Raw genomic sequence first — 70,659 nt, forward strand, 5'->3', positions numbered from 1 at the left:
TACATTATTGGTCATTGTGGAAGTGACTCCTTCTATTGTTGGTCAATGAATGACCCTTACAGTGGTGGTCGGGGCAGAAGTGACCCCTTAAATTGTTGGTCAATAAAAGGCAGAAGATCAATCTGTCACTGCTCTTACCTCAAGGAACCCCTAGCAGCCTCTGGAGGAGGTCATGATTAAGCGAATTTCTTCGTGAGACGCGTCAACTATGCTGCTGTCCTCTTGTATCATGATTTTCCCGTTTGGATTTTATCGAATAAAGCTTATTTTTGTCTGAACCTTGGAGTGCGGTTGCCATTCCTCCCTACTTTGCCTTTTAACCTCTGGAGAAACCTCAGAGTTGCATGGAATCCTGATTGAGAAAGGCTGCATTAGACCGTTTAGGGCTGTTTTTTCAGAGCTAAGTGCAATGCATCAAAATAAGACATGTTCCTATGTACCATATTTAGCGGCATATAACACGCACCGGCGTATAACACGCACCCCAATTTAGGAGGGAATTTTAAGGAAAAAAAACTTTTAGGAGGGAAGTAGAAGGGAAAAAAACTTACATTTAAATGCCCATCATTGCAGCCTTCTCAGTGCAGCCTTGCCCCAGTGCAGCCATGTCAGTGTAGCCTTCCCCAGTGCAGCCTTGTCAGTGCAGCCATGTCAGTGCAGCCTTGTCAGTGCAGCCATGTCAGTGCAGCCTTGTCAGTGCAGCCTTCCCCAGTGCAGCCTTGTCAGTGCAGCCATGTCAGTGCAGCCTTCTCAGTGCAGCCATGTCAGTGCAGCCTTCTCAGTGCAGCCATGTCAGTGCAGCCTTGTCAGTGCAGCCTTGTCAGTGCAGCCATGTCAGTGCAGCCTTGTCAGTGCAGCCTTCCCCAGTGCAGCCTTGCCCCAGTGCAGCCTTCGATCCCCTGTCCCTGCCATCCTGGGCTTCAAAATCGCCGACCGCGATTTGAAAATGGCGCCGCCGGCGCCGAAATACACAGAGCCGGTCCTCGGCTCTTTCCGGCGGCTCTCGTTCACTTTCGGCTCCACTCGTAGTCCCGAGCGGAGCTATCCGAACCTAGCCGAGTAGGTTCGGATAGCTCCGCTCGGGACTACGAGTGGAGCCAAAAGTGAACGAGAGCCGCCGGAAAGAGCCGAGGACCGGCTCTGTGTATTTCGGCGCCGGCGGCGCCATTTTCAAATCGCGGTCGGCGATTTTGAAGTTGTGACAGCTCGGGATCGCAGGGGATCGGCGTATAACACGCACCTGCGACTTTCCCCTGATTTTAAGGGGAAAAAAGTGTGTGTTATACGCCGATAAATACGGTACATCCTTTGCTCTAGAAAAAGTTGAAGTCCCTTATAGTAATTGACCAATAAAGAGTGGGGCATCTCAACCTTACCCTCCTTGTGAAAATGCTAGGTTTCATTTTAAGTGTAAAGAAAAAGTGAAAATGCTGTGCTAAACCAAAAATATTTAAACTAAAAGCAGCTGGCACACAAACAAACCAAGCCAAAGAAAATAAAGTGAAAACAAGTGCAGCACTAGGAGATGTCAAATATGCAGTAACTGACATATAAACGTGAAATAAACGCACATGCAAGTGCACAAAGTGTAAAAAAATGTATAAATAATATATGTACTGATGATCAAGGAATATCTCCTCAACTTCCAATCAGGAGGTGAGCATCAAAGGCGTGTAGATTATTCAGTAGGAAAAGGTACCCTTACCGGATCTGTAGGACGCACATACCGTATAGCAGTGCGTCAGAAAGGCATAAGGAGGATCTCCTGTGATGGCATGCCATTTTTAAAAATATTTTTGATTAACCTGTTTTAGCTGTTACCATGGTTTATGATAAACTACTGGGGCCAAATTTCCATGTCCTATTGTTCGAATCTGAAGGAAAAATAGTGGAAATTTACTTGTGAAATTAAAAAATACTATTTTCATGTTGTAGAGCTTTTGATTATGTAGTCGATTATTTTTAACAATATACAGTATGTGCAAACGTTTCTAGGCACCTGACTGTCAGGCCTATATGAATTTGTTGATCATCTCATTCCAAAACCATGGGTATTGATATGGAGTTGCACACAGCTCTCAGACTCCCCACTGGTTATAACATACTCCACTCTTCTGGGAAGGCTTTCCACAAGATTTTAAAGCGTGTCTATGGAAAATTGTGGCCATTCCTCAAAAGATGGACGAGGTGTTGTTGTTGGACAAGAAGACCTGACTAGCAAATGGTCTTCTAATGAATCCCAAAAGTGCTCAGTATGGTTGAGATCAGGGCTCTGTGTAGCACACTTGAGTTCTTCGACACTAAACTCATCAAACCATGTCTTGGATTAGACTTCCAGCAGAGAAAGTGAGCCAGTCAACAGTAAGTGGATTCAAACACACTTGGGACCAACATAGATTTATACTCAGACAAAAAAAACAAACAAAAAAAACAAAAACCTGTACACATTTTTTTTTTAAATGGGAGGGACTCAAAAGGACCACCTAATCTTTTTCTGCCCTGCTCTTCTATGTTTCTATGTCTCTATGGAGCTGATTTCATACACAGGGGCACAGTCATGTTGGAACAGAAGGTATTTTCCCCAAACTGTTACCACATGGTTATATACAGTCCCTGACAAAAGTCTTGTCGCTTCTCTATTTTGTAGAAACTCCTGCTATTAACTTGACTTTTAATTAATCAATTGGTGTTAGAAATAGCTCATATGAAAAGCTAAAGCCCTCCCAAATGATGTTTAATGCACTGAAATAAATTAGTTTCACTGAAAAAAGATTTATCATTTAATCAAGACAGACAGGTCAAATTTTGGCAAGAAAAAGTTTTGTCGCCTATACAGAAATTGACCAACTTTACTGAAAATCCAAAAATATGTCAGCAAATTAAGTAGTGGTGCTGTGAGATCCAAATTTAATATCTTGTATGACTTCCATGAGCTTGAAAGACAGCATCCATGGGGTTTGGCAAGGAGTCATGCAATTTATTGATGAAGTCATCAGGAATAGCAAATAAAACAGTCTTGCATGCCTCCCAGAGTTCATCAATATTCTTTGGTTTCGTCTTCCATGCTTTATCTTTCATCCTACACCACATATGCTCAATGATGTTCATGTCTGGTGACTGGGCTGGCCAATCCTGGAGCATCTTGATCTTCTTTGTCTTAAGGAACTTTGATGTGGAGATGGAAGTATGCGATGAAGCACCATCCTGCTGCAAAATTTGGCCTTTTTTATGATTGGGAATATAAGAGGTAGCTAAGATTTCTTGGTATTTTAGACTATTGATGTTGCCTTCCACCCTGCAGATCCCTCACACACCCCCATACTGGATGTAACCGCAGACCATGATTTTGCCTCCACCAAGCTTCACTGTTTTCTGGGTAAATCTCGGCTCCATGTGGGTTCCAGTAGGTCTCCTGCAATATTTGCGGCGACTGTGGTGTAATTCAACAGAAGATTCATCTGAAAAATCCACCTTCTGCCACTTTTCCAGAGTCCATTCTTTTAGCAGGCTGTGGCCCTTGGCACGGTTTTTCAATTGTCTTTTGTTTAGTGCTGGCTTATGGACACTTATTCGACCATGGAGGCCATTTCGAGACAGAATCCGACAAACTGTTCTGGTTGACACAGGGACTTCAGGTGACCAGGTCTCGTGGAGCTCTGCTGCAGTGGAAAATGGGCTGGCCTTGGATTTTCGAGCCAACAAACGGTCCACTCGAGCAGTTGTCTTGCGGGGTCGGCCTGACCTGGCCTTGTCCAAAACGTCTCCAGTCTCTTCAAATCTTTTTTTTATCCTCTGAACTTGACGCTGAGACACATTGAAGGTGTCTGCCACATCAGCAGTGGATCTGGTCTTCAGCCTCTTGATAATCATCACTTTAGTCTCCGGGTGAATCTTAGGCATGTTTGCAGAGGTCTAGTTGCAGTTGAGAAGGTCTAGTGTACTGGTGTTCTTTTTATACACACCTGAGACCTAATTGATCCATTATTAGTCACAGGTGAAGCTCATATAACAAGGAGACAACACTTATGTCTTGGCAAAAATTGACTCAATGGGCTTTACCAAGCTGTGAATATTAGAATACTTTTTGTCAGTTTCGTTTTGCACTGAAACATTATTACAAAAGCTGTTGGGATTAAAATGACCCATTTCTTGTAACAAAATCTTGATTAGAAATATATTTTAGCGGCACTTCAGGTCAATTTGTACGCAAGCGACAAGACTTTTGTCAGGGACTGTAAACAAAACTTTTTATAATGTCTTTGCATACCTACCAACTTTTTGACATGGGAATGAGGGACACCTATTAGCAAAAGTATGTAGGCATAGGACAAACGGCCTGCCACAAAAAAAATATATATATTTATGTAGCGCCCACCTACTTGGTGTGTGCTAACTAGTTAGTGAAGGTTAGTGTTAGGTCAAATTTCCAGTGCATTACCCTGTTGGTTTAAGCCTGGTTGGGTTTGATTTGGTTGGGAGAAGTGACAGAGTAGAACTGGGGGTGTGATCACCTGTATTCTGTTAAGAGTGATGCCCTGTTCTTCCAGTGAGAGGTGCTGGAGGGAAGGTGGTTTGGAAACAGGATGCAGATAGTTGTATGGGCTACCCTGAACCAATCATTAATTTGAGTGGGCAGGGGGTATCAAGCTTATATAAACTGTGGGTCACATGCTCAGAGGAGGAATGGGAAATGTAAGAGAAGAAGACAGCATGTAGAGGCTGGTACAGCTCAGGAGCTCTCCCCTCTGGGGAGGGGAACGTGCCATGCGGGGAGGGGAAATGGAGGAGACATCAGGAAGAAAACTGCTACATCTACCAGGAGGAAACTGCAACATTCTGTGGCAAACATGGACTGTTGACAAGGAGTACAAGTGAGTGGAAACCCAGGGAAACAGTAATTCCAAAGACTGAGGGCGTTAAAGTGCGGGTCTAGGAGGAGAAGGAGTTCGGCCTTAGAGAATCAATACCTTGCAAAGAGCATTGGTGTGCGGGTCAATAAGGAAGTCTGTGCAGGGAGTTGGGCCTTAAAGAATTAACACCCTGGAGAAATCCAATCAGTCAGCCTAAGAACTTTATTCAGAGTACCGTTCTTTGGATATAATTTGGAAGTGCTGTGTGGTTGGGAAGTAGTAGTAATCAGGAGGGAGAAGATATGCAGAGCATTACAGGAACCAAAGATGTAGAGGCAGCTCATACGTCGGGAAAATACAGACTGTACATATTGCACATTCTTTTATGCCATGCATCAAGAGAAAGGAATAAAGTTAATGTTTTAACTGGGCATATAGAAAAATGCAGCGCATGTACAAAGGAACATAGGTCTTTATAATGGTGAAACAGTAAAGAAATCACTAATTAACCACAGGTGCCTTGAAACACAAACGTCCATAGATGGATGTGAATGTCCAACCGCACAGGAGGTGTAAGTACTCCAAGGGGTGGTGATGGTCTGATGGTTGTCAGAAAACACCTGGCATCATACAGCGACTTCCCAACCGAGAAACTGGGTCCCAATGGGTCATTCAGAGAAAGTGCAAAAAAGCCTCTTACCAGATCCTGTGGATTCCCATGTCAGCGACAGGGAATCGCATGCGCAGTTTGTCACAAATGACATGGAATGGGAGCTCAGGAATCGCCAATCCCTTGGATTGTGGTCTGTATGGATCTCGGCCGGCAACCGGATGGGTCCTCACAACGAACCGTCCTCACACCGAACCGTCCCAGCGTGCATCAGAAGTTTCACAAACGGTCCCCCGAAAGGAGCAGTTGGAGGGACTGGATCTTATGTGGTAAATGTGGAAACAAAAAGAATGTGCCTCCACATGGTGCAGATAAAAAAGGGTGTTTTTATTGACAAAAACGACCATACACAAATAAAAGCGTGATCACGGTGGATAAAAGCAAATGGGCAACAAAGAGAGTGGTGTATGTACCCGACGCGTTTCGACCTAGGGGTCTTCAACAGGGGCATAGACCACTCACTCCAAGTTGCCAAATATATATAATAAAATTATTTAGAGAAGGACCAATCACAAGGGCTGAAAAACCGGGAGATTTGATTGGGTGAATACAATCACATGACTTGCTTGAATGTCTAAACATGAAAATCATACACAATTTCTATATAAATAAATGAATGACATTAAGGTGAAGCCCAGGAGACTGTATAAAGGTCTACCAGCAGAAAAATATATAGCTCTATGATCTCTCTAACAAAAATAAAGCATTTAAAGATTTAATGAAAACAGCACTCCTCTGCTGACAGTCCGGCAGAATGTACCGCCCTGTCGGCCAGAGGAGCCAATCCTCAATAAGAAGACAAAAGGTGTTAAGTGGTGCTGACCAATAGGTGGCTATGTATGAGCCGGCCTCTATCCCTGAACGCCCACATGACCAGTCTGTGTAGGAAATGATGTCACGTCCGTGGGCGTGTCCGACGTTTCCCTCTCACATGACTCACTGGGCCAATCAGAGAGCAAACGTCCCACTCATCTCTGCTGTACGTACAATCCGTACACCGCAGAGGGATGGGACTTAAATAAATAAACCTAGCGTCCCGGCAATGCAATCCAGCCAGCAACGGACGCTAAATGAGACAAAACAGCATCCCTATGGTGTATGTGTACAAAAATGTGCTATGCAGCAGACCGGGACCCGATGACCCGGAAGTGTGCATAGAACTCCTGTGAACCGGAAGTGTATTGGAAGTGGGGACACATATAGTGAAATATAATGTGTTTGGGAAATGACTGGCTGAAGTGAAATCACATAAGTGTGTAAAAAAAAAAAAAAAAAAATTACTGGAGTGACATTGTAAATGTCTCTTAAAATCCATATGTGTTTTGGTGGGACTGAAATGAAAAATTAAAAATATTAAAAAATTATGTGAACACAAATTCTCCGGAACGCACATTGTAAAATGTGTTAAAATGAATATATATGTGAAGGGAATGTGTGGATTTGTAAGGTGACCCAAATATCTGGCAGTTAACCTTATGATCCCTTGACTGCAAAAAGTCATCAGCATAGACCGAATGGGTCAATTTTGATTGGACCAATTTCAATTGGGTGAATAGATAACCCTCTAGGTACACCATATATAAGCTGTGTACCAACTTGTGAATATAGGTGAAAAAAAGGAGGAGGGGGGGGGAAGGGGGAGAAAAAATGTTGAAATAATGAAGTAAAAAATATAAAATATAAAGGGAGGGAGGGACATGCATAGAGAAGTGGAAGGAATTTAGGATTGGTTGATAAAGGAGTTGAGGTCCCACTCCACGTTTAAACCTAACGGGAAATAGGACCTCAACTCCCATATCCAATAAGTCTCGAGGCGTGACACTCCTCGGAGGCGGGACTCTCCTCTCCAATGTGGGACAAATTTGTCGATCAACTGGAATAAAGTCCCGGTAGGGTCTTTATTATGGTGTTCCAGATAATGACGGGGAACTGTATGTTTGTCCTTGCATTTCTTGATACCTGCCACATGTTCATTAACTCGTATAGAGAAAGTTCTGATGGTATGCCCAACATACTGTTTGTGGCAGGGGCAAGTAATGAGGTAGACAATGTATTGTGATGTACAAGTTGTGAAGTGTTTCATCTGGTAAGTGAGGGAGGTGACTGTGGATTGGAAAGTGGTACTTTTTTGTCTGCCTCGAATGTTGTGGAGGCAGACATTGCATCTACGGCAGGGGTAATAACCCTGACATTCCTGAAAAAATGAAACTCTTTTGGGGGGGTCTATTATATTCGGAGCAATCTGTCCTTGAATGGACACCATGTGGAGGCACATTCTTTTTGTTTCCACATTTACCACATAAGATCCAGTCCCTCCAACTGCTCCTTTCGGGGGACCGTTTGTGAAACTTCTGATGCACGCTGGGACGGTTCGGTGTGAGGACGGTTCGTTGTGAGGACCCATCCGGTTGCCGGCCGAGATCCATACAGACCACAATCCAAGGGATTGGCGATTCCTGAGCTCCCATTCCATGTCATTTGTGACAAACTGCGCATGCGATTCCCTGTCGCTGACATGGGAATCCACAGGATCTGGTAAGAGGCTTTTTTGCACTTTCTCTGAATGACCCATTGGGACCCAGTTTCTCGGTTGGGAAGTCGCTGTATGATGCCAGGTGTTTTCTGACAACCATCAGACCATCACCACCCCTTGGAGTACTTATACCTCCTGTGCGGTTGGACATTCACATCCATCTATGGACGTTTGTGTTTCAAGGCACCTGTGGTTAATTAGTGATTTCTTTACTGTTTCACCATTATAAAGACCTATGTTCCTTTGTACATGCGCTGCATTTTTCTATATGCCTATTTTGTTGTTTTTGTCAAACTGTATGCAGCAGCTTTTTATTTTTTTATTTATTTCACTGGTTAGCGCGGTGTTTTCTATTTACCTCTGACAATGTTTTAACTGTCCTGGACTATCTGCTGTGTCATTAGTTCAAGGAAGGGGGGGTAACAGAACCACACTAGTGAAAAGGAATGAACTACCCAGCAGCTCCTACGGGGGTAGTGTGATATATATATATATATATATATATATATATATATATATATATATATATATTTATTTATATTTATATTTAGTTAAACCCACGAGTGCTTTTTTTTTTTTTACCACTATCTTTCCTTTATACTGGCTTTTGAAATTTACAAATGCAGCAATTTAGAAATTGGATGAAAGGTTTAGCTCTGGGAAACACTTTTTGAAAGATAAAAAGTGCATTTTATATGCAAACTATATAGATTAGACCAAAATGAGGGACAAATGAGGAGGAAAGAGTAGCAGATGGGCTTTGTTCCAAATCAGGGACAATCCCTCGAAATTAGGGACAGTTGGGAGCTATGGTCTTTGTATGCTGTAGTATTAAGCAGTGTCCTTTCCTGGAAAACGTGAACTCAATAATTTGGAGAGGGGTTCACATAATATTGTTGTAGTATAATGTAGATGTGATAGTCAGGTGTCCATTTGGCCATATAGTATTTGTACCTGTTTAAGATGGGGGAAGATCTGTTTGTACCTGTTTAAGATGGGGGAAGGAATTACTCTACATAGTCCTGGACAGAATGATAGACCTACCACAACCCACCTAAAACAGAGAAGTCCATTTTGGGGTGGTCATCTATTATTTTCAGGAAATATGAATGATGCGACCTAAAACAAACTGATCATGGCAGTGGCAAGCCTCCATCCTAAATATGTGTTAAACAGCAAAAAAAAAAGAAAGAGATGGGACTTTGAGTGAGGCAGGTCACTGAATGGATACCTTATTCAAATCATTTATAAAATTATTTAATAACAAATCACGTTATAGAGAGTGCCAATCAGTAAATATAGGACACAATGTACTATGATACACTTGTAGGAATATATAATTGTTATACAGAGTAAGGTAAAACATAATCAGCATTACAGTTACATAAAAACACTCATCCATTCATAAAAAATCAATGAATATAATTGATTGCTCATAGTGAGCAATCAATTGAGCATGTAACTGTAATGCTGATTATGTTTTACCTTACTCTGTATAACAATTATATATTCCTACAAGTGTATCATAGTACATTGTGTCCTATATTTACTGATTGACACTCTCTATAACGTGATTTGTTATTAATAAATAATTTTATAAATGATTTGAATAAGGTATGCATTCAGTGACCTGCCTCACTCAAAGTCCCATCTCTTTCTTTTTTTTTGCTATTATTTTCAGGAGTTAGAACACAAATGCAGCCATGACATTTGAAGTCTGGTAAGCACTAATATATTCCGTTTTTGTTCTTGGGTTTTTAAACACAACCAGGCTATTAGCATTTTTAGAAGAAGGCCAGAAACACCACCAACTTCTACCATGATAGAATCACTTTAAAAACATCAGCTTAGAGATAGTGTTCCTGAAAATGAGTGTAGTAGGTTGGCAACAATGATGATTATTCTAGTTTTTAACCTTGAACCAGCCATCGTTCCATACCACAAAAGCAGGGTGCAGAGGTTCAGTGAAGGTGGCATGGAAGGTGTACAGGAGTTTGGCTGAATCACACAGCTGGTAGGACAGATAACCAGCTTGATATTCCAGGTATATTCCTAATCTTTAAATGGGAGATTTGAGCGGAATATTGGTCACAAGCGAGTCTTGAATCACAAAATAGCTTATCCCGGCCCTGTTCATGCACCAGGAATATTTATTGTCTCCAATCTTCGACCTTGGGCCCTCACGCGTTATGGAGGCATATGCCAAGCCCACCATCCAGAAGGCTGATTCACTGGTGTCCACTTCCCAGTAATGCTTTTCTTTAGGGAAACAATTCTTGGCAAACAACTGGCAGTAAGAAGTGAAACGCTTTCAACTGACCGGTCGTTTTAGCGCCCCACTCACCCAGGAAGCAACCTTTTGATCTCCTGAGACAAGGACATTGTTGCATGCCGTGTCAGAATCCAGCACTAGATCCGCTGACTTAGTTATATAAGATGCTTTCTTCATTTAAATCTGCAATCCTAATTTTAGGCTTTATTTTATTTAACGTTACTACTATAGGTGAATGATCCGATAAACCTCTCGTTAAATATTGAATATTAGAGACCCAGGGAAGAACTAAATCTGTACCCAAGGACAAATCTATTCTTGATAAGGTCTGGTAGGTGCTAGAACAACAGGAATATGCATTAGAAATCGGGTTCCTAAGATGCCATATATCCCGCAGTCCCAGCTCCTAAATATAACTATAGATTGTAGTATCTACATTAGGGCCTGCTGGATATCTATCCATACTAGGATTGCATACATTATTGAAATCCCCTATAATCAACAATGGGGTCCCTGGAATATCTGCCATAAACAACCCTATCTGTCGCATAATTTCACTATTATAAAGTCTGTCCTTAGCCCCCTTCACACAATGCCCCACAGTCCCCCATTTAGATCAATTGCCACAGTCCCCATTTACATTACAGTGCCCCTTTACAGTGCAGTCCCCTTTACATTATTTGTAACGGGAACTGCTCTGTAAAGGGGCAATGTAATGTAAAGGGGGCACTGTGATATAAAGGGGACTGCACAGTAAAAGGGGCACTGGAATGTAAAGGGGGCACTGGAATGTAAAGGGAACTGCACTGTAAAGGGGGCACTGTGATATAAAGGGGGCTGCACTGTAAAGGGGACACTGTGATATAAAGGGGACTGCACTGTAAAGGGGCACTGTAACAGTGCTCCTTTATATTACAGTGCCCCCTTTACATCACAGCCCCCCATTACATTACAGTGCCCCTGCAGTCTGTCCCCTTCCCTCCTTTCCTCTCTAACATCAATCTCTGCTTCCCCTGCTCAGGACTCCTACCTGCAGGGAAGAGGCTGTTAACAGTCCGTGTGTCCTCTCCCAACTCCTAACCCCGCCAGCCTATTACTATTTTTATGGTGTTGTGCTTTTGATTTTCTATGTAGTAGATTGTTGTTAGCAAGATACTAAATGTCCAAAGGTTTATGGGCACCTGACCATCACATTTATAGGAGATTTTTGGACATCTCATTCCAAAACCATGGCCATTAATATGGAATTGCACTCCATATTAAGTTCTCAAACTCACCACTGGCTATAACAGCTTTCATGCTTCAAGGAAGGCTTTCCACAAAATTTTGGTAGTGTGTCTGTGGAAAATTGTGCCCATTTATACAGTCAGATCATTTATGAGGTCAGGTGGCGATTTTGGACAAGAAGACTTGGCTAGCAAATGGTCTTCTAATAAATCCCAAAAGTGTTCATTAGGGTTAAGGTCAGGGCTCTGTGCAGGACACTCGAGTTCCTCTACATCAAACTCATCAAACCATGTCTTTATGAAGGGTGGTCAGTAGGGTTGAGGTCAGAGCTCTGTGCAGGGCACTCGAGTTCCTTTACACCAATCTCATCAAACCATGTCTTTATGGAGGGTGGTCTGTAGGGTTTAAATCAGTATTCTTTGCAGAACATGAGTTCCTCCACACATAACTCATCAAACTATGTCTTTATGGAGGGTAGTCAGTAGGGTTGAAGTCAGGGCTCTGTGTAGGACACTTGAGTTCCCCCACACCAAGCTGGTCATATCTTTGTGGAGGTGATTTTGTGCACATGGGCATAGTCATGCTGGAACAGAAACAAGTCTTCCCCTGTTACCACAAGGTTGGAAGCACATAGTTGTCTTTCTATGCTGTTGTATTAACAGTTCCTTTCACTGGAAACAGCCAAATCCAATCATGTGTATGGATCCCCCCATATTTTTGTATTATAGTGTTGGTGTGATGGTCAGATGTCCACAAACCTTTGGCCATAGAGCATATACACAGAATGCAAAGACTGGAGTCAACAAGTGAAAAAAAGGAAAGCTGTCTGTCCCAGCACAGCCTGTTCAAGATGGAGAAGGATTTACACTATAATGTCCTGCACCTACCACAACTTAGAAGTTAAATTTGTGTAGTCATCATTTATTTTCAGGAGCTAGAAAATGAATGCAGCCATCACATCTAAAGTTTGGAAAGCGGTGATATATTCAATTTTTTCTTGGGTTTACATATACTAGAAGTTATACACAACCAGGTAATTTGCATTTTTAGCAGAATGCATACTTTAGCAGCATGTCCCTTTACTTCTATCACAATAGAATCACTTAAAAATCATCAATTTAGCAACAAAGTGTTCCTGAAAATTTGTGTCATAGGTTGGCAACAATGATGATTATTCTAGCTTTTAATCCTGATCCAGCCACCCTTCCATACCACAAAAGCAGGGTGCAGAGGTTCAGTGAAGGTGGCATGGAAGGTGTACAGGAGTTTGGCTGAGTCACACAGCTGGTAGAAGGCCAGAAAACCAGCTTCATAATCCAGGTATATTCCTAATCTTTGAATGGGGGATTCAAGTGAAAGTTTGCTCTTAAGCGAGTTGTGAATCACAAGATAGCCATTCTCAGCTCTATTCAAGCACCAGGAATGTTCATTGTTTCCAATCTTTGACTCTGGGCCCTTACGCGGTATGGAGGCATATGTCAAGCCCACTATCCAGAAGTCTGATTCACTGGTGTCCACTTCCCAGTAATGCTGTCCTTTAAAAAAAGAATTCTTGGTGAACACCTGACAGTAAGATGTGAAACGCTTTGAACTGTCTGATCGACTCAGCACACCACTCACCCAGGAAGCAACTTTTTGATCTCCTGAGACAAGGACACTGTTGGCAGCTGTGTCAGAATCCAGCAATAGATCCACAGTCTTCATTGTATAAGATGCTTTCTTCATTTTTAGCGCTAAATCAGATAGAGCCACGTGCACGCTTGTTGTGATCAAACCTTCATCAAACCTCATTTCTGAGCTATTCTCTTCATCGACCGTCTCCTCTGCAATACTGAGGTCCCCAAGTCCAACAAAGTCTTTGCTATCTGTTTCCTTGTCTTGCAGGATGAGCAATGGGTCCGCCATCTTGCACAGCTCCTCGAGATGACGCATCTTCTCATAAATTGACTCTTTTTGCATTTTCAGCTTTTGGATAAGATGTGAGATTTTAGAATCAAATTTGTCTTCCTGTTTAGAGATAACATCCAGGATCCAGGCTACCTTTTCCTCCAGCTGTTTCCTGGCATCTACAAACAGGGATGTGACCTTCTTTTTAGCATGAGAGGCTTTTTTGTGCTCGGCGAGCTGGAGATCCAGTAGATTCTGGGCTTGTTTCTCAACAACTCCCACCTGGGAAGTTAATTTATCCAGGACCTCTCTGAGTTTCCCCTTCTTCCTTGTCATGGCCTCATCCAGGGTCTCCACTTTGTGCATGCTATGGGATCCTACAGCAAAGCAGGACACGCAAATGCAGGAAGCGTCTTCACAGCAGTGGTATTCCAGGAGCTTGTTGTGGGTCTGACATTTCCTGCTGACCAGGGAATCGATGGGCTCGATCAGAACGTGGTCCACAGTGCTGTTGTGGATAGTCAGGTGAACGTCACACAGGGAAGTCTCACACTGAAGACAGGTCTTGACGGCTAGGATGGGAGCATGCACACAGTAAGTACAAGTGACCCCAGACCCCTCCAAGTGTGTCTGAGTAACAAGGAAATGTTTTGCTATATTACACAGTTTCCTGTTCTTCTCTAGCATGGGACGTTCTGCATACTCCTCTCTGCATTCAGGACACGAGTAGCTGCCTGAATCCTTCTGAACATCCAGAACTTTTTCAATACACACCCGGCAGAAGTTGTGTCCACATCTCAGTGTCACCGGCTCCATATAAATGTTCAGGCAGATGGAGCAGCTCAGCTCCTCTCGCAGCTCTGTAGATGCCATTTTGCAGGAAAGCTGGGAGAAAACGAAACTTGCAGGCTTTAGGAAGTGGGTGGAGATGTGTTCCTGTTGTCTGGTTTTTAACCCTTTTAAAGCCAGGAAACTGAGCCTACAACCAAGTTTTTTTACTGGTTAGCAAGCATCTGGATAACGTTCACAGGCACAAAGAAAAGTCGATGCAAAGACTTTTAAAGTTTTAAGCCTGACTTTAAAATCTCCTTTAGATTTTCCAGAAATGTAATATTAAAATCAACTTAACCACTTCAATACAGACATTTTCACCAGTGGTGTCACTAGGGTTGGTGTCACCCATTGCAGAAAAACATGGTGTCACCTCCCTCCACCAACTATAGTCCCCCCTCAGTACAGACCCCCCCCTCTACTAAATACAGACCCCCCCTCCCTCAGTACAGACCCCCCTCTTTACTAAATACAGACCCCCCTCCACTAAGTACAGACCCCCCTTAGTACAAACCCCTCTCATCAGTACAGACCCCCCTACCTCAGTATAGACACCCCCTCCCTAAGAACAGACCCACCTTCAGTACAAAAACCCCCCTTCAGTACAGATCACCACTTTCAATGCAGACCCCCCTTCAGTGTAGACCACCCCCTTCAGTACAGACCTGCCTTCAGTGCAGACCACCTTTCAGTACAGACCCCCTTCAGTGCAGACCCCCCTTCAGTACAGACCTCGCTTCAGTACAGATCCCCCTTCAGTGCAGACCCCCCTTCAGTGCAGACCACCCTTCATAACAGACCACCCTTCAGTGCAGACCCCCCTTCAGTGGAGCTCCTCCCTTCAGTACAAACCCCCTTCAGTACACACCCTCCTTCAGTGCAGACCCCCTTTCAGTACAGACTCCCCTGAAGTGCAGACACCCCCTTCAGTGCAGACCCCCTTCAGTACAGACCCCCCTTCAGTACAGACCACCCCCTTCAGTACAGACCCTCCTTTAGTGCAGACAACCCTTCATAACAGACCACCCTTCAATGCAGACCCCCCTTCAGTACAGATCCTCCCTTCAGTACAAACCCCCTTCAGTACACACTCTCCTTTAGTGCAGACCCCCCTTTAATACAGACTCTCCTGCAGTGCAGACCCCCCTTCAGTGCAGACCACCCCCTTCAGTACAGACCCCCCTTCAGTGCAGACCACCTCCTTCAGTACAGACCCCCCTTCAGTGCAGACCCCCCCTTCAGTGCAGACCCCCCCTTCAGTGCAGACCTCGCTTCAGTACAGACCCCGCTTCAGTACAGACCCCCCTTCAGTACAGACCCGCCTTCAGTGCAGACCACCCCTTTCAGTGCAGACCCCCCTTCAGTACAGACCCCCCTTCAGTGCAGACCAGTGGCAGCTGGTGAAGTTTTAGGATGGGGGGGCGCCAGACCCCGCCCTTCCTTTTTGACCCCTCCCACTTCCCATAAGCCCCACCCCTTGTAGAATCCACCCACTCTGTCCCCTGTATTGCACTTGCTTCCACCCATAGTGTCAGGAGTATACAGCTCAATATCACAGGACAGAGTATACAGCCCCAGAATCACAGGGCAGAGTATACAGCCCCAGAATCACAGGACAGAGTATACAGCTCAGCCTCACAGATCGTACACAGATCAGCACAACAGATAGTATAAAAATCAGCACCACAGATAGTATACAGATCAGCACCACATGTAGTATACAGATCAGCACCACATGTAGTATACAGATCAGCACCACATATATTATACAGATCAGCCCCACATATATTATACAGATCAGCCCACAGATAGTGTACAGCAGTGGCGGCTGGTGCTCAAAATGTTTGCTGGCCCCAAACAAACTGAAAAATTCTGAAAAAAAACCCTATCAATAGCAGCCTCACTGTGCCCATCAAACGCAGCCACTGTACCAAACGCAGCAACTGTGCCATCAAACACTGCCACTGTGCCATCAAATGCAGCCACTGTGCCCATCAAATGCAGCCACTGTACCAAACGCAGCAACTGTGCCATCAAACACTGCCACTGTGCCATCAAATGCAGCCACTGTGCCCATCAAATGCAGCCACTGTACCAAACGCAGCCACTGTGCCATCAAACGCTGCCACTGTGCCATCAAACGCAGCCACTTTGCCCATCAAACGCAGCCACTTTGCCCATCAAACGCTGCCACTGTGCCCCGAATGCTGCCACTGTGCCCATTAAATGCTGCCACTGTGCCCCAAATGTTGCCACTGATAAATGTGGGCTGAGTATACAGATCAGCCCACAGATAGTATACAGATCAGCCCACAGATAGTATACAGATCAGCCCACAGATAGTATACAGATCAGTCCACATATAGTACACTTTCACCCCCCCTGCGGGTGGCTCGCAGAACACTTCACTGCACACCCAGACGGGTGTCTCGCAGCACTTTCACAGCACATAATTCCCCCACCCCCATGGGTGGCTCGTGGGACTTTCACAGCTCCCCCCTCCACGGGTGGCTTGTGGCACACTTACAGCACCACTTACCTGGTGTCCTCTACTCCTCTCCTGTGTCTTCTCCAGACAGCTTCCTCTGCTCTGTCTCCCACTTCTGCCAAAGCGCAGATAGGGACGCCTGGCACTTTGGCCAATCGGGAAACAGGTCTCACTGACCTGCCTCCTGATTGGCGGGGAGGCACTGTGGTGTAAAAATAGTGAATGTTCATTCACTATGGTCACACAATTAGGTGGGATCAGGGCGCACTCTCTGCGCCCCGAGCCCACCCTATTTTGAAGCCTATTAGAGCCTCTGGCTCCAATTAGGTACTTCAAAAAAATACACCCCCCTCCTGCCCCCCGACATAGGAGTCCATGAGTCCGGAGGAAGGTGGCAGCAGGGATAGGGGGGCCTGTGCGCCAACAATGCATGGGCGGCCACCGGTGCAGACCCCCCTTTAGTATAGACCTACCTTCAGTACAGACCCCCCTTCAGTGCAGACCCCCCTTCAGTACAGGCCCCTCTTCAATTCAGAACCTCCTTCAGTGCAGACCCCCCCCTTGAGTGCAGACCCGGCTTCAGTGGAGGCCCCCCTTCAGTGCAGACCTCCCTTCAGTGCAGACCCCCTTCAGTGCAGACTCCCCCTTCGGTACAGACCACCCTTCGGTGCAGACCCCCCTTCAGTGGAGACCTGCCTTCAGTACAGACCCCCCTTCAGTTCAGTACAGACCCCCCTTCAGTGCAGACCCACCTTCAGTACAGACCCCCCTTCAGTGCAGACCCCCCCTTCAGTACAGACCCCCCTTCAGTACAGACTCCCCCTTCAGTACAGACTCCCCCTTCAGTACAGACTCCCCCTTCAGTGCAGGCCCCCCTTCAGTACAGACCCCCCTTCAGTGCAGACCCCCCCTTCAGTACAGTCCCCCCCTTCAGTACAGACCCCCCCTTCAGTACAGACCCCCCCCCTTCAGTGCATACCTCACATCAAGGGACATCCTCAGAAGTGTTTCTCCTCCTGTGAGAATGTAAACAGAGAGGAGGGGGAGGCGGCTTCGCTCTGCTCAGCTGTGTGAGACAGAGGCCAGCAGTCAGCGGGGACAGCTTGGAAATCCTGCGAGAGATGCGGATCAGTGCAGTGGTGTTGCCCTGGGCCCTGCCGATGGGTGTCACCCCTCTGTCAGGTGTCACCCGGGTGCGGCCCTCACCCCCCCTGATTTTTACCCCCTTCCTGCCCAGGCCAATTGTCAGATTTCAGCACTGTCACACTTTCTGATCTTTATCATTTTTTGGGACACGTAGAACTTTCTTTTGTATTTAATCACCATTGGGTTTTTTATTTTTTGCTATATAAATGAAAAAATACTGATTTTTCTTTTTTAAAAACAGTTTTTTCTTAGTTTCTGTTATAAAAGTTTGCAAATAAGTAATCCTAATTCGTAAATTTAGGCCAAAGATTAATCTGCTACATTTCTTTGTTAAAAATAACCCAAATTGGTGTATTTGGCTGCATTGGCAAGGCTAATCAGGACACTTATGAGGCTGCACTCATAACCCCCCCAGGGGGTTACTTTCTGCTATAAAACATATCCAATAAAAAATAACTTTTTTTTTTTTTTTTATAAATATAGGCCAAAATGTATAATGCTGTCTTTGTTAAAAAAATAAGTGTATATTAATTGGTTTGTTTGAAAGCTATAGAGTCTACTAAATGATGGAATATATACTGGAATTTTGTTTTTTTAATGTAGTGCCCTGGGGTTTAGTCAGGCAGCTCCTCACCAAATTCCTTGTCAGGGGTAGCTACCATAATTAAATTGTTAGAGGTCCATTGATTTCTCCCTAAGTTTGGCCTTGTTGTACTTTTCTCTACTACCACTAGGTGGCCGGGCACTTGGTGGTACTAGATATGAGAAGGACAACTCAAGGTCAGTTTATGGGTATGTGGGTTATCTCAGCAAATGGACGGGGGTTTTCTTGAATCCCTTTGCCTGCTAGGAGAGCCTATATATTTGGGTGGAGTCAGGTTATCTATGTTCTGTGTCACCCAGACCGCCATCTGGGTGGACGTGTGTCGTCTGCCCCGGGCTTCTAGGCCGGCGATTGGGCCTATCCCAGGGGCATCTGGCTGCCAGGCTGTGTGAGGGCCTATCTAGAAGTAATGAGAGCAGCGCAGGGTTGGGATTGAAGCTTGCAGTCCAACTGAAAGTGGCAATTCTGCCAGGCCAGAGAACCTGTTGTGGTCGGAGGTAGAAGGGAAGCTGTTGCCACTAAGGGGCCAACCACCTTTACCAGGGACCACAAGTACCGGAGCAGTATTCTCACCGAATGGGCACGTTGGAGAATCGGGAAACTTCAGGCGGTGAGCAAGTCAGGACCCAACCAGGTGACGCTTGTAGAGCAGCCTTGTGTGTCAAGCCAGGGACCGAGCCAGTCAGCAGGGGTGAAGCTTGAAGGTATCCGAAGTGCCAAGCTAAGGACCCAGCAAGGAAGTGAGGGTGACACTTGCGGGAGATACCACCGCAAAAGCCTTGAGAAGCTCACGGGATTCAGAGTTAGTGAATCAGAGAGTCCAGCGAGAGACCAGGAGCTCAAGGGGCTGAAGAACTACAAGTAGACGTTGTAGTGAAGCTGAGAGAACTGTTATGTTTGAATTAGGAACTTGTTAAATACTGTAGCCATAGGGGACAGCAAACCTGCATGTGCAGAAGTGGTGCCTTGCTGGGGCCTTTCCCTGTATCGCTGTCCTCCTATTGAAGTCTCGGAGTCTACCTATTAAAATTGCAACTACTTAAGGGTTTCCTGGCCCCAACCCTCTTTCCCTTGCAAAATATAAAAGGACTGTTAAAAGAAATAAAACCTCTTTTGCATCCAAGAAGTGTCTGGCGCCCAGTGCCCTTTGCTCCCACTATGCCTCACAAACCACTACATATTGAAGGACGTCAGCAGTCTGTGGCCTCAAAGGTTCTCATTAGACTGAAAGAGGTTAGAGTTTCTGCTACATTAATATATACTAGTAATGGTGGCGATCAGCGACTTATAGTGGGACTGTGATAGCGACACTAACTACGTCGCGGGGCCTGTAGCTGCCCCCCCCCATCACATTATATGTACTGCGGCTGGTCGGAAAGTAGTTAATTACCAATGGTATTTGTAATCTGCAGCATGAAGGGGTTAATGTAATACATCAGTGACCAGTGTCAGTTAATTAACCCCTTTGTGCTGCATTAGTGCCACCAGAGTCAGTGTTTATAAACCCCTTAATGCAGCATAAAGGGGTTCATTAACATTGATACTGGTGCCACTAATGCAGCACAAAGGGTTAATTAACTGACACTGGTTACTAGGAAGGACTAGTCCTAGGCTTGTGCAGGAGCGCGCAGACCATGAGACCCAAGCAAGATTTTGCTAGTTCTCCCACCCACTGAACCGCTGGCTACTCTTACTCAAAGCGGAGTTCCACCCAAATTTTGAACAATATCTGTATGTATTCTCTTTCTTGCCTAGATGCTGACATGCCGTTTAAAAAAATTTAAATCGCCGTAATTACCTTTTATTTTTCTATTCTTCTTTGCACTTCCTGGTTCTCCTCCCGTGGGAGTAGGCGTGTTTCTAGCCTCTCCCGGACTCCTGGGAGCTAGTCTCAGGCTTCCCAGGATGCCACTGAGCATGTGCGGGAACGAGTGGTGAATGCTGGGAGCACAGCATTCACCACATCCAGGAAATAAATGCTTGTGGGCTTCAAATGCCCACAATGAAGATGGAAACCACCTGCAGTGAATAATATAAGTTATTCTTTCCGACGAAATCTGACACAGGCGGACATATTACACACAATATGTGAGTATGTAATGCTGAGAAGAAAAGTTTGTGAATGAACTCAAAAAAAAAATAACGATAGATAGGTGGACCCCCGCTTCAATCAGTGTCAATATCACTATGCCACCTGCATCCCAACAACCAAGGACGCTGTGGCCCAGCTGCTTGCAAACTGGATTCCATAGGTTGGGTTTGTGGATCCTCCTGCAAACCAAACCCAGGCCATCACTACATGCCAGGAGCCAATTCTTGAACAGAAACTGTACTCAGTGAAAGATACAGAATTAACAAGGGGATAACCTTTCCAAGTGCTAGCCCAGCTACATTACATGGCCTTAATTAGATGTTAACAGTAATGGCTTCATTAACATCAGACTGTGAATAGTCGCTTTTGCCAAGCATAGTTTAAAGTTCCTTACAATGCTTTACAGCAGGTATGCTCAACCCATGGCCTGTGGAGCCATCTGAAGTGGCCCGTGACCTTAAACCTAATATGATTATTTATTAATAAAAAAATGTAAAAAAAAACAACAGACCATAGAAGCGCATGCCCTAGTACAATAAAATTCTTTATTAAGCAAAAATAAAATTACACATAATGCACTCACATGCGTCTGTAATGACACCAAGCTCATCACACAACTGTGAGAATCCACCTTCAGAACCCCTGTATAAATGCCACTAGATTTAATCCATTGAGCTAAAGGCTACTCTCCTTCTGTCTGTGTGTTAGGAAGGAACGGATGCTTAAAAGAGGAGGCCATGCCCCTCAAATTCGTCATAACTATGGCAACCCGCACAAAAGCCCTTAATTGCAACCAGCTCCCAGCTCTTCTCTTTTCTTTCTAACACACAGACACGGGAGAGTAGCCTTTAGCCAAGTGAATTACATCTAGTGGCATCTACAGGGGTTCGGAAGGCGGATTCTCACAGTTGTGGGATGAGCTTGGTGTCATTCTGGGAGCATGTGAGCAGAGGCGGCTCTCTAATTAGGCAAATTAGGCGGTCGCCTAAGGCCTCGCACTCACAGGGGCCTCGCGGCCGCCTAATTTGCCTGTTCTCAATCACTGAAGTTGACGCCGGTGGCTCTGCCTACCCCCACTGGGACTCTGTGGCTTAGGAGCTGACGGACAAATCAGATACTGCCCGCAGCCTGAGGAATAGCGGCCTCATCACGGAGTGTCCCAGTCCGTGGGGCCTAATGTGTAAGTTTTGCCTAAGGCCTCACAAAGCCTAGAGCCACCTCTGCATGTGAGTGCATTATGTGTCATTTAACTTTGATCAATAAAGAAGTTTACTGCACTACTAGGGCATGCGCTTCCCTGGTCTGTTGTTCTTTTGTCCACAGCCCTTGTTTTGCCAATTCAAGGGATGGTTGTATAGACCCTGATATAGTGAAGGTTGCAACACTGGTTCAGAGCTTTTTTAGCTTGTCACATCTGAGCATGAGAGCGGGATTAATCTGATTTGGCTAAGAAAAAATTAGATTTTTGTGATTCAACAGTGGGTAAACATCCAACGGGGACTGGTCCCACGGAAAATGAATGATCCTGATTGTTATCTTCATTATGCTATTCAAAATAAAAACTCAAAATTCTGAACCATTTCATTTCAATGTGGCCTGCAACTGGTTACCAAATCACTTACATGGCCCTCGCTCTTCAAAAAGTTCAGCACCCCTGCTTTACACTGTGCTCTATAAAAATGGATGCCCCTCATAGTAAATGCCCAATGAAAAAAGCATGAGGTCCTGGGACATCTCATCGATATCTTGCTTTTGAAAATGCTAGGTACAGTGGGGCAAAAAAGTATTTAGTCAGCCACCAATTGTGCAAGTTCTCCCACTTAAAAAGATGAGAGAGGCCTGTAATTGTCATCATAGGCATACCTCAACTATGAGAGATAAAATGTGGAAATGTGGGGGGTTGTGGATGGCAGGATGGTGGAGGATGGTGGTTGTGGTGGATGGGTCGGGGGATGAGATATTCACAAAGTCTGTCCTTAGCCTCCTTCACACCACAATGCCCCTATACAGCACAGTCCCCCATTTAGATCAGTGTCCAAAGTCCCCCTTTACATCACAGTGCCCCTTTACAGTGCAGTCCCCTTTACATTTTTGTAACGGGAACTGCTCTGTAATGTAAAGGGGGCACTGTGATATAAAGGGGACTGCACTGTAAATGGGGCACTGTAAAGTAAAGGGAACTGCACTGTAAAGGGGGTACTATAATGTAAAGTTGGACTGTGATGTAAAGGGGCACTGTGATATAAAGGGGACTGCACTGTAAATGGGGCCCTGTAACACTGCCCCTTTATATTACAGTACCCCCTTTACATCACAGCTCCCCATTACATTACAGTGCCCCTGCAGTCTGTCCCCTCCCCTCCTTTCTTCTCTAACATCAATCTCTGCTTCCCCTGCTCAGGACTCCTACCTGCAGGGCAGAGGCTGTTAACAGTCCGTGTGTCCTCTCCCAGCACCTAAGCCTGCCAGCCTATTACTATTTTTATGGTGTTGGGCTTTCGATTTTCTATGTAGTAGATTGAGGTTAGCAAGATACTAAATGTCCAAAGGTTCATGGGCACCTGACCATCACACTTATATGAGTTTTTTGGACATCTCATTCCAAAACCATGGTCATTAATATGGAATTGCACTCCATATTAAGTTCTCAAACTCACCACTGGCTATAACAGCTTTCATGCTTCTAGGAGGGCTTCCCACAAAATTTTGGTAGTGTGTCTGTGGAAAATTGTGCCCATTCATACAGTCAGATCATTTATGAGGTCAGGTGGCGATTTTGGACAAGAACACTTGGCTAGCAAATGGTCTTCCAATAAATACCAAAAGTGTTCAGTAGGGTTGAAATCAGGACACTTAAGTTCCTCCACACCAAACCATGTCTTTATGGAGGGTGGTCAGTAGAGTTGAAGTCAAGGCTCTGTGCAGGACACGAGTTCCTCCACACCAAGCTGGTCATATCTCTTTGTGGAGGTGATTTTGTGCACATGGGCACAGTAATGCTCGAACAGAAAAGAGTCTTCCCCTGTTACCACAAGGTTGGAAGCACACAGTTGTCTATCTATGCTGTAGTATTAACAGTTCCTTTCACTGGAAACAGCCAAATTAAATAATCTGGAGTGGTTCCCCCATATTTTTGTGGTATAGTGTAGGTGTGATGGTCAGATGTCCACAAACCTTTGGCCATAGACATAGAGCATATACACAGAATACAAAGACTGGAGCTAATAAGTGAAAAAAAAGATAGCTGTCTATCCTATCACAACCTATTCAAGATGGGGAAAGATTTACCCTATGACATAGTGGACCTACCACAACTCGCCAAAAACAGAGAAGTTAATTTTGGGTAGTCATTATTTATTTTCAGTAGCTAGAAAATGAATGCAGCCATCACATCTAAGGTCTGGTAAATGGTAGTATATTCATTTTTTGTTCTTGGGTTTACATACACTAGAAGTCATACACAACCAGGCAATTTGCATTTTTAGTAGAAAGCCAGAAACAGCATGTCCCTGTACTTCTGTCATAATGGAATCACTTTAAAAACATCAACTCAACAACAAAGTGTTCCTGAAAATTAGCCTAGTAGGTTGGCAGCAATGATGATTGTTCTAGCTTTTAATCCTGATCAAGCCATCCTTCCATACCACAAAAGCAGGGTATAGCGGTTCGGTGAAGGTGGCATGGAAGGTGTACAGGAGTTTGACTAAGTCACACAGCTGGTAGAAGGACAGATAACCAGCTTCATAATCCAGGTATATTCCTAATCTTAGGGATTCAAGGAAAAGATTGCACACAAGCGAGTCATGAATCCCAAAATAGCCATTTTCAGCCCTCTTCAAGCACCAGGATTGTTTATTATCTCCAATCTTTGACTTTGGACCCTCACGTGGTATGGAGGAATATGCCAAGCCCACCATCCAGAAGTCTGATTCACTGGTGTCCACTTCCCAGTAGTGCTGTCCTTTAAAAAAAGAATTCTTGGTGAACACCTGACAGTAAGTTGTAAAAAGCCTTGAACTGACTGATCGATTCAGAACACCACTCACCCAGGAAGCAACCTTTTGATCACATGAGACAAGGACATTTTCACAAGCTGTGTCAGAATCCAACAATAAATCCATGGGCTTTGTTATATAAGATGCTTTCTTTATTTTGGATGCTAAATCAGAAAGGGCCACGTGCAAGCTTGACCTAATCAAACCTTCATCCAAACTCATTTCTGATCTGTCCTCTTCATCAACCGTCTTCTCTGAAATATTGAGGTCCATAAATCCAACCAAACCTTTGCCATCTGCTTCCTTGTCTTGCAGGATCAACAATGGGTCAGCCATCTTACAGAGCTGCTCGAGGTGACACATCTTCTCAAAAATAAACTCTTTTTGCATCTTCAGCTTTTGGATAAAATGCAAGATTTTAGAATCAATTTTGTGTTCTTCTTTAGAGATAACGTCCAGAATCCAGACTCTCTTTTTCTCCAGCTGTTCCCTGGCATCTTCAAACAGGGATGTGATCATCTTTTTAGCATCGGAGGCTTTTTTGTGCTCGGCGAGCTGGAGATCCAGTAGATTCTGGACTTGTTTCTCAACAACTCCCACCGGGGAAGTAAACTTATCCAGGATCTCTCTGAGTTTCTCCTTCTTCTTTGTCATGGCCTCATCCAGGGTCTCCACCTTGTGCATTCTGTGGGATCCTACAGCAAAGCAGGACACGCAGATGCAGGAAGCGTCTTCACAGCAGTGGTATTCCAGGAGCTTGTTGTGGGTCTGACATTTCTTGCTGACCAGAGAATCGATGGGCTCGATCAGTACGTGGTCCACAGCGCTGTTGTGGATAGTCAGGTGAATGTCACACAGGGAAGTCTCACACTGAAGACACGTCTTGACGGCTAGGATGGGAGCGTGCACACAGTAAGTACAAGTGACCCCAGACCCCTCCAGGTGTGTCTGAGTAACAAGGAAATGTTTTGCTATATTACACAGCTTCCTGTTCTTCTCCAGCAGGGGACGTTCCGCATACTCCTCTCTGCATTCAGGACACGAGTAGCTGCCTGAATCCTTCTGAACATCCAGAACTTTTTCAATACACACCCAGCAGAAGTTGTGTCCACATCTCAGTGTCACCGGCTCCATATAAATGTTCAGGCAGATGGAGCAGCTCAGCTCCTCTCGCAGCTCTGTAGATGCCATTTTGCAGGAAAGCTGGGAGAAAACGAAACTTGCAGGCTTTAGGAAGTGGGTGGGGATCAGGCCCGGACTGGGACAAAAAATAGGCCCGGGCATTTTAGACTGAGCAGCCCATTTTCCAGCAACCGCCCGTTCGCGAGGGTGGTTGGTGACGGGATAATCATGGAGTCGTGCCTACCAGTGCCCATCAGTGCCACCTATCAGTGCCGCTTATCAGTGCCGCTTATCAGTGCCACCTATCAGTGCCGCCTATCAGTGCCGCCTATCAGTGCCGCTTATCAGTGCCACCTATCAGTGCCACCCATCAGTACCCATTAGTGCCGCCTATCAGTGCAGCCTCATCAGAGCATATCGGTGAAGGAGAAAAATTACCTGTTTTCAAACTTTTATAACAAACTATGAAACAGTTTTGTTTGTTTTTTTTTCAAAATTTTGGTCCCCTTTTGTTTTTTTTTTAGCAAAAAATAAAAAAAACCAGCAGCAATTAAATACCACCAAAAGAAAGCTCTATCTGTGTGAAAAAAATGATAAAAATTTATTTTGGGTAAACTGCAGCATGACTGCGCAATTGTCATTCAAAGTGTGAGAGCGCTGAAAGCTGAAAATTGGTCTGGGCAGGAAGGTGGTTTAAGTGCCCAGTAAGCAAGTGGTTAATTTCCTCTCCTTTGTCTCTCTTTTTCTGTTTCTTTTTTCCTTTTTTCTCTCTTACTCTTCTTTTCTCTTTATATATCCCCCCCTTTCTTTCTATATGTTCTTTCCTCCATACCCCTTCCTTATCTCCTTTTTCCCGCCATTCATCTTTATCTATTTACACTTTCCTGTGTCCTCCATTACTTCTTGGTCTGCCTTTTTACCTGTATTCCTTCTGTGTCTTCTTTCCTTGGATGCACGCCTGATCTGATGGCTTCACTTCTCTCTGTGTACTTAAACTCCTCCTTCACTCCCCTTGAATGGTTGTAATCTGCCTAGGTGGGCGGGGTCTCCTGACGTCATACGTTTTCATGACATCGGCGGCCCCAGCCCTGGCAGCGTCCCCGTTGCCTAGCTATCGCCGGCCGCAGCGCGCGTGCGCGGGCAGCGATAGCTATTTTGATTGGATCCGACCTGCTGCCTAGCAATCACAGATACAGATCTCCGGCTCCTCCTGCCCCTGCTCTGCTGATAGATGACATCGTAGGCAGGGCAGGAGAGCCTGGAGAGGAGACACAGGCACGGCCGCATAGCGGGAGGTGAGCGGCGACCGCGGCCTTTGTTAACCCTCTCCAGGCTGCGGTTGCCGCTTACCTCTCGCTGTGTGGCCCGGTCATCAACAGACATCAGACCGCGGCCCCGAAATTGAGCCCGACGGCCCCGGCCCACCGGGCATTTGCCCGGTATGCCCTATGGCCAGTCCGGGCCTGGTGGGGATATGTTTCTGGTGTCTGGTTTTTAACCCTTTTATAGCCAAGAAACTGAGCCTACAACCAAGTCTTTTTACTGGTTAGCAAGCATCTGGATAACGTTCACAGGCACAAAAAAAAGTTGATGCAAATAATTTTAAAGTTTTAAGTGTGACTTTAAAATCTCTTTAAGATTTTCCAGAAATGTAATATTAAAATCAACTTAACCACTTTAATATGAACATTTTCACCAGTAGTTACTAGGGTTGGTGTCACCCGGTGCGGAAAAACATGGTGTCCCCCCCCCACCAACTATAGTCCCCCGTCAGTACAGACCCCCCCCTCTACTAAGTACAGACCCCCCCTCCCTCAGTGCAGACCCCCCCTTCAGCAGTATAGACCCTACCTCAGTACAGCCCCCTCTCATCAGTACAGACCCCCCTACCTCAGTATAGACACCCCCTCCCTCCGCACAGACTTCCCTCCTTTAATGCAAACTCCCCTTCAGTACAGACGCACCTTCAGTGCAGACTCCCCTTCAGTACAGAAACCCCCCTTCAGTACAGATCACCCCTTTCAATGCAGCAGACCCCCCTTCAGTGCAGACCACCCCCTTCAGTACAGACCTGCCTTCAGTGCAGACCACCCCCTTCAGTACAGACCCACCTTCAGTGCAGACCACCCACTTCAGTACAGACCCCCCTTCAATGCAGACCACCCACTTCATGACAGACCCCCCTTCAGTACAGACCCGCCCCTTCAGTACAGACCCGCCCCTTCAGTGCAGACCACCCACTTCAGTACAGACCCCCCACTTCAGTGCAGAACCCCCTTCAGTGCAGACCACCCCTTTCAGTGCAGAACCCCCCTTCAGTACAGACCCCCCTTCAGTACAGACCCCCCTTCAGAACAGAACACCCTTCAGTGAAGACCCCCTCTTCAGTATAGACCTGCCTTCAGTACAGACCGCCCTTCGGTGCAGAACCCCCTTCAGTGCAGACCCCCCCTTTATTACAGAACCCCCTTTAGTACAGACCCCTCCCCTTCAGTACAGACCCCCCTTCATTCAGTACAGACCCCCCTTCAGTACATACCTCACATCACGGGACATCCTCAGCAGTGTCCCTCCTCCTGTGAGACTGGAGAGGAGCGGGAGGTGGCTTCGCTCGGCTGTGTGAGACAGCGTCAGCGGGGACAGCTCAGACAGCCTGCGAGAGATGCAGATCAGTGCAGTGGTGTTGCCCTGGGCCCTGCCGATGGGAGTCACCCCTCTGTCGGGTGTCACCCGGTTGGGGCCCACACCCCCCCTGATTTTCACCCCCTTCCTGCCCAGCCCAATTGTCAGATATATCCAATAGAAGAAAAAAATGTTTTTGTAAAAAGGCCAAAATGTATTCTGCTACATGTCTTTGTTAAAAAAAATAAGTGAATATTATTTGGTTTGTTTGAAAGCTATAGAGTCTACTAAACTTTGGAATATATACTGGATTTTTTAAAATATATATATATATATATATATATATATATATACTACTAATGGCGGCGATCAGTGACTTATAGTGGGACTGCGATTACACTGACGTGGCTGATCAAGACAATAATGAGGCTGCAATGGCGTGGCTGATCAGGACACTGATGAGGCTGCACTGGTGTGGTTACACTGGCGTGGCTGATCAGGACACTGATGAGGCTGCACTGGCATGGCTGATCAGGACACTGATGAGGCTGCATTGGTGTGGTTATACTGGCGTGGCTGATCAGGACACTGATGAGGCTGCACTGGTGTGGTTACACTGGCGTGGCTGATCAAGACAATAATGAGGCTGCACTGGTGTGGCTGATCAGGACACTGATGTTGCACTGGTGTGGATGGCTGGTGGCTGATCAGGGTTATGATGTGTCTGCACTGTGTGTTTACATACCGTGTAAAAAATAGGATTTTTATAACAGCTCACCTGTAAAATCCTTTTCTTGGAGTACATCACAGGACACAGAGGCTTCATAGTAATTACTATTTGGGTTATAGGCCACCTTCAGGTGATGGACACTGGCACACCCAAAACAGGAAGTCCCGCTCCCTATATAACCCCTCCCACACAGGGAGTACCTCAGTTTTTGTAGCAAAGCAATATACATATATCCCAATAAGAGGGGAGGGACCTCTGTGTCCCGTTATGTACTCCAAGAAAAGGATTTCACAGGTAAGCTGTTATAAAAATCCTATTTTCTTTATCGTACATCATTGGACACAGAAGCTTCATAGTAATTACAATGTGGGATGTCCCAAAGCAATGCCATCTGAGGGGAGGGAGATACCAAATAAAATTAGGGCGCCATCAGACCTGAGGATCTATACTGCAGCCCGCAGCACACTGCGCCCAAAGACGTTATCCTCCTGTCTCTTGATATCCACCTGATACAATCTGGTGAATGTATGGACCGAAGACCAAGTCGCAACCTTGAAAATCTGAGTCATGGATGCTTGGTGATGCACTGCCCATGAAGCACTAACTGCACTGGTAGAGTGCGCTTTAATTTGAATAGGAAGAATTCTCCTCTTCAAACCATAAGTCTGAATAATAACTTGCCGAATCCACTTAGAAATAGTAGATTTTGACGCTGCCTGTCCCTTTCTGGGGCCATCTGGCAGCACAAATAAAACATCAGTTTTCTGAATCTGAGCAGCCGCCTTCAGGTAGGCCTTAACTGCTCTCGCAACATCCAGAGAATGTAATGACTTTTCTTCCCCAGAACGAAGTTCTGGATAAAAGGAAGGCAGGATAACATCTTGATTCAGATGAAACCCTGACACTACCATAGGCAAAAAGGTTGGATGAAGGCATAACACCACTTTATCCTTGTGAATAATCAAATATGGCTCTTTACAAGAAAAAAGCAGCCAGCTCTGACACCCTTCTCGCAGAAGATATAGCAACCAGAAAAAACAATTCCCTTGTCAAAGGACTAAGGGAATATGGCGTAATGATTCAAAAGGCTGTTTTTGTAGCACAGACAAGACTAAATTCAAGTCCCATGGGCACAGGGGTGACTGGCGGATTAATATGCGTTACCCCTTGTATAAAGGCCCGGATCAAGGAATGTGAAGCAAGTGGTCGTTGAAACAATACCGATAAGGCTGAGACCTGGCCTTTGATAGTACTCAAGGCCAGCTTAATTTCCAGCCCCAACTTTAGAAAAGCAAGAATTCTACCTATGACATATTTCCGAGGATGCCAACCCTTGGATTGGCACCAAAAAATATACCCTCCAGACTCTATAATAAATTACTCTAGAGGCTGGCTTCCTAGCATTGACCAGGGTAGACACCACTGAATCTGAAAGCCCCCGATTCTTTAGAATGGGGGTTTCAATAGCCAAATCGTTAAATTCAGAGTTTGTAAAGCAGGATGGAACACTGGTCCCTGTGAGAGCAGGTGTGGACGTGGTGGAAGGGTCTACAGGTCCCCTACTGCCATCTTTATGATTTCTGTATACCATGCCGTGGCTACCAGGACCACCGGCTTTTGTTCCTGCTTGATCCTGCAATGAAGCCGCGGTAGCAGCTAAATTGGGGGAACGCATAAATCAGTGAATACTGATCCCATGGGGCCACTAATGCATCTGTCCCTCATGCGAGTGGATCTCTTGTCCTTGACACAAAGTTGACCAGTTTCTAGTTGAACCTGGATGCCAACAGATCTACGTCCGGGGTACCCCATCTTTGGCATATAGCCAGAAAGATTTCGGGGTGAAGAGACCATTCCCCTGGGAACAACTCCTGGCGACTTAAGAAGTCCACATGCCAATTTTCTATTCCCGGGAAGAAGAATGCAGACAGGCAAGGTACATGCCTCTCTGCCCAGGCCAGAATATGGTACATGCCTCTCTGCCCAGGCCTCTGGGCCGCATGACTCTTGGTATCCCCTTGGTGATTGATATAGGCCACTGCTGTGGCATTGTCGGATTGAACCCAGAACAACCCTTCAATCTGAAAGTCCAGTTTCAGATCCAGGCGTGCTGCCCGAATTTCTAGGATGTTGATGGGTAAAATCCTCTCGGCCCTGGACCACCTTCCTTGGACAGTGGTTTCTTCCAGGACTGCTCCCCAGCCTGAAAGGCTGACATCTGCTGTCACCACCTTCCAGGAAACCGGAATGAAGGATTTTCCTTTTTTGGAGATTCTTGGACACCATCCACCACCTGAGGCTCTGGCGCATGTCTGGGGCCAGATATGTTGGAAAGTCCAGAGCTTGGATCTTATTGTTCCAAGCAGACAAGCTACTGTTTTGTAACAGCCTTGAATGAAATTGGGCATAGGGAACTGCTTTGAATGAAGCCACCATAATAATAACCTCATGCAAAAGCGAATGGAGGGATCTTTCTTTGTCCTGACGATCTGGATCAGCGCCCTCAAAGCGTTGATCTTTGTTTGGGGCAAAAAAAAACTCCTTTTCGGTCTGTGTCTATGAGTAGACCTAAGTATTCCAGCCTCTTTACTGGCCGTAAGGAAGACTTTTCTAGATTGAGAATCCAACCTAGGTGTTCCAGATACTTGACCGTGCTGACCAAATTTTAGTTCAAGCGGGCTACCGACTGATCTACGAGTAGCAGGTCGTCCAGGTGTGCCATTACTGTTATACCTTGGGCCCTTAGATTTGCTAGACAGCACCTTTGTAAAAACTCGGTGTGCGGTAGCTAGACCGAAGGGCAGGGCCATGAACTGAAAATGGCGAACCGCAGAAACTTCTGGTGAGCGGGAAAAATAGGCACATGCAGATATGCATCCTTGATGTCGATTGATGCTAGCAGTTCTCCTCCCCTTAGGGTGGAAACTACTGACCGGATTGACTCTATGCGGAAAGAGCGGATATTTAGGAATTGATTTGGATCTTTGAGACCTAGAATGGGTCTGACATCTCCATTTGGCTTTGGTACCGTGAAGAGATTTGAATAAAACCCCAAGTCCTATTCTTCTGTGGTAATCTCTATGATCACCCCTTGAGACAACAAATGGTCTAGCGCCAGAAACAAAGATCTTCTTTTCCCTGGATCTTTGGGAACGCTTGATCTCAGAAAACATCCTGGAGGAAACTCCCGGAACTCTAACTTGTAGCCTAGACATACTGTGGAAATGACCCATCTGTCCTGGATCTCCTCCTGCCAAGTTCCTGAGAACTGCAGAAGCCTACCCCCCACTCGGGCAAGCGGGGGCACCGCTTCAAAAGGAGGCCTTAGGACTCTGCTTTGTAGGCTTCCGTCCCCAGGATCTCTTTTGTCCCTGGGTTTGATCTTGAGGTTTTCCCTTTGATCCTGACGGCGGGGGCCATCGCGACTGCCTGGGGGCAGCCGCCCCCAATCCTGGAGAAGAAGCACGTCTATATGAAGGACACTTACTCCTTCTTTTAACTGGTAAAAGAGTACTTTTCCCACTAGAAATTTTTTGGATATACTTGTCCAAATATTCTCCAAATAGCCGTTCCCCATGAAAAGGAAAACTAGCTAACAGGTTTTTACATGGTGACTCAGCTGACCAGTTTTTTTAACCAGAGAGTTCTGCGCATGTATACCAGAAGGAGAACAAGGTGCGATGCCTGCTGAATAGAGTCCTTGATAGGATCCACCGCAAAACATAAAGCCCTTGGTAGGTCGGCTACGTCCTGGGCCTGCTGAGCAGGAACCACCTTGAGGAGCTGCTTCATCTGATCTCTTAGAGATTGACGAACGCCTATTGCTGCAACTGCCGCTTGAGTTACCGCATCTGTGACAGCAAAGGAGGTTTTTAGCAAAGATTCTAATCTTTTATCCATTGAATCTTTGAACATCTGAACATTGTCTACTGGACAAGTTAGATTTTTATTCACAATAGAGATAGCAGCATCTACTGCTGGCACACTCCATTTCTTGGTGAATTTTTCCTCCATGGGATAAAGTAAAGAAAACTTTTTAGGAGGAAGAAAATGCTTGTCTGGATGATCCCAGTCTGCATACATAAGCTGTTCCAGCAACTGATGAACGGGAAAGGCATGTACAGCCTGCAGAGGCTTCAAAGACCCTAAAGGAGAAACAGGGATGCCTGCTGCCTCAGTTAAAGGTAATTTAAACGATGAACGGACCAATTCTGTCAGGGATTGTACCATCAACTTTTCAGATTGTGAGGCTGAAAATGGTTCATCTGAAGTTGACTCCTTAGAAGAGGAGTCATCAGTCTGTCCCTCTTCCCGGTCATCGGGGAGTAACTCATCCCCCTCTGCCCACAGCTGATCCCTAGCTTGGGTGCCCGGGGTGGGAGAAGGGGATCTACCACGCTTTTTCCCACACTGGGATGCTATTAAAGTCGCCAATCTCTCTTCCAACCCCACTAGAGTTGAAGAAAAACTTCTTCGGTAACATACACAGGGGCTGATATGTTGGAAACAACTGTAGCCCCCAAAAGTCCCGATGGCTCATCTTGACTAGCCGCATCTGGTTTCTCCGGGGAGGAGGGTACCGTGGAGGCATGACCAGAGTCCTTGGAGCCTGATGGTGACGTTTTTGCACTCCTTTTAACAGCGCTTGAACTGTTTCTCCGGGAAGACATAGTCCTAAGCCCAAAAGCAGAGGTACTAATAAACTTGCATTCACTGCTGAGCTCTAGTCCAGCAATTAATATGCTGCTATTACCGTACAGCCTGATGCTGAGTAGATGTGTCTCCTTGGAAGTGCCTGTATCCACTCTGTGTCCCTCTGTAAGCGGATGCTGTTTTGAGGAGGCTCTTTTAAGACACCGTAACTCTGCACCTGCGCTGCACATGAGCCGTCAAGCCACGCCCCTCTTCCCCTCCACAGCTTACCGATTTAAATCCTCACTTCCCGCACACGTGCCGCTTGGGTATAGCGTGGGGGGAAGAAAAAAATGCTGGAGGGTCCGAACGTACTCCCGCAACCCCGGGGGAGAGGAGGAAGTAGTTGCATGCTGCACCGCAGTCCTTTCCCTGGGACAGGGGAACCCCTATCCATCACAGAAGGAAGGAACAGCCGCTGCAGCCACTTCCAGCGGGGAACGATGACCTGTACAAGCCTTCTGACACAATGAGCATGGTAAGTGTACTCTTACACCCTCTAGTGGTGAATTGCAGGCAAGACAACACCAAACTCAAACAGGGAAGAAATCCTATAAGTGAACCAAGTTCCTTAGGATATCTTCACTTACCTTTCCCGCCGCAGGATTCTGCTGCAAGCATACAGACCCAATCTTCACCTATCACGGCAGGCTGTGTTATAATAGAACCTTCAGGAACCGGGACCCCTAAAATGGGTCCACTCTCCTGGACCTGTATAGCACCCCGCCAGAAAAAACTTTTGGCATTTAGTCAAATGACCAAAGTACTGTGTCTCAGGGTCCAGCTCTCAATCAAGAGAAACATTACAGGAAAAACCTCATTCTTCATCCACGAGGCCCAGATACCATCCACTTTGGCCCTTAGGCACTTTAAATGGATCCGGTTGCATAGTCCCTTGGACCCCTAGGGATCCTCCAGCGGAGCTCTTTTTAAGACTTCTTTAACCGTGACCAACACCTTAGACACTGGCGAAACAACTGAGGTACTCCCTGTATGGGAGGGGTTATATAAAGGAGGGGGACTTCCTGTTTTGGGTGTGCCAGTGTCCATCACCTGAAGGTGGCCTATAACCCACATAGTAATTACTATGAAGCCTCTGTGTCATGTGATGTACGATAAAGAAATCACAGTAGGTAAGCACACATTGTGATCCTGCACAGATCAGCTCTCCTTTCCTTACAAGCTGTCTTGTCAGTGGTTTAGACATTAATGTCTAAACCACTGGCAACAAAAGTGAGTACACCCCTAATTGAAAATGTCTAAATTGGGCCAAATTTTCCATTTTCCCTCACCGGTGAATTGTGACTCATTAGTGTTACAAGGTCTCAGGTGTGAATGGGGAGCAAGTGTGTTAAATTTGGTGTTATCGCTCTCACTCTCTCATACTGGTCACTGGAAGTTAAACATGGCACCTCATGGCAAAGAACTCTGAGGATCTGAAAAAAAGAATTGTTGCTCTACAGAAAGATGGCCTAGACTAAGAAGATTACCAAGACCCTGAAACTGAGCTGCAGCACAGTGGCCAAGACCATACAGCGGTTTAACAGGACAGGTTCCACTCAGAACAGGCCTTGCCATGGTCGACCAAAGAAGGTGAGTGTATGTGCTCAGTGTCATATCCAGAGGTATGTCCGTATATATGGTCTGGGGACACACTGGGCTCCTTCACTGCCATTGTGCTCTTGCTGGGTGTCCAGTGTGCTCCTGTTCCTGTAAGGGGGCTTGGGCTGCCTCCAGGCTCACCTGCCCCACATCTATCCATTCCATGCATGTGCTTCCACTGTGGAGACACTTATAAATTTGTAGTTAGGACTGGAAGCAACACAGGGTGCCGTGACGAGGCCTTGCAGCTTTCACATGCGTTTGAAAATGTGTGCTGACTAAACCCCGGCTTTTAACAGACGGTTAGACAGGTAATTTGGTTGGTCAGCAGACTGGTTGGGGAGTTGAGCTATGGAATTGTTTTTGTCTTACATGTATATGTCCCTCCATGCGCTCCTTGCTGTGAAGGCCAGTTAAAGGTGGGGGCAGTGGCCAGTTTTTTGTTCATATCCAGAGGTTGTCTTTGGGAAATAGACGTATGAGTGCTGCCAGCATCGCTGCAGAGGTTGAAGGGGTGGGGGGTCAGCCTGTCAGTGCTCAGACCATACGCCGCACACTGCATCAAAGTTGGTCTGCATGGCTGTCATCCCAGAAGGGAGCCTCTTCTAAAGATGAGGCCCGCAAACAGTTTTAAGATAAGCAGACTAAGGACATGGATTACTGGAACCATGTTCTATGGTCTTATGAGACCAAGATAAACTTATTTGGTTCAGATGGTGTCAAGCATGTGTGGCAGCATACCAGGTGAGGAGTACAAAGACAAGTGTGTCTTGCCTACAGTCAAGCATGGTGGTGGGAGTGTCATGATCTGGGGCTGCCTGAGTGCTGCCGGCACTGGGGAGCTACAGTTCAGTGAGGGAAACATGAATGCCAACATGTACTGTGACATACTGAAGCAGAGCATGATTCCCTCCCTTCGGAGACTGGGCCACAGGGCAGTATTCCAACATAACGACCCCAAACACACCTCCAAGACGACCAATGCCTTGCTAAAGAAGCTGAGGGTAAAGGTGATGGAATGGCCAAGCATGTCTCCAGACCTAAACCCTATTGAGCATCTGTGGGACATTCTGAAATGGAAGGTGGAGGAGCGTAAGGTCTCTAACACCCACCAGCTCTGTGATGTCGTCATGGAAAAAGACTCCAGTGACAACCTGTGAAGCTCTGGTGAACTCCATGCCCAAGAGGGTTAAGGCAGTGCTGGAAAATAATGGTGGCCACACAAAATATTGACACGTTAGGCCCAATTTGGACATTTTCACTTAGGGGTGTACTCACTCTTGTTGCCAGCAGCTTAAACAATAATGGCCGTGTTGAGTTATTTTGAGGGGACAGCAAATTTACACTGTTATACAAGCTGTACACTCACTACTTTACATTGTAGCAAAGTCTCATTTCTTCAGTGTTGTCACATGAAAAGATATAATAAAATATTTACAAAAATGTGAGGGGTGTACTCACTTTTGGGAGATACTGTATATGTGGATTCTTCGCAGCAGTCCCGCACTGTAGCAGTAAAGCTACAGTGTGCGGTCAGGAACTGGTTAAACTTTGTTGTAAAACCCAATCAAGAGTGTATATGGCATCTTTGTGAAGAATATTGGTGTATCCGCAGTAACTAAAGAAAGTCTTCAACATTTATTGTTAACTTAAACATGAATAAATTGTAAAATTAAATGATTAACCGCACTCTAAATAAAGTGCATGTGAAGCCATAAACTTCAATTATGGTGACAAAGGAATAGAGTGATATAAAGTTCCAAAAGCATTCAATATAAATATATTAAATAAAGTCCCATGAACACTCCGTGGTATCCAAAAACGCTTCTGTGCCCAAAACAACCGTATGTGTCTTCTCTTCACCAAAATTCATATGTGCATCCTACTCACCAGAGCATGTTGACCCCCATTACAGGTAGTCAAAGACAGCAAAGTTGGATGTATCCTCTTGGAGAGGAAGACAGCCCAGGGCAAGTATCACTGACGCTACTCCTGGATTCCTAGGCACTCGTACCAGCTTAAATAGGAGTAGAAAAAGAAGCCTCTCGTGGTGCAGTATATCCCAAAAAGATTTATTAACCACTTGCCGACCACCGCACGAACATTTACACCGGCAGAATGGTACGGACAGGCAAATGGGTGTATATATATGTCCCTTTAAAGTTGCCTTTGTGTGGGCGTGCGCGCGTCCCTGCCACGAGCTCCGTGACCGTGCCTGCAGACTCGATGTCCCGCGATCGTGTCACAGAGCTGCAGAACGGGGGGATGCCTGTGTAAACAAGGCATCTCCCTGTTCTGTCTAGTGACAGGACACTGATTGTCTGCTCCCTGTAATCGGGAGCAACGATCAGTGTCGTGTCACAGTAAGCCCAGCCCCCACACAGTTAGAATCACTCCCTAGGACACACTTAACCCCTTCAGCCCCCCCCCTAGTAGTTAACCCCTTCACTGCCAGTGTCATTTACACAGTAATCAGTGCATTTTTATAGCACTGATCACTGTATAAATGACAATGGTCCCAAAATAGCGTCAAAAGTGTCCCATGTGTCCGCCATAATGTCACAGACACAATAAAAATCACTGATCGCCGCCATTACTAGTAAAGAAAAAAAAAATATTGATAAAAATGCCATAAAACTATCCCCTATTTTGTAGACGCTATAACTTTTGCGCAAACCAATCACTATACGCTTATTGCGATTTTTTTTACCAAAAACATGTAAAAGAATACGTATCGGCCTAAACTGAGGAAAAAATGTGTTTTTTTATATATTTTTTGGGGATATTTATTATAGCAAAAAGTAAAAAATATTACTTTTTTTTCAAAATTGTCGCTCTATTTTCTTCTAGATTGTGAAATGTTAAAATCATAGGTAAACAGGGGACATTGTACTGCGCTTCACCTGCTCTGGTGAGTAGGATGCCCATATGAATGTTGGTGATGAGAAGACACATACTGGTGTTTTGAGCACAGAAGCGTCTTTGGATACCACGGAGTGTTCATGGAATTTTAATATTTACCGTATTTATCGGCATATAACACGTACTTTTTTCCCCTGAAAATCAGGGGAAAATCGTGGGTGCGTGTTATAGGCCGATCCCCGCCGATTTCTGTGTCATCGGAGCGATCGCGGCAATTGCCGCGGTCGCCGCCGACATACACAGCCGTGGGTAGATTCAAATATGGCGCCGAGACTGCAGGGAGCCAAGATACACATACACGAGTGTTCTCGGCACCGCCGTCACACCCAGTCCCGCCCCTGGACCTGTGTTATGTCCATCATAGGGCGGGACTGGGCGTGACTGTGAGCGGTGCCGAAAAAAGCCGTGAACACTCGGGTATGTGTATCTCGGCTCCTTGCAGTCTCGGCGCCATATTTGAATCTACACCGAGTGCACAAAGCTGCACTGACATGGCTGGACTGGGGCAAACCTGCACTAACAAAGCTGCACTGGGGCAAGGCTGCACCTGCACTAGGGCAAAGCTGCACTGACAAGGCTGCACCTGCACTGGGGCAAAGCTGCACTGACAAGGCTGCACTGACAAAGCTGCACTGACAAGGCTGCACTGACAAGGCTGCACTGACAAGGCTGCACTGGGGCAAGGCTGCACTGACACTGAAAAGGCTGCAGATGGACAGATAAGGCTGCATTGATGGGCATTTTAATGTAAGTTTTTTTTCCTTAAATTTCCCTCCTAAAAGTTTTTTTTCCTTAAAATTCCCTCCTAAACTTGGGGTGCGTGTTATACGCCGGCGCGTGTTATAGGCCGATAAATACGGTATATTGAATTATTTTGAAACTTTATATCACTCTATTCACTTGTCACCGTAATTGAAGTTTATGGATGCACATGCACTTTATTTGGAGCGTGGTTAATCATTACATTTTATAGTTTATTCATGTTTAAGCCATTTGCTTTAGAACGTGCAGCTCTTTTATTTTGTTTGTTATAGACATTGCATATTTTAGTAGTAGCACATTTGCGCAGATGTTGGGTTAATTCACTCACACATAATCATATTTATTGTTAACTGCAGTGAACAATTCATAACATCCTTTGTATCTTTCAAATAATCCTCAGTTTCAATGTTTAAAAATATCTGCTCAGAGTAACAAACTCCCCCCAGTTTAACCACAATAAACCATCATCAGGTGATTAAATGTCCCTATTTACCATCTTAGGGAGTTGGGGGGTGCACATGGAGCAATTCAATGACAGACCTGTATAATGCTGAGATTTCTATAACTTTATTGAACCTTAAAGAAAACATCTGATATACACATAAACCTGTGCAAGAAGAAAACCATGTGACAAACGAATGTCCATCAAAATCTCTTTATAACCAAATCCAATATTTTAGTTCTTTGGTATGCTTGCATTAACTTAAGAGCTTCACCCAGCCATTTGTATCTAGATAGAAAGCAGCATGGAGGGGTTCGGTGAAGGTGGTGGCGAAGGTGTGGAGGTGTCTGATAGTGCCACTTAGCTGGTAGAAGGACAGATGGCCGGCTTCATAATCCAAATATACTCCTATTTTTTGCAACGGAGACTCATGGTTCAATGACTCAATGTCAGAGTTGTGCACAGCTACAAGTTCATCATCAAACATGCCTATACACCACGACTTATTATTTCTTCCAAGATCACCATCAGGTCCTCTATCTATGGTGGGATAGCAAACGCCAATATCCCAAACTTCAGAGTAATCAAACTCTACTTCCCAGTAATGTCTACCACTGGAAAAACGCTCAACGCTCATCACCTGACACTGTACGTAAAATCTCTCTAATAGATCTGGTTTATTCTGTTCTGTTTCAGATGGCGATGCCATTTTCAGGTCAGCAGATAAAGCCAATGATTCGTGTGCAGTTTTTTCATCCAGTAACACATTTGTCACATGAAATTCATTTTTGGATTTTATGTTAGTGATTAGATCAGTTAGGGATCTGTGCAATGTAAGTGAGATCAGGAAATCATCCAGGTCGCAGACCTCAGGTTCCTCCATATCTTGATCTTCTATTTCTGATTCTTGTAGGACAGTTATGGGGTTAGTTATGTTACACAGCTCCTCAATGTCACAGATCTTCCTGGATAGGGTGCCTTTCTGGGTCTCCAGTTGCTGGATCAGCTCAGAGACCGACAGTAAAACCTTCTCTTCCTGTCTGGAGATCTCATTCAGGGCTCTCTGTTCCTGGACCTCCAGCTGTCTCCTTATATCATCAAACAAGGCAGTGACTCTCTTCTTCTCATTGTCAGATGTTTCCTGCGCTTTTCTCTTGTGATCCTGTAGACTTTGTACTTTTTCTTCAATTGCTGCTCTCATTGTAGTCACCTTTTCACAAACATTTCTCAGTCTCTCCTTCTTCTTCTCAGAAGCCTCTTCTAAAAGATCTACTTCATGTCCTTTATGTTTCCCCACCAGACAGCAGGACACACATAGACAGACGGCGTCCTCGGAGCAGTAATACTCCAGAAGCTTCTTGTGGATGGAGCATTTTTTACTACTGAAGGACGAGGTGGGTTCTATCAACACATGGTCCACTGTCTTGTTGTGGGCTGCCAGGTGTTTCTCACACATAGAAGTCTCACAGTGTAGACAAGTCTTGATAGCTGCCACCCTAAAATGCACACAATATGTACAGAAGATCCCACTTTTCTCCTGTTCCATAGATCGGGAGTCTTCCACAGCGTTACTCAACTTAACCTTCTTCTCCGGCACAGGACACTCTGCATACTTCTCTCCGCACCCCGGACAGGGAAAAACACCAGATCCCTTCTGTGTATCCAGAGCAGTCACAAAACAGTCTCGGCAGAACCTGTGTCCACAACTCATTGTCGCCAGTTCCATATGAGGGTTCAGGCATATGGAGCAGCTCAGCTCACCTCCAAGTGCAGCAGACGCCATTCTGAGAAGAAACAATGAAACTAAAATTCAGTTTGTATAAGAAGAGGAGTCTTAAAATGAAATGTTATAAACTATGTGCAGTAGAGGAGAGAATAAAGACAAAGCTATCTACTCTGATTCAGGGCTTACTCACCCCAAAACAAATTCAATAAGTGTGATGATGAGGAATGATAAACCCTACACTGCATGGGGTGAATGGGAGAGAAGTACTGAGTACTGTGCAATACTTATTTTCCCTTAAAATGTGTGAATTGTTAAAAAAAGGTCAGATAAAAATAAAATCTCAAGTCTGTGGTAGAGAGACATTTACACCAAACACAGATCAGCAGTAGGGCTGCAACTAACGATTATTTTCATAATCGATTAGTTGGCCGATTATTGTTTCGATTAATCGGTTAATAACCTTAAAAAAAAAAAAGAAAAAAGTGTGGCGTATAATTTAGTTAATATGTAAAGTTTTAAAAAAGGCAATTTATTCTTAAATATCTCTATGCAGCGGTAAATATAAATAACCAACTATATGGTTAGGGAGCAAAATATCTAATCCACTCTGAGAATAACAGACAGAAGAGATATACTGTATATACTATTAGAGGAGATATACTGTATAAACTGTTAGAAAAGAGATATACTGTACATACTATTAAAGGGTGAATCTGATAAATATTATCAGACTCAAAGATCAAATGTCTTCCTTCAAAAAAAAAATTTCATTTTAAGAACGTTCGTTCGATTTTCTAATCATTAGTGGGGTCAAGTCGACGTTCATTTTCAACCACAGTGACGGGAAAATTTGGAAATAGAAAACTTCTTGGTCAAAGGAATTTTCAGACAGTGTATATGGTTTTTGTTCAGAAATTACATTCATTTTAAAAACAGAATGTTAAAAACAAGTGAAAATTTCAAACAGCATTCTTTCATTCAGCGAATGTACAAAGATTTTTCGTCTGAATATTCTGGTCTGAAAATTGATCCGTGTGGCCAGTATAAGGCTCGCTACACACCTAGGCAGTTTGCTTTTGATCTGTTTCTGCAGTGCTGTTTGCTGTGCATTTTGATTTTTTGCGCACGTGATTTTGCGGCGATTTGCGTTTTTGCATTTTTTTTTGGCCAATTTGTTGTTGGGCAGATTAAAAAACACAAATTGCTGCAAAAACGCATTACATGCTTTTCTGCAGATTCTCCACTGAAGTATATTGAACCAAAAAAGCACAATTTTTGTGTTAAAAAAAAGGTCCCTGACCCTTTCCAAATACGCAGCGGCTGAAAAAAGCATAGATGTGAACGTGTCCAATGGGAAACCATGTTAATGAACTGCAGTGCGCTTCTGCAAAAAAACACCAAAAAACACATAGATGTGAACCAGGTCTAAGACGTTTAGTAACATAATGGGGTTAAAAAAACTAAAATTAGCCGTTTATAGTTAAAAAAAAAAAAAAAAAAAAAAAAAAAGCAGATAATCACTACTGTAAGGGGTTCATTTTTTTTACTGTAGAACTGTGAAAGTAACATCTACAGTTGGGATTATTTGCTCTGTTCGTACTATAAAGGGCTTGTTTTAGTTTTTTTTAACCCCATTATGTTACTGGCCAATTAATCGATTATGAAAATAGTAATCGATTAATTTAATAATCGATTAGTTGTCGATTAATCGATTATTTGTTTCAGCCCTAATCAGCAGGAAAAGAAAGCTGAGACTTCATAAAACATACTTAGTGCAGAGTCTGCAAAAGACTCCTACTGAGGCCCTGTCCTAAACAACCCTGTTGTAAATCGTCTTGTATGCAACTACGCAATAGGGATGAGCTGAGGTGTGTTCAGACACAAGTCCGAACCTGTCTGAGCTATGCTGCCAAGAAGCCGTCACTGCAGACAGCCAATCATAAGTGGGCAGGGTACTATCCGCCGTTGAACATATATAAGATACCTGTATGTGTGTGACTGTAAGGGTGAGAATGTCCTCACTTCCTACTTTTGGCTGTAGACAGTAACATCTTTTTGGCGGCAAAGCTCAGGTGGGTTTGGACCGGTGTCTAAACATACCTGAGCTCTTTCCTGCTAAGCAATACACCTGTTTTGTTAGGTTATCTTTGTGTAACCATATTAACCAGTAGCTGCCCGCCCACTGTCATATGACGGCGGGACGAGGCAGCTCCCGTTCTGGGCGGATGTCATATGACGTGACCGCCTTTCCGAGCCACTAGGGGGCGTGCGCCCGCCGCGTCACTCGGGACCGGATGCGCGTGCCCGGCGGCCGCGATGTCCGCCGGGCACCCGCGATTGCCCAGCAACCGAGCAGGACCGTGGATCTGTGTATGTAAACACAGATCCACGTCCTGTCAGAGAGGAGAGGAGACCGATGTGTGTCCCTTGTACATAGGGACAGCGATCGATCACCTCCCCCAGTCAGTCCCCTCCCCCCACAGTTAGAATCACTTCCCTAGGACACACATTAACCCCTCGATAACCCCCTAGTGTTAACCCCTTCCCTGCCAGTCACATTTATACAGTAATCAATGCATTTTTATAGCACTGATCGCTGTATAAATGTGAAGGGTCCCAAAAATGTGTCAAAAGTGTCCAATATGTCCGCCGCAATATCGCAGTCATGATAAAAATCGCAGATCGCCGCCATGACTAGTAAAAAAAAATAATAATAAAAATGCTATAAATCAATCCCCTATTTTGTAGACGCTATAACTTTTGCGCAAACCAATCAATATACGCTTATTGCAATTTTTTTTTACCAAAAGTATGTAGAAGAGTACAGATCGGCCTAAACTGAGGAAAAAAATTGTTTTTAAAAAAATTGGATATTTATTATAGCAAAAAGTAAAAAATATTGTTTTTTCAAACTTGTCGCTCTTCTTTTGTTTATAGCGCAATAAATAAAAAACGCAGAGGTGATCAAGTACCACTAAAAGAAAGCTCTATTTGTGGGGAAAAAATGATCAAACTTTAATTTGAGTACAGTGTAACATGACCGCGCAATTGTCATTCAAAGTGCGACAGCGCTGAAAGCGGTTTGGGCAGGAAGGGGGTGAAAGTGCCCTGTATTGAGGTGGTTAAAAGGGGTTGTAAACCTTTGTGTTTTTTCACCTTACTGCATCATATGCAGTAAGGTGAAAAAACACCTTGCAGTGTCCGGCCCCCCAGCCTCCACCCCGTTTTACTTACCTGAGCCCTGAATTTCGGTGGGCGTGATCCCGCGTCGCTATCTCTCAGGTCTTCTCGGCTCTTCATTGGATAGATTGATAGCAGCGCAGCCATTGGCTTCTGCTGCTGTCAATCAAATCCAATGATGCGGCAGCCAGGGGGGAGGGGCAGAGTCATACACTCCCCATCAGGAGAGAGCTTCCCAGAGGGGGTTATCTATTGCGGGGAGGAGCCGCGAGAGCCGCCGTGGAACCCCAGAAGAGGATGTTCGGGGCCACTCTGTGCAAAACGAATTGCACAGTGGAGGTAAGTATGACATGTTTGTTATTTAAAAAAACAGAGTTAGGTACCTGGTAACTCTTTTTCTAAGAAGTCTTCCAGGGCAGCATCCGAGAGATAGGCTCCTCCTCCCTAAAACAGGAAACACATTAGTCCACCATTATAAATTTCACAGTCTTACCTGTGTGCCTCAGTTATGTTAAAGCACCAAAGGAATTCCCTGTAAGCTGCAAGCTCCCCCGCTGTACCTGGTTTTTGTCATTTCAAGGGTGGGAACTAGTGCTGCCCTGGAAGACTTCTTAGAAAGAGTTACCAGGTACCTAACTCTGTTTTCTCGAATCGTCTTCCAGGGCAGCATCTGAGAGGATGTATCAAGCAATACTTACTAGGGTGGGGTTAGAGACTGGAGCACTTTGCGACCAAATGTTTGGTCTTGGTCAGACAGCTTGTCTATCCGGTAGTGCTTTGCGAAAGTACTGAAGCTCGACCATGTCGCTGCCCTGCAGATCTGCTCCGGAGTTGCCCCTGCTTTCTCTGCGACCGAGGTTGCCCAGGCTCTAGTTGTGTGCGCTCTGATTCCACTAGGTGGAGTGAGATTCTGTGCCTCATAGGTAGTCTGTATGGCCATCCTTATCCATCTGCTGATGGTACTTTTGGAAGCTTGTTTCCCTCTGTTGACTCCTGCATAGAGAACGAAAAGGGAGGTCGTTCTACGCCATTCCTTCGTTCTTTCGAGATACGTAATGAGCGTGTTCCTTACATCTAGTTTACTGTAAATGTCCCTTTTCCTGCTATCCATGGTTGTTGGAAGTGAGGGTATGACGATGTTTTGGGTTCTGTGGAACGTAGAAGAGACCTTGGGTAGAAAGGCCGGGTCTGGAGAGAGAATTATCTTGTCCAGATGTATCAGGCAGTATGGTTCTATTGTAGACAGAGCTTGGATTTCGCTCACTCTTCTGGCGGATACTAGGGCCAGAAGGAGCACAGTTTTTAACGTGAGGTTTTTGTCTGAGCTTTCTTCCATAGGTTCGAATGGAGGGGAAAGAAAGCCCTTAAGTACCGTGCCCATGTCCCAGGTGGGAGTTCTGTACACTTTGGCTGGTCTAGCTCTTTTAAGTGCTATAAGGAATCGTCTTATCAGCGGATCCTCCGCTAGTCTAGTATCCATGACCGAGGAGAGTGCTGCAACTTGTACTTTCAGGGTACTTGGTGATATGTTTTTGTCTGCACCCTCTTGTAAGAAGTCCAAAATTGCTGGAATTATCCCGCCGTTGGAGATTGATCTGTTTCTGTGCCAAGAAACAAACTTTTTCCTTACTTTCTCATAGATTGCCCTCGTTACCGGCTTCCTGTTGTTTAAGATGGTGTTAATCACTCTGTCTGACAGTCCTTTGTTCTGGAGTTCTACCCTCTCAGTAACCAAGCCGAAAGCTTCAGGATCTTGTGGTTCGGGTGGTTGACCGGGCCCTGTGACAGCAGATCCGGCTGGTCCGTCAGTGTCAGCTGAGGTTGTATGCTGAGGTTTTTCAAGTGACTGAACCATGCTCTCTGGGGCCAGTGCGGTGCTATTAGTATCACCGTTGTTTTCTCTGCCCTGATCTTTTGAATTACCTTTGGGATTATGGCAGTTGGAGGGAATGCATAGCACAGATGCCATTTCCAGCTTTGGTTGAAAGCATCTACCCCGCTGTTGCCATCCGTAGGGTCCAGGGAGAAAAATATCGGTGATTTTGCATTTGCTTTGGAAGCGAACAGATCTACTTCGGGTACTCCCCATTTTTGAGTGATTTGAGCGAAGGTTGTTTGGTTCAGTGACCATTCCGTTTGCCTTATCGTTTTCCGGCTCAGGAAATCTGCCAATGTATTGTCTGTTCCTTTTAGATGGATACTGGATATTGATCTTGTGTTTGCTTGTGCCCATAGTAGAATTGACTCTGTCAGCCTCATCAAGTTTTGGGACTTTGTACCACCTTGTCTGTTTAAGTATGCGACGGTTGTGGCGTTGTCTGATTGTACTTTTACGTCTCTCCCCAGTAATGCTGGTTTGAAAGCTTTTAGTGCTTCCCCCACAGCTTTCAGCTCTCTCAAATTTGAGGAGGCTTGGGACCATTTGGATGTTCTTTTCCCTTGTGAGCACAGCTCTTCCATGTGGGCCCCCCATCCCAGGGCGCTTGCATCGGTGGTGATCCTGATTGGATCGACTTGAGCCCATCTGCGCCCCTCGATGTACCGAAGTGGGTTGAGCCACCAGTGGAGTGTTTGTTTGACTGTGGCTGGGACGGAAATGGACTTGTCTAGGGATGCTTGCCAGCCATCCCACTGAGACAGAATGTAGTTCTGCAGAGGTCTCATGTGCATCTGTGCCCAGGTGATGGCTGGAATGGAAGACGTCATCAGTCCTAGTATGGACATTCCATGCCTGATTGTTGTGGAGGGATTCTTTAAAAAGGGAGGTAATTGCCCGTGTCATTTTTTCATCCTTTTCCTTTGTTAGGAAAATTTTTGACAGCCTGGAATCCAACACATATCCCAGATATACCACTGTCTGGCTTGGGGTCACCCCTCGGATGAGTGGTTTGAGGTTTAGTATCAGTCTTAGCTTGCCTGATGGTTGTCTTTTTGCGAAGATATGGGAGTAGAAGCCTTTTTGTTCCTCCTCCTGAGGAACGTAACTAATCACCTTCTGATCCTGCAGGTTCTGCAAGGATGCTAAAAAGCCTCTTGCTTGGTCGCTGTCCTTTGGTAGCATGGTTGCTAGGTATTTGGTTGGGGGGCGGGTGGAGAATTCTATTGCGTAGCCGTCCGCTATGGTGCGCAATATAAACTTGTTTTTTGTTGTCTCCTCCCATTGGTGGGAAAAGGCCGCAAGTATGCCCCCCCCCCCCCGGAGACAGTCATTGTTTTTTGTTCTTTTGGTTGGGAGGCTTAAGGATAAATTCACCTTTGCCTTTTTTTGTTTTGTTGACCCCAGCGCTTTTTTGCCCCTGGCTTGTTAAATTTCTTAAAATGCCGAAAGGGCACCTTCCCTTGTTTCTTCTTGGTTTGAGGGAACCCCTTATTCTTTGCTGCAGTCCTATCCAGGACTGTTTCTAGTTCAGGTCCAAAAAGTAGGTCTCCAGTGAATGGGATCCCACATAGTCGGTTCTTGGAAGGGGCATCCCCTCCCCAAGATTTCAACCACAGGGCTCTGCGGGCTGAGTTCAGTAGTGCTGTGGTCCTAGAGGATATTCTGACAGTTTCCGCTGAGGCATCTGCTAAGAAGGCTGCCGCTCTAGTCAGTGTGGGGGTGGTTTTTATTAGTTCTTCCCTGGGCGTGTCATTTTCCAGCAGTTCTTGCAGCTGGGTTAGCCAGATTAGCAAGGTCCGGGCTGTGCAGGTGGAAGCAATAGCCGGATTTAGGTTTGCCGCCCCTGCTTCCCATGCCCTTTTCAGGAGGGCTTCTATTTTCTTGCCCATGGGGTCGCTTAGGGTACCTGCGTTGTCAAAGTCCAAGTCAGATTTGTTTGTAATTTTTGCCAGAGAGGCATCCACCTTGGGGCATTTAGCCCAGGTTTTGATGTCTGCTTCCGCAAGTAGATGGGATACTGGCCTGACCGACACTTGATGACGCTTCTAATTTTTCAATAGCTGAGCGTAGTGGCGCCAAGGTGCTCTGAATTTCTTTCTTAAAAGAATTAAGCAGGTCTTTCAAAAATCCCTGCGATTTTTTGGCCACCATTTTGTCTATGCATTTCTGACATAGTGTTTTTTTCCCCTCTGGGGAAAGCCTGTGGCTGCATGAGGCACATGTTTTGCCTTTCGCCTTCCTTTCCTCGGGGGTCTTTGCCTAGAAGCAAGCATAGTAAACAAAGTCCCCGTGAGGCCGGTGGTCAAAAGACTGCCTGAAGGTAGGCAGTTTTGTAGAGAGGTTAAGACAGAGATAACTCTAGAGTATTCTGGCTTACCTTGGAGCTGTCCTGGCTTGCAGGATCTGCAGGGCAGGGTGGAGAAGCGTCAGACATGATCAGCCACCAGGATCCTCTGCTTAGAGGGCCTTTTTAACTGCTTCCTGCATAAGCTCTGGGCCCCGCCCCCAGCTGACCCCGTGCAGGTTGGTGGACACACCTGCACATGCCGCTGCCTTTTGGTACACTCCTCCATTGTACTGATAGGAAGGGACATGTATCAAGGTTTAATTTGTAACCTAAGTGTATAGATTTGCTATTTCTTTAAAAAAAATTTTTTTTTTAAACTCCCGCCCCCGGGAGCCCTGAATGTCCCGCTCTATCTCCTCCCGGAGATAGGCTACAGGAAAATGGCCGCCACCCGGAGATGAAACCGTCTGCTCCGGCGCCATCTTGGCACACCCACAGAGCCTCCATGGAGAGGCCTGCATGGCGGCGTGCCGAGGACGCCACCGCGCCGCGTGGAGAGCGGGCGGCCGGCCGGACCAGCCGCATCGCTCGGTGGTATCGGCCGCGGCCACCTGGGGACCAGATAGAAGGTAAAAAACTTACCCGATCGGTGTGCTGTGGCGGCGGCGGCAGGGGGGGGGGTGTCCACCAGTACATGTGCTGATGTATCCCCCTGGCGCACAGTGACAGCTGCCAGAGAAGCTGCTTTCATGGAAAGCATATGAGAGAAATGGTCAGACCTGCTAAAACCAGGATAGCAGGCCCTAGAGCAGCGGCATGGGGGGGGATGACAGAGTCCTCCTGCAGTCTGGGGGGATGATTGCAGACCCCTCAGTAGGGGCGAAATCTCAGGCTTGAGCAGGGTTGCTCAGTGCTGCTCCTGCTCGCCCTCCCAAGGCCCGTTGGGCTGTATGGGATGCTGGCAGGGGGTCTCCTGCAACAAGCACAGAGACACAGTGAAAATAACAAACATTCTTTGCAGCTCCTGTGGGTCCGGAGGAAACACAAAACAACTGAGGCACACAGGTAAGACTGTGAAATTTATAATGGTGGACTAATGTGTTTCCTGTTTTAGGGAGGAGGAGCCTATCTCTCGGATGCTGCCCTGGAAGACGATTCGAAAAAAATAAAACTTGAACTTTTAGTGTCACTTTAAATGGACTTTCAGTTTCTGCAAAGCTGAAAAAAAATACACCAAAAAAAGTGCATAGGTGTGAACCAGGCCTTAATGTAAACAAACAAGTGGTTCCCTGGCCAGCAGCAACCCCCACGGATGCGGAGGGTTGCCACAAGTTTGATAAGCCATGCTGGTCCAGAGTTGGCATAGTTTCTGTTTTTTTTCTTGTTTTATTTGTTAACGTAATTGATTTCTTTGCATACGAGCAATGTCTGACACTTCATGCCATACAACACACAGCTAGTCTGCTTAAGTCTGTATCTATTGTATTATTCATGTGTGGGTCTTCCTGCAGATTGGCAAGACCTATTCTATGGTTCTGGTTTGCCGATATGCGGGACCTCCCAGCTAAGATCTGTGCGGTTGGAATTGTTTATTTTTTTATAATGATACCCGGTGCGGGACTGGCTATGGTGGCTGGGGTGGTGGGTCTTCTCCTGCTGGTCCGACTAGTCACCACATTCCACTTAATTACCTGATGGCCTCTTTAAAAATAGTCACATGGAATGTGAAAGGGCTGCGTGATAAGTCCAAACGCTTAGCTGTGCTGTCTCACCTTAAGCGCATGTGCACGGACATATCTGTACTAGTGGAGACCCACATAACAGGGCAACTTCAAATGGCCCTCAAAAAACCATGGGTGGGCTGGACTTACCAGGCTCCATTCACCAACAACTCCAGAGGTATAGCTATCCTCATAGCCAAAACGGTTAATTTCCAATTGCATAATTTAAAATCGGACCAGCAGGGGAGGTTAACGTTCTTACATGTAACTGTAGGGGGTCTCGAAACCCTTTTGCTGGCTTTCTATGTACCCCCCCCCACCCTTTCAATTTACTGCCCTCAGGGAGGGGCTAGCTTTTATGTCTGAGCACCCCATGACACCAGCGATCTGGATGGGGGATTTTAATATGGTGATTGACCCCCTCCTAGACAGGCTTCACCCATCAGATACGTCACAGAACAGGCCGACTCTCACTAGGTTTGGTAGATTCCTCTCGGAATTTGCCCTATCCGACACCTGGAGACTTAAATATCCCAACACATCCGCATATTCTTGCTTTACACCCGCACAAAATGCAATGTCCCGCATAGACATGATTCTGCTCACTCCCACTCTAATCACGAGCCTCCTTGCAGTGGGGTTCGGCGTGAGAGTCCTCTCAGACCATTCACCCTACTGGATCACTCTGAGGCTACCGTCCTCCCCGCCTGTGGAGGCTGAATCCATTCTGGCTCGCAACTCTCACTGATATTGAGATCATACAGCGCGAGTGGTCTCTCTATTTTCAGACCAACCAAGGGTCGGCCTCGCCCGGAGTGGTATGGGAGGCCTTCAAGGCCCATGCCCGCCTGATTCTATCTACTCACATCAACAGGCACAAAGCCTCCTCTAACAATATTTTGTTACAGGCCGAGGAGCACTTGGGCTCCCTCGAACAGGCTTTCCTGTCAAACCCAACACCCTCCAACTCTGCCCAACTACGCTTGCAATCTAGGCTCACTGATAACCTACACTTTGAGAAAGCAAAGAAGGGAATCTTTTTTTAGAAAACAAAGGATCTTTGAGCATGGTGAGTGGGCGGGGAAACTCTTAGCCTATATGGCCCATACGCCTCCGGTGGTGGTTCAGCTTCGCTCACATGATGGTACCATGCTCACGGACCCTGAACAAGTAGCCCACGAATTTAGAAGATTCTACGCAGACCTCTATACTTCTAGAGCCAGCCGACCCATGGACAAGCTACACCTTCTCCTAGATAATATAGACTTCCCCTCCCTCTCAACCACTCAGGTAGAAATTTTGGAGGCACCTATAACTGAGGAGTGCATCAAAGCGGCAATGGCGAACCTCCCAGCGTCGAAGGCCCCAGGCTCAGACGGCCTCCCTCTGGAGTTCTACTCTCAATTCCAGGAGGTCCTCATTCCCAGACTAGAGGCTTTATATTCACACATACACACGTCCGGCACACTACCGCGCACCATGAGCGAGGCACTGATTGTCCTCATTCCCAAACCTGACAAAGATCCCCTCCAACCCGAGTCCTACCGCCCGATCTCTCTCCTCCAATTGGATGTGAAAATTCTCGCTAAAATTCTTGCCATGAGACTCAACAAGGTCATCCTCAGCCTCATTCACCCTGACCAAACAGGCTTTATGCCCAATAAGAACACAGCGTTTAACCTAAGAAGGCTATTCACAAACCTTCAAGCTACACATGATGAGACTGGGTCCAGAGTAGTAGTCAGTTTGGACGCCGCCAAGGCATTTGATTCTGTGGAGTGGAGTTACCTTTGGGAGTGCCTCCATAGATTCGGCTTTGGCCCCAGGTTCATTAAATGGCTCCAACTCCTCTACCAGGCTCCCACTGCTCGGATCCAGGTCAACGGCAAAATGTCCACCCCATTCTTGCTGTCAAGGGGAACACGTCAGGGCTGCCCAATATCTCCCATGTTATATGCCCTAGCTGTCGAGCCATTGGCCATAGCCATCAGAGCGCACCCTGGCATCAAGGGCCTCCGCCGGGGGCAGCTGACCGAGGTGCTTAGTTTATATGCTGATGATATGCTACTTTATTTATCAGACGCTGGTCCCTCGTTGGCTACAGCTCTACAACTTATCCAGCAACACGGGACCTATTCTGGGTGACAAATTAATTGGTCTAAGTCTCAAATACTCCCCATAGATGTCTCTGTTCCAACGAATACTCAGGTGTCCCTCCCACTGGTAAGGACCAGCCAGCTTAAATATCTAGGCATACAGTGCTCACGATCCCTAGCAGACTACATACACCTAAATATTGAACCAATTTTCGCGTATCTTAAAAACAAGACGCAAATCTGGTCCAGACTTCCTCTGGGAGTGATGGGTCGTAATAGCTTGGTGAAGATGATTCTTCTTCCCAAGCTGTTATACCTATTCTGGCATGCCCCATTGTGTGTCCCAGTTCATATATTTAGGTCCCTCGAGTCCATACTCAATACATTTATATGGGACACTTCCAGACATAAGCTATCATGGCAGACCCTTAAATGTCCCACCCACCTGGGGGGCACGGCCACCCCTGATCTCGCACTCTATTATTTAGCCTCCCAGCTGTCCCATTTTTACTATTTCAATAAGCACGACAGACTTCGTTACACTGTCCTAGTATGCACGCATGCCTCTGACGTAGTGGCCCACCCCTTCCAGATACTTTTTTGCAAACATAGGGGTAACTCTAGTCTTGTGGGTGGGAACCGACTGTTACAACACCATAGTAGAATCTGGCACCGTACACTCACCACTATCGGAGCTCCTCCTGTTCACGCTCATACTCCACTATGGGACAATCCTCAGCTCCCTGAACTATTGACCATCCCAGACTTTAAACTATGGATCATCTATAAAATCATATACCTGTATCAGATCGTAGCGGGTGGGGAGGTCCGGCCCTTTCAGGCTCTAAAAGATGAATTCGCCCTTCCTAACCATATGTTTTTTAGGTATCTCCAGATTCGCCACGCCCTTCAGTCTCAATTTAACAACTCTATTCCTACTCTAGAAGTGGTGACAGCCACAGATTTACTCTTGGGTGACGACCCAAAAAAGCTGATCTCCACCCTATACAGTCTCCTTCTCCTACCCGCTGCCACCAACCACACACAAAACCTAAGGGTTAAATGGGATGCTGACACCGGGACCTTTGATGATGACCAGTGGGGGGACATACTTGGGACTTGCACAAAAGTATCCCCGAAATTATCAGATCGTCTCACCCACTTATACATCCTCCACAGATCTTATCTCACCCCCGCACGCATCCTTAAATACAGGCCGGACGCTACTCCAGCTTGTCCTCGCTGCGGAAACACCCCCAGTACCTTCTATCACTTAATATGGTCTTGTCCAACTATTCAGAATTACTGGCTGCAAATAGTCAAGTTTCTCCATGATCAAATGGGCTCCCTCTGACGCTGTGCCCTCGCCAATGTTTACTTGGTCTGCTCGCAGTCTCGGAGGAAGAGAAATACTTATCAATATTTATGCAGGAGACCCTCTTCATAGCCAGATTGCAGGTTGCCCAACTGTGGCTTCGGCCCAACCCCCCCACGGTGCAGCAGTGGAAGAGGGCAGTGAACCTCACTCTACCCTACAAAAAAGTTCTGTATACCCACCGTGGCTGTCCAGCCAAATATCACAAAATATGGGATAGATGGATAAATGAAGCCTCTACATGCACAGACTAGCACTACACAACATATATATGACTGTTGGTACAATGGCACTTACCTTTACTTATGACCAAATTTCTTATTAACCTAATCAAGAGGTACACCCTGATACTGGTTTGCAATGACTTGTCAAGACTTACAGTGTAAAAGTTAATACATCTGATTCCAGTGTATGCTGCACTTTGTACTTTAACGTTCTTAATATGTACTGACTATTATGCTCAATAAACTTTATCTTTGATTAAAAAAAAACAAACAAGTGGTAACTATACCAGGGGCACTTTTATCTGGAAAAAAAACCATCCGGAAATCCGCTTTAACCACTTGCCGAGCAGCCGCCATCATTATACTGCGGCAGGTTGGCTCTATTACGCAAATGGCCATAGCTGTACGTTGGTTCATGCAATAGATACAGTGGGCATGTGCGCCCGCGGTGCTGCGCCAATGCGCGTGGCCGGTGGCCGCAATGTTTACCAGTCACCTGCGAACGCTCCACAGAGAGCCAGAACGGGGATCTGTCAATGTAAAGAAACAGATCCCCATTCTGGCAGGGGAGTAGAGAGTGATCGTCTGTCCCTAGTGATTAGGAACAGCGATCTGTCTCCTCCAGTCAGTCCCCTCCCCGCCACAGTTAGAAACACCTCCCAGGGAACACATTTAACCCCTTGATCACCACTAGTGTTAACCTCTTCCCTGCCAGTGTCATTTATACAGTAATCAGTGCATTCTTATAGCACTGATCGCTGTATAAATGTCACTGGTCCCAAAAAAGTGTCAAAAGTGACCGATCTGTCCGCCGCAATGTTGCAGTCCCGCTAAAAATCGCAGATCGCCGCCATTGCTAGTTAAAAAAAAATAAATAAATAACAAAAATGCCATAAATCTATCCTCTAGTTTGTAGACGCTATAACTTTTGCACAAACCAATCAATATACGCTTATTGCGATTTTTTTTACCAAAAATATGTAGAATACATATTGGCCTAAACTTAGGAAGAAATGTATTTATTTATTTTTTTTTTTTTGGGGGGGGGGGGGATATTAATTATAGCACAAAGTAAAAAATATTGCTTTTTTTCAAAATGTTTGCTCCTTTTTTGTTCATAGCGCAAAAAATAAAAACCGCAGAGGTGATCAAATAACACCAAAAGAATGCTCTATTTGTGGGGAAAAAAAAAGGACATGCATTTTGTTTGGGTACAACGTCGCATGACTGTGCAATTGTCAGATAAAGCTACGCAGTGCCGTATCGCAAAAAATGGCCTGGTCATTAATGGGGTAAATCCTTCCGGTTCTTAAGTGGTTAAAGGTCAAAACTACAACAGCAGATGGTGTGAACCGTACATCTTCTCTGAAAACACGTGATTGTGGCTACTGTGCGTGTAAAACAGGGGTGTCCAAACTTTTTTCAAAAAGGGCCAGATTTGATGAAGTGAACATGCGTGAGGGCCGTCCATTTTGCCCGACATTCTTTGAACCATTAAAGTTCGGTCTAAGTGTGTTTGTCCGAGCACTAATACACTGCCCAACAAGAATTCTCGACTTTGTGGCTGTGTGTGGTGAAGAGATGAGCGGGCGTGTCATTTGGAGAGATATAGATATAGATAGATATATATATATATATATCTATCTATATCTATATCTTTTGTGGCCCCCAACTAATCCCCGAGCGCCGATCAGGACCAAGGATGAGCTCGGGTGTGTTATGTGGATATACCGTATTTATCGGCGTATAACATGCACCTTCACTTTAAGAGGGAAGTTTCAGGAAAAAAATAAAATTTTAAATAAAGAACTGTGAAGCAAAATAAGGGTCAGTGCCCATCAATGCAGCCTAATCAGTGCCCATCTGCAGCTTCACCATTGCCATGAATGTAGCCTCACCATTGCCATCATTGCAGCCTGATCGTTGCCCATCTGCAGCCTCAGAGGGGACAGGGAGGGGGGCGGGACAACCGCTGACAGATTACATAAAGGAGAATCTCCTGTTTACTTTTTATGATAGACAGAACAGTCGTCCAATGGCAGCCCAGGAGATGGGAATTCCTATTACAGATGCCACCGAGTAAACAGGAGATTCCCCTGTATGTAATCTAATGGCACTCGTCCCGCCCCCTCCCTGTCCCCTCCTAGGCAGCACCGATAAATACGGTATATATCTTTTGTGGCCCTGGGGGTCACAAAAGATATATACAGTGGAACCTCGGTTTGCGAGTAACGCGGTTAACGAGCGTTTCGCAAACCGAGCACTGTATTTCTAAAAATCCTAACTCGGTTTGCGAGTGTTGTCTCGCAAAACGAGCAGGATTCAGGCCAAAAGCGATGTGCAGTACCGCTTTTAGCCTGAGGTGGGGGACGCCGGAGCCGAGCAGAGTGGAAAGTCGCCGATTGTCGGCGTTCGGAAATGCACGGAAAGGCCCGAGGACAGTTCGGCTGACCTCGGCAAACCTCGGAAAGGCTCGTGAGTCTTTCCGAGGTTCGCCGAAGTGTGCTCGGGCCTTTTCCGAGGCTCTCCGGCGCCCCCCACCTCTGGCCGCATGCGGTATTGCATCCCATTGAAGTCAATGCGGAACAAATTATTTTCGTTTCCATTGACTTCAATGGGAAAACTCGCTTTGATATGCGAGTACTTTGGATTGCGAGCACACTCCTGGAACGGATTATGCTCGTAATCCGAGGTCCAAATTGCCAGGGGGGCCGTATTAAACCTGGACAGGGGCCGGACTTTGCCTGGTGTAAAAGGTCAACTGCTCTGTTAACCTGGACCAGTGATAGTCACTCTTCCTCTGCTGGTGCTAAGACTATTGTCCTGCAAACTGAAACATCTCTGCACAAGGGAGGATGACAATGCAATGGTAACATTCTGTGCTTCATGCTGGTCTGTGGTTTGGCATATGTGTCCCCTTCTCTGGCGGCCTACCACAGAAATCTGACCGTTCTTCTGGGGAAGATGAGGGTGGCATGGTGTTCAGTATCTTTTAGTTGACTTGAATGGCAAAACACAGGTAGTAGCAAGTACCAGATAATAATACAAGTGGCTTCTCAAAAAGCTGCCACAGAGCCCCCAGACATGGTATGCAAATACTGACATCCTAAAAGTTTGGCCACGCCCCCACCACACCCCACAGTGCATTGCTGGGGCTTATTGATACAGGACTCTGTCTGGTGATGTGACCGGACGGGTCTATACTCAGACTCGGTGTGGTGTGCGGATTGTAGCCAGTCCCAGCACTGGTTTGGGCAGATATCTTCCCGTTCATCGTCCTTGTAGGGAAATCTACAGATATCGGGTTCAGACTCCAAGATCATCCTAAAATATCTGTTATAAAATAGGGAGGAGGAGAGAGAAAGACAGAGGGGAAGAGAGACGAAAAAGGTGGGAGAAGAGAGAATATTAGCAAAGAGTACCCGTCCCCTAGAAGTCCCCCCCCCATCCTTTTATAGAAAATTGCTGATATTTCCCAGACCTTCAATGTAAACAATCAGTCACTCTGCATGAATTGTAAACATTTTGCATCCCTGGGCTCCTCTTGTGGCCCCTGTGTCCCTCTTGTGGTTTCTACTACAGCCCCTTGTCCTTTCTAAGGCCCCTTTTGTGGTCCTCTTAGGTCCCTTCTTGTAGCCCCTGTGCCCCTCTTAGGGACCTTCTTGTGGTCCCCGTGTCCCTCTCAGAGCCCCTCTTGTGGCCCGTTTGTGGTTACTGCTATGGTTACTGTGTCCCTCCTTAGAGGCTACTCTTGTGTTCCCCAAGTGCTTTCTTGGGATTCTCTTAAGGCCCCTCATGTGACCCCTGCGTCCCTCTTAGGACCCATCTTGTAGCCCCTGACTGCCTCTTAGGGCCCTTGTGGCCTATATGTTCCTTTTAGGGCCTCTCTTGTTGCCCCCGCATCCCTCTTATGGACCTCCTGCCCTTGGGTCTCTCTTAATACCCCTCTTGCAGCCCGTGTCCCTCTTAGGGTCCCTCCTGCAGCCCGTTTCAGTGTTTCTTTTGTGGCCCTTTTAGGGCTCATCTTGTGTCCTCTGTGTCTCTACTAGGACCCTTCTTGTGGCCCTGTGTCACTCATAGAGCACCTTCTTGTGGCCCCTAGTCCATCTTAGAGCCCCTAAGGCCCATGTGTCCCTCTATGGGTCCCCTTTGTGGCTCCTATTACGGCCAGTGTGTTACCCCTCAGGGCCCCTCTTATAGCCCCTATGTCTCTTTTAGAGCCCTTCTTGCAGCTTGTGTCTCTATCAGAGCCCTTCTTGAGGCCCCTGTGCCCCTCTTAGGGCCCTTCTTGTGACCTCCATGTGTCTCTTAGGGCCCCTTCTTTGGCCCAGTGTCTCTATTAGGCCTCTCTTGTGGCCTCTGTGTCCCTTTTGTAGCCCCCGGTGTCACTTTTGGACTGCACCCACATCTGCGTGTTCCAAGAATGCGCAAAAAAAGTTTGTAAGTGTGAGTCGCGCTTTCGGTGCAATTGGTTCGAAGGGGCACCACAAACACAGCCAGAGGAAATGCGTGTTTTTTGCATTTGGTAAAATGCGCAACAAACGTGCAAAGCTCTGAGCCCCAAAAAAAGGTGCAGGAGTTTCTTTGGTGCGCGTTAAGTAAATGAGCTGCCCTATGCGCATCGAGCGAAAATGTGGGTAAAACTGCGCTGTCCCGGAATGCAAATCATAGAACATAAAAATATGTGACTGTGCAGCAGCAACTTTTCTGTGAGACACGCACAGCACAAATCGTATAGTCTAAATAAAGTTGCGCTATAATATTGAAAGAAAGCGAAACAAACAAAGCAAAATAAAAAAAGTCCAAAAGTGCGATAAAAAGAAGTCCAATATATCACAAAAGTGCACCATCCATCACCAGAATGGTGTGTGATCACCAGTAATAAAACCTCCACCTCATTGATTGGCCGCTTACCAGCTCCTATTGACCTCCTGTTATGGTCCATTCAGGGGGATTAAGCTGAAGGGAATGATACCCACCACTCATGGGGAAACTCGATTACATACAGACCCCAAAAAAGATAAAGCTTCCATAGTATAAAATCTTGGATGGATGGTGCAATTTTGTGATATATTGGACTTCTTTTCATCACCCTTTGGACTCTTTTTTGCTTCTTACTTTCAATATTATAGCGCAACTTTGGAAATGTGAAAAAAAATAAAACAAACAACAAAAAGTACACAAAAATGTGCAAACCCACTACACTAGGTGTGAATAGGGCCCCCCTTGTAGCCACTGTGTCCCTTTCACGGCCTTCTTGTGGCCCCTGCGTGCCTCTTTGGGCCCTTTTGTGGCTCCTATTATTGCCTCCTGTCAACCCTTAGGCCCCTCTTGTTGCCCCTGTGTCTATTTTAGGGGCCCTTTTGTTGACCCTGTGTTCCTAATGCTCTTTTGTATACCTCTCAGGGTGCTGCTTGTGGCACCCTAAAGGCCCCTCTTGTGACTCCTGTGTTCCCTCTGTATCTCTCTTGTGGCCCCATGTATTCCTCCTGTGGCCCCGACGTTCCCTCTATATCCCTCTTGTGGCCCCATGTATTCTTCCTGTGGCCCCTGCGTTCCCTCTGTATTCCTCTTATGGCCACATGTATTCCTCCTGTGGCCCCTCTGTATTCTTCTGGTGGTCTCTGTGCTCCCTCTTGTGGCTCCATTTGTTCTTCCTGTGGCCCCTCTGTATCCTGTGTTCCCTCTGTATCATTCTTGTGGTCCCTGTGTTCCCTCCTGTGGTCCCTGTGTTCCCTCCTGTGGCCCCTTGTGTTCCCTCCTGTGGCCCCTTGTGTTCCCTCCTGTGGCCCCTTGTGTTCCCTCCTGTGGCCCCTTGTGTTCCCTCCTGTGGCCCCTTGTGTTCCCTCCTGTGGCCCCTTGTGTTCCCGCCTGTGGCCCCTTGTGTTCCCGCCTGTGGCCCCTTGTGTTCCCTCCTGTGGCCCCTTGTGTCCCCACCTGTGGCCCCTTGTGTTCCCTCCTGTGGCCCCTTGTGTTCCTTCTGTGGCCCTTTGTGTTCCCTCCTGTGGCCCCTTGTGTTCCCTCCTGTGGCCCCTTGTGTTCCTTCTGTGGCCCCTTGTGTTCCCTCCTGTGGCCCCTTGTGTTCCCTCCTGTGGCCCCTTGTGTCCCCACCTGTGGCCCCTTGTGTTCCCTCCTGTGGCCCCTTGTGTTCCTTCTGTGGCCCTTTGTGTTCCCTCCTGTGGCCCTTTGTGTTCCCTCCTGTGGCCCCTTGTGTTCCTTCTGTGGCCCTTTGTGTTCCCTCCTGTGGCCCCTTGTGTTCCTTCTGTGGCCCTTTGTGTTCCCTCCTGTGGCCCCTTGTGTTCCCTCCTGTGGCCCCTTGTGTTCCCTCCTGTGGCCCCTTGTGTTCCCTCCTGTGGCCCCTTGTGTTCCCTCCTGTGGCCCCTTGTGTTCCCTCCTGTGGCCCCTTGTGTTCCTCCTGTGGCCCCTTGTGTTCCTCCTGTGGCCCTTGTGTTCCCTCTGTATCTCCTTTGTGGCCCCTGTGTTCCTCCTTGTGTTCTTCCTGTGGCCCTGCTGTATCCCCTGTAGCTCTCCTGTGTTCCTCCTGTACTCAGTGATATCAGAGGGGTCTGGTGAGGTGTCTCTGTCTCTGCATACAATGAGCCCCATCCGCCTCACACTGACCTATCACCGGGGATCTCACACCGACCACACACCCACACTGTGTGCACAACCTGATCAATGATCCGGGGAACACAAAACACGAACAAAACGTTCCACCGAACAAACATTCCCTATACAACACTGTGTACACAGCGACATCTAGTGTTCAATATGGGAAGTGCAGGACATCATACAGACCAATGATCAGCAGGTTATTTTTGGTCAGTGATTTCATCTCTTCATCAGACAACAAAGAAAAATCTGACATCCCCCATACCAGATCCCCGGGGGGGCTCCATACTAACAAATCATTGCATCTACTTGAGCTTATATAAGATTCCATAAATAATAAACTACAAAAAATTCTAATAAAGCCGAATAAAAGATTTTAAATTACAGAGTTATCTTTTTTTTTACTATAAATCTTGTGCATAGCAACAACATATACATATCTCCAAACTGTCCCTGATTTGGAGCAATGTCCCTCTGTCCCTCTTCCCCCCTCATTTGTTCCTTATTCTGGTCTGATCTATAGAGTTGTATATAAAATGCACTTTTTATCTTTCAAAAAGTCTTTCCCAGAGCTAAACCTTTCATCCGATTTCTAAATTGCTGCTTGCTTGTACATTTTAAAAGCCAATATAAAGGAATAGTAATGGTAAAAAAGCACTTGTGGGTTTAACTTTCAGCACTGATGCACTTTGAATGACAATTGCGCGGTCATGCTACACTGTACTCAAACAAATTCTTTATCATTTTGTTCCCACAAATAGAGCTTTCTTTTGGTGGTATTTGATCACCTCTGCGATTTTTATTTTTTGCACAACAAATAAAAAAAAAGACCGAAAATTTTGAAAAAAAAACAAGTTTTTCTTTGTTTCTGTTAAATTTTTTGTAAATAAGTAAGTTTTCTTCTTCAATGACGGGCACTGATGGGCACCAATGGGGTGGTACTGATGAGGTGGCACTGACGGGCACTGATGATGGGCACTCATAGGCAGCACTGATGGGTACTTTTGGGTGGCACTGATAGGTGGCGTGGATGGGCACTTATAGGTGGGCATTGATGGGCACTGATAGGTGGCACTGCTGGACACTGATGGGCAGCACTGATGACATTGATGGGTGGCATTGCTGGGCATCACTGATTTTATTTTGGTACATGATGGTGCCAGTCAGTGCCCATTTGTGGGCACTGACTGGCACAGATTGGGCATCATTTGCACATGTGGATGGCCATGGGGTACATACCTGGCCATCCACATGTTGCCCACTTCCCTGGTGGTCCTGGGGGCTTACCTGGTGGTCTAGTGTGGGTATCCGAGGGGGGGTCTGCGCTGATCAACAATCAGCGCAGACCCCCGTCAGGAGAGCGGCCGATCGGCTCTCCTCTACTCGCGTCTGTCAGACGCGAGTGAGGAAAAGCAGATCACCAGCTCTTCCTGTTTACATCGTGATCAGCCGTGACTGGACACGGCTGATCACGTGGTAAAGAGCCTCCGCCGGAGGCTCTTTACCGAGACCAGTGGAGTGGTGTGTCAGACTGACACACCGCTCCACCGATCGCAGCGATGCGCGCCCCCACGGGCGCACGGTGGCATGTTATCCTGAAGGACGTCATATGAGGCCCAGTCAGGATAACAGTACCACTTCCCAGACGTCAATCTGCTATTGACCGGGCGGGAAGTGGTTAATTCTCTTTTAAGGGGGCGTGGCAGGGGGTGTGTCCAATGCCTACATACTTTTTCTAATATGTGTCCCTAGTTCCCATCTCAAAAATTTGAAAGGTGTGCATATATAAAATAAAATAATTAAACCTAATAAAGCTTACATAAGATTTTATACATTACTCTAAAAATAAACCCAATAAAGCCTAATTTAAGATGATATAAACAATAACCTAGAGGTAAACCTACTACATCTTATAACATATTTTATAAATAATAACCTAGAAATAACCCTAATCATAAAAATTATATAAGATTAGATAAATAATAATAAATATAATATATTCATATAACAAAATAAGAATAATATATAAATTATAGCCTATAAATAAGCCTAATAACGTTAATATAAGGTTTTAGTGATGGGGTTATCACATTTTTTTTTTTTACTATCAATTTTGTAAATTATAGCTGGGCACAATAACATATAATAAAACACAGACAGATAAACGCTTTGTTGTTGGATTGGTAGTTTTCATGGTGAATATCTTAGCTGTGTCCAATCCGAACACGGGGCTTGGGACACGAGTGCATCTAGCACCTGATGGGGTGAATACGCTACGGTAGGGGGATCGTCTCCCCCTCCGTTCAGCAGCGCCGGCATTGCAACTGTGGGCGCCGGGCTGTGGCTTCACAGCCTGGCACCCACTGCGCATGCGCGAGCCGCGCGCCGTGATTGGCCGCTCAGTCACCTGGGACCTGTAATGGGTCCCAGATGATTGACAGGAGGGAGGGAGCAGAGCTGAGCCCTTCCTGTGCCAAGGGGGAAGTGATGTCACCAGCCCAGGCACTGGAAGAGGCAGACTACGAGGGACCACCTAGCAACAGGCATTTAGAGATAAGTTAAAAAAAAAAAATACAAATTTTTTTTCATGTAGTTTTTTTTTTTTTGGGGTGGAACCCCACTTTAAAGACTTTTCAGATCTCCTATTCTGATGCAACTTAGCGAATGTTTGATTCATTTTTCAAGGATCTATTTTTGAATACATCTTTTTAGTTGTACCTTACATCAGTGTATTCCACCCATCTTCACCGCATACTGGCAGGACATTTACTAACTATTTTTTAATAGAGACTGCTACCTAAGCTGAGGATTAATCCAATTCTTCTGGCACTTTATGCTTTACCCAGCAGCTATATAATGGCCTATTTAAATTTGTGATCTCAACTGGTAGCCGGCTATATTAGGGAGTTTGACTGTATGAGGTGGGTATGAGTGGTGTGTGTCTGTCATTTGTATACTTTGTAACGATTTTATACATTGGTGGTGGTTATTGTTGCATTGTTTATATTGTGGGTGGAATAGTTTATCAATAAAGAATTCTATTTTGAACTTTCCTACTACCTGTGTGTTCCTCGCTGAAGAATCCTTCTCCAGACCCTCCGGTCTCTTTCCGCTGTCCCCCTCCTCCTGGTAATTTTATATGCTTATCCTGATTCAGAGGAACCTGCCTTATTTGTTTTATTTTTTCCTAACCAATAGGTTAAGTGTCTATTATTGGGCGTAGTACAATTCATGAGTTAAGTGTCAGATTAATACATACTAACAGCCTAATGGACACTCTCACTAGTTAGGAGTTTGGTTTTTGACTCCATTCAATATGTAGTCATGTTCCCTCATGGTGTGTGGTGCTCAGTAGTCAATAATCCTTCTCCTTTATGAACCAGAAGAAGGAGCAGTTCATGGTCCAGATTTTCATGTAGAACAATCAGCTATGAAGTTAGCGGAGGATGGGAGCATGTCCCCCTCTGGGGGGAGGGAGTAACATGAGGCCTAGTGCCTGAAGATGACCTATATGGGACCAGAGCAGCCCCTCCTGGATAATTTTAGTGGGACTTCTAGTACCTATTACAGCCATGATGTCGTAGTTTGTACAATGCAACTTGGAGTTTGAGCCATCTCTAATTAGGACTCTTACTACCATGTGCTGGGCTGTAAAGCCAACCAAATGGTTATTGGAAGACGCAACAATAATGTATGTCTGTAAGCCATCTAATACTTTTGGTAAAATTTCAAAAAGCCACTGCAATGCCTCCTAGTTGACTATATACTTCAGTGAAGTCAAGTAATGTGTGCAGGAAGTTCCACAATGCTGGGAGCTGGTGGTATTTAGAAGTGTTCACCCTCTTGGGGGGCGCAAGAAAACCCCTCATTATTATGTCACACACCAGGTGGCTTAGAACCCCCATGTTTTATGGGACCCAGGCGCTTTGATAGATCTATAGAACCCTAACCCACAACCACAATAATTCAGCAGGCCTTACATAAGTTTAAGCTCCAGGCATGTTGGGAGATGTATAGATCAGGTGAGGGAGAGAAGATGGTCTAGGATCCATCATTGTGCACAGGTACATATTCTTAATTTCATTTTGGGTGTCTCGCTTTACCATAGGGCCCCCTGTTACATGGCTCAGCCATAAGTGGCTAGCCTGCCAGTAGGAATGAGCATTGGGTAGACCATGAAATTGACCAAAACCCAATCGGTTTACATTTCACTAAATGAACTAAATGGCAAGATTTGGCCACCTCACCTGACCACCGAACCTCTGGCTGCTGCAGCCTAGTAGTTAATTTAGTGTCAGTATCACTAAGTCACCTGCCTCCTAACAACCAAGGACATTGTGCAAATTGGCCTTCAAAAGCCCATAAAAAAATATATATTTTGGATTCCATAGACTTCATTGAGTTTTGTAAGCTAAGTTGAGGGTTCATGAATTTTAAGTTGGGTTTGCGGATCTTCCTGCAAACTGAACCCAGATCTGTTTGCTTATTGCTTTTCAGTAAAAGGTAAAGAGCTAACAAGAGGGCAAGATTTTCAAAGTGCTAGTCCAGCTGCATTACATGGCATTTATTAGATGTTTACAATCCTGGATTCATTTACATTAGATCAGCCTTTCACAACCTTTTTACCCCCCTTGAAACAGTTTTCAAGTCTCAGGGAACCCCTACTAAAATGATTAGACCTACAGCTTATGGTACATTCCCATGATCAGTAGGTTATAGAGTCTTTTAAATAAAATAATGGCTAAAAAACACAGATGGTCAAAATTGTAGTGACATTGTTGGTCAGTGTAAGGGTGAACCCTTACATTATTGGTCATTGTGGAAGTGACTCCTTATATTGTTAGCCAATGAATGACCCTTACAGTTGTGGACGGGGCAGAAGTGACCCCTTAAATTGTCCGTCAATAAAGGCAGAAGATCGATCTGTCACTGCTCTTACCTCAAGGAACCCCTACCAACCTCTGCAGGAGATCATGATTAAGCAAATTTCTTCGTGAAACACGTCAACTATGCTGCTGTCCTCATGTATCGTAATTGTCCTGTTTGAATTTCATCGAATAAAGCTCATTTTTCTCTGAAACTTGGAGTGCGGTCGCCATTACTTCCTACTTTGCCATTTAACCTCTGGAGAAACCCCAGAATTGCACGGAATCCTGATTGAGAAAGGCTGCATTAGACCGTGTAGGGCTGTTTTTCCGGGGCGAAGTGCAATGCATCAAAATAAGACATGTTCCTATGTACATTCTTTGGACTGTGCTCTAGAAAAAGTTGAAGTCCCTTATAGTAATTGAGCAATAAAGAGTGGGGCATCTCAACCTTACCCTCCTTGTGAAAATGCTAGGTTTCATTTTAGTTTATAAATATATTCAGGGCGATATTTTTTTATTTTTGTTTGCAAAATTTTTTATTGGTCAGTATCAATAAAAAATAAAAGGATAAAACTAGTAGGGCAATAATTAAAATGTTATATATCTGAATATTGTGACAAAGATTGAAGAAGCAATATACTGTACAATATCCTGAAGGATGAATAAAAGTATTGGTGCAAATTGTACAATATGTGACGATATGTCAAGTCATACAATATTTATACACAAAAAGATTATACAGCAAAGAAAGTATAGGACCCATTTAGCAATCATAATACAGTTTAACGTTCAACTCAAGAGGCAAATAGAGGACCAAGCAGTGGCGTCACTAGGGTTGGTGTCACCCGGTGCGGTAAAACATGGTGTCACCCCCCCAACTATAGTCACCCCTCAATACAGACTCCCCTCCTTCAGTATAGACCACTCACTAAATATAAACCCCCTTCATCAGTACAGACCCCCCTCATTACAAACCACCCCCCTCCATCAGTACAGCCCCCCCGGGACAAACCACCCCCTCCATCAGTACAGCCCCCCCCCAGGACAAACCACCCCCTCCATCAGTACAGCCCCCCCAGGACAAACTACCCCTTTTATCAGTACAGCCCCCCCAGGACAAACTACCCCTTTTATCAATACAGCCCTCCCCGGACTAACTACCCCCATCAGTACAGCCCCCCCAGGACAAACTACCCCCATTAGTACAGCCCCCCCAGGACAAACTACCCCCTTTATCAGTAGTACAGCCCCCCACCTGTCAACACCACAGAGGACATCCCTCCCCCCCTCATCGCAACCCGACACCCCCTTCCTCCGACCCTTACCGCACTAGCACGGGCGGCTCAGATACATGCAACACCCGGGCGGCAGCTGGAGAGGAAAGGACAGCGTGCAGCCACGCCGCCCGGGTGGAGAATGGATCGTCACGTGACAGGCAGCAGCGCCATAGTGAGAGACACAGAGGAGGAGGGGAACACTCGCTGCCGCTGCGCTGCTGCGGATGGTGTCACCCCTGTAGCGAGTGGCACCCGGGTGCGGACCGCACCCCCCCTAGCAACGCCACTGGGACCAAGCTTCCCATTGATCTGAATATGAGTCGTGGAGTAAGTAATATGGAAAATTCTTTCCATGAGAATCAAAAAGTCCAGTCTGGTTAGGAATTGAGAAACAGGAATGGAGGGTGACCTCCAATTAAAGGCTATCAGCCCTTGTGTGGCTACACATAACGTATTTATAAATTTTTGTGTATGGTACAGTATGAGACCACAGTGATTGATACAAAGAGAAGGCAAACTTTTATCATCAAGTTCAATTTCCTCATCAGAGTCTCCCCATATATTTGTGTCACCATTAGAGTCTCCCCGCACATTTGTGTCCCCATGAGTTTCCCCACACATTTGTGTCCCCATGAGTTTCCCCACACATTTGTGTCCCTGTGAGCCTAGCTGTACATTTGTGTCCCCATCAGAACCCCCCTTCACTTTTGTGTCCCCATCAGAGCCCCCTGCACATTTGTGTCCCCATCAGAGCCCCCCTGCTCATCTGTGTTCCAGAGGCAGGGCATTGGTCATACCACATTGCATCTGTGCCTTACCTACTCTGTACTCTGTACTGTTAGGAGCCGCTGAGAGCAATGCTGTCCCTTGTAAACACAGAAGGCTTTTGGGTTTACAAGTTACAATGTGGAGTGTGAGTGGAGGGTGAGAGCCGGAGGTGGCAAAATGGAGTTCGGCCACGTTCTGGCTGCAAAATGGGGTGTAAGGGCCACACGACAAGACCTGGCAGGCCAGATTTGGCCTGCGGCCTTGTGTTTGAAATACGTGCTATAGATGGTGAAATGTGGTACTTTCACTGAAGAAAAGCAAGATCTAGTTTATAGATCAGACCAAAATGAGGGACAAATGAGGAGGAAAGAGTGGCAGAGGGGCATTGTTCCAAATCAGGGACAGTCCCTTTGAATTCAGGGACAGTTGGGAGCTATGGTCTTTGTATGCTGTAGTATTAGCAGTTCTTTTCACTGGACACACCTGAACTCAATAATTTGGGGAGGGGTTCACATATTTTTGTAGTATAATGTAGATGTGATGGTCAGGTGTCCATTTGGCCATATAGTGTACTGTTTGTACCTGTTTAAGATGGGGGAAGGAACTACTCTATATAGTCCTGGACAGAATGATAGACCTACCACAACCCACCTAAAACAGAGAAGTCCATTTTGGTTTAGTCGTCTATTATTTTCAATAGTGTTCCTGAAAATGAGTGTAGCAGGTTGGCAACGATGGTGATTATTCTAGTTTTTAACCTTAATCCAGCCATCGTTCCATACCACAAAAGCAGGGTGTAGAGGTTCCGTGAAGGTGGCATGGAAGGTGTACAGGAGTTTGGCTGAATTACACAGCTGGTAGAAGGACAGATAACCAGCTTCATAATCCAGGTATATTCCCAATCTTTGAATGGGAGATTTGAGCGGAAGATCGGTCACAAGCGAGTCGTGAATCACAAAATAGCTCATCTCTGCCCTCTTCATGCACCATGAATATTTATTGTTTCCAATCTTCGACCTTGGACCCTCACGCGGTATGGAGGCATATGCCAAGCCCACCATCCAGAAGGCTGAATCACTGGTGTCCACTTCCCAGTAATTCTTTCCTTTAAGGAAAAGATTCTTGGCAAACAACTGGCAGTAAGATGTGAAACGCTTTGAACTGACCGGTCGTTTTAGCGCCCCACTCACCCAGGAAGCAACCTTTTGATCTCCTGAGACAAGGACATTGTTGCATGCCGTGTCAGAATCCAGCACTAGATCCGCTGACTTAGTTATACAAGATGCTTTCTTCATTTTGCACATTAAATCAGATAGGGCCACATGCAAGCTTGACGTAAGCAAACCTTCATCAAATCTCATTTCCGACCTGTCCTCTTCTTTAATCGTCTTTTCTGCAATACTGAGGTCCCCAAGGCCAATCAAATTTTTGCTGTCTGCTTCCTTGTCTTGCAGGATGAGCAATGGGTCTGTCATCTTGCAAAGCTCCTCAAGTTGACGCATCTTATCAAACATTGATTCTTTTTGTGTCCCCAGATTTTTGATAAGATGAGAGATTTTAGAATCAATTTTGTCTTCCTGCTTAATGATAACACCCAGGATCCAGGCTTCCTTTTCCTCCAGCTGTTTCCTGGCATCTTCAAACAGGGACATGACTGCCTTTTTAACATCTGAGGATTTTTTGTGTTCAGCAAACTGGAGGTCCAGTAGATTCTGGACCTGTTTCTCAATGCCTTCCACCTGGGAAGTTAACTTATTCAGGACCACTTTGATTTTACCCTTCTTCTTCGTCACAGCCTCATCCAGGGTCTCCACGTTGTGTGTCCTGTGGGATCCTACAGCAAAGCAGGACACACAAATGCAGGAAGCGTCTTTGCAGCAGTGGTATTCCAGGAGCTTGTTGTGGGTCTGACATTTCCTGCTGACCAGAGAATCAATGGGCTCGATCAGAACGTGATCCACAGTGCTGTTGTGGATAGTTAGGTGGATGCCACACAGGGAAGTCTCGCATTGAAGACACGTCTTGACGGCTAGGATGGGAGCATGCACACAGTAAGTACAGGCAACCCCAGACCCCTCCAGGTGTGTCTGAGTAACAAGGAAATGTTTTACTATATTACACAGCTTCCTGTTCTTCTCCAGCATGGGACGTTCTGCATACTCCTCTCTGCATTCAGGACACGAGTAGCTGCCTGAATCCTTCTGAACATCCAGAACTCTTTCGATGCACACCTGGCAGAAGTTGTGTCCACATCTCAGTGTCACCGGATCCGTATAAAGGTTCAGGCAGATGGAGCAGCTCAGATCCTCGTGCAGCTCTGCAGATGCCATTGTGCCGGAAAGCTGGGAGAATTCGAAACTTGCCGGATTCAGGAAGTGGGCAGGGATCTGCTCCTGGTCCTGCTGCCTAGTTTTTAACCCTTTTATGCTGAGCCTGCAACCAAGTCCTTTTACTGGTTGGACAAGCACTTAGATAATGTTCACAGGCACAGAAAAGCTGACGCAAAGATGTTTAAGGTTTTTAGGTTTCACTGTACAATCTCCTTTACAATTGCCAAAACTAAATACTATTAAAACCAGCTGTCTATTCAAATTGAAGCCTATCCACAACACAACTGTAGGTAGATCTAAAGGAGATTTTATGGCAAGATTGGAACATATGCAGTGAGCTTAAAATTGGAACTTCACTCTCTCAATCAACATTGACTATTTTTAATCCTTATGCTGCTAGCGTTAGTAAATAGATAGGAAAGTATATAATATTTACTTGTTTTTCAACTTTTTTTATAACTTTTTTCAGTAATTTCCTGTTTCCCATGTCTAGGCAAATGATGTCATACATCCCAGGAGTCTTCAGGAGTGGATTTTTCAGCGAAGTACATCCTCCTGCCGGTGTTCCGTCAGATAAGGCGACCCATCAGAATTTGTAACGGAAGTGACGTTCCGCTGCCGCCATCTTGCTACACCCCGCGCTCGTCCACAGTAAGGATACAGTGAGAGGGCGGCAAGCGGACATCTTGTTACACCCACCGGAGTCTTGCATTTCACACTTATTTTTAACAGTAAACTGAGCTTATATTGGGAAATTCAGTATTTTTAAATCCATCAGGCTGTTTAGATGATGAATTTTAAAAGCAACAGCAAGGCTGCTGATCTCC

At 45.8% G+C, this 70,659-nt stretch overlaps 4 protein-coding genes and 1 pseudogene across 7 annotated transcripts; all 5 read right to left on the minus strand.

Annotated features, from left to right (window-relative positions):
* Nucleotides 1-9,737: 9,737 nt before the first annotated feature.
* On the minus strand, nt 9,738-11,312 carry LOC141148529 (tripartite motif-containing protein 14-like; annotated as a pseudogene).
* A 1,201-nt stretch (nt 11,313-12,513) lies between these two features.
* On the minus strand, nt 12,514-14,369 carry LOC141148528 (E3 ubiquitin/ISG15 ligase TRIM25-like). The gene has a single exon (XM_073636069.1). The coding sequence runs from the start codon at nt 14,310-14,312 to the stop codon at nt 12,729-12,731; it is 1,584 nt and encodes a 527-aa protein (XP_073492170.1). The 5' UTR covers nt 14,313-14,369; the 3' UTR covers nt 12,514-12,728.
* Nucleotides 14,370-24,208: 9,839 nt separating this feature from the next.
* Nucleotides 24,209-25,820, minus strand: LOC141147612 (E3 ubiquitin/ISG15 ligase TRIM25-like). Its single transcript, XM_073634843.1, has one exon. It carries the CDS (start codon nt 25,784-25,786, stop codon nt 24,209-24,211), a length of 1,578 nt encoding a protein of 525 aa, XP_073490944.1. The 5' UTR covers nt 25,787-25,820.
* A 13,772-nt stretch (nt 25,821-39,592) lies between these two features.
* LOC141148530 (E3 ubiquitin/ISG15 ligase TRIM25-like) lies at nt 39,593-60,712 on the minus strand. 4 transcript variants are annotated; one of them, XM_073636071.1, is made up of 3 exons: nt 60,599-60,712; nt 57,081-57,310; nt 39,593-41,273 (listed from the first exon to the last, which is right to left on the minus strand). In XM_073636071.1, the coding sequence occupies exons 2-3, from the start codon at nt 57,122-57,124 to the stop codon at nt 39,746-39,748; spliced, it is 1,572 nt and encodes a 523-aa protein (XP_073492172.1). In that variant the 5' UTR covers nt 57,125-57,310; nt 60,599-60,712; the 3' UTR covers nt 39,593-39,745. The 4 variants fall into 4 exon arrangements, with proteins under 4 accessions (XP_073492172.1, XP_073492174.1, XP_073492175.1 ...); XM_073636073.1 differs by having other exon boundaries at nt 57,011-57,310; XM_073636074.1 differs by lacking the exon at nt 57,081-57,310 and having other exon boundaries at nt 60,649-60,670.
* Nucleotides 60,713-66,764: 6,052 nt separating this feature from the next.
* Nucleotides 66,765-69,838, minus strand: LOC141147613 (E3 ubiquitin/ISG15 ligase TRIM25-like). The gene has a single exon (XM_073634845.1). It carries the CDS (start codon nt 69,830-69,832, stop codon nt 68,249-68,251), a length of 1,584 nt encoding a protein of 527 aa, XP_073490946.1. The 5' UTR covers nt 69,833-69,838; the 3' UTR covers nt 66,765-68,248.
* Nucleotides 69,839-70,659: the final 821 nt, after the last annotated feature.

The sequence above is a fragment of the Aquarana catesbeiana genome, linkage group LG06 (assembly GCF_042186555.1).
Source record: "Aquarana catesbeiana isolate 2022-GZ linkage group LG06, ASM4218655v1, whole genome shotgun sequence".
In the NCBI taxonomy this organism is placed as follows: Eukaryota; Metazoa; Chordata; class Amphibia; order Anura; family Ranidae; genus Aquarana; species Aquarana catesbeiana.

Bases quoted from the DNA above. Each gene is read 5' to 3' on its own strand.
- LOC141148528 (XM_073636069.1), bottom strand. From the start codon at position 14,312: ATGGCATCTACAGAGCTGCGAGAGGAGCTGAGCTGCTCCATCTGCCTG.
- LOC141147612 (XM_073634843.1), bottom strand. From the start codon at position 25,786: ATGGCATCTACAGAGCTGCGAGAGGAGCTGAGCTGCTCCATCTGCCTG.
- LOC141148530 (XM_073636071.1), bottom strand. From the start codon at position 57,124: ATGCACTGTGGGGTGTGGTGGGGGCGTGGCCAAACTTTTAGGAT. The intron at 41,274-57,080 runs GTCAGTATTTGC...GTTTCTTCTCAG, and splicing joins CGTGGCCAAACTTTTAGGAT to AATGGCGTCTGCTGCACTTG.
- LOC141147613 (XM_073634845.1), bottom strand. From the start codon at position 69,832: ATGGCATCTGCAGAGCTGCACGAGGATCTGAGCTGCTCCATCTGCCTG.